General features: G+C 42.1%; 2 protein-coding genes, 1 non-coding gene and 1 pseudogene across 5 annotated transcripts in view; 3 read left to right on the plus strand and 1 right to left on the minus strand.

The window, feature by feature from the left end:
* Window positions 1-6,690: 6,690 nt before the first annotated feature.
* On the minus strand, window positions 6,691-30,595 carry LOC136149638 (phosphatidylcholine transfer protein). Of its 2 annotated transcripts, none has more exons than XM_065910071.1 (6): window positions 30,336-30,595; window positions 15,767-15,881; window positions 12,963-13,042; window positions 9,973-10,144; window positions 9,061-9,128; window positions 6,691-7,957 (listed from the first exon to the last, which is right to left on the minus strand). In XM_065910071.1, exons 1-6 carry the CDS (start codon window positions 30,474-30,476, stop codon window positions 7,895-7,897), a joined length of 639 nt encoding a protein of 212 aa, XP_065766143.1. In that variant the 5' UTR covers window positions 30,477-30,595; the 3' UTR covers window positions 6,691-7,894. The 2 variants fall into 2 exon arrangements, with proteins under 2 accessions (XP_065766143.1, XP_065766142.1); XM_065910070.1 differs by having other exon boundaries at window positions 15,767-15,884.
* Window positions 30,596-46,879: 16,284 nt separating this feature from the next.
* On the plus strand, window positions 46,880-47,445 carry LOC136150202 (NEDD8-conjugating enzyme UBE2F pseudogene; annotated as a pseudogene).
* A 9,769-nt stretch (window positions 47,446-57,214) lies between these two features.
* LOC136150412 (small nucleolar RNA Z195/SNORD33/SNORD32 family) lies at window positions 57,215-57,299 on the plus strand. Its single transcript, XR_010659839.1, has one exon. It is a non-coding gene; the product is annotated as a small nucleolar RNA Z195/SNORD33/SNORD32 family (small nucleolar RNA).
* Window positions 57,300-69,714: 12,415 nt separating this feature from the next.
* The window catches only part of TMEM100 (transmembrane protein 100), a 5,275-nt gene continuing 2,900 nt past the window's right edge, over window positions 69,715-72,089 (plus strand). Inside the window, exon 1 of one of the 2 annotated variants that reach the window (XM_065909183.1) lies at window positions 69,715-69,810. The gene's annotated coding sequence lies outside the window, so the exon portion shown is untranslated. Of the gene's footprint in view, window positions 69,811-71,920 lie in introns of those variants that run through there. The other variant, XM_065909182.1, reaches the window with a different exon arrangement.

Below are 72,089 nucleotides of genomic sequence, written 5' to 3' on the forward strand. Positions count from 1 at the left end.
AGAAAATATCTCAGTTTGACACCAAACATATCTATTAATCATCCTATATACCTTTAGTTTCTTTGTAAAACGAAGTCAATGTTCAGTAATTATTGTTTTAGTATCTTGTTTTATCTGGAATGACCTAACCAATAAACTTTCATCATTTAATTTATCACAACTCTTCAAGTTACCAACATCTAGAGAGACTTTTTAATTTTTTTTCTAACTTAAGTGTAATTGGTTTACATTATTGTGCTAGTTTCAGAGAAAGAGTAAAGTGATTTATTTTCTGGCATTATAGGTTATTAATAGTAATTGAGGATAGCTCTCTCTGCTATACATTAGATCTTTATAGGTTTGAAAGATTATTTTTAAGTAGATACTCCTAATATATAATTATTCCCAAGGAGTTCACCCAAAAGCTCTTATCCCATTTACTTATTAAAATATCATCATACTGTTTAGCTGAAAGTTTAGTTTCAGGCACAAAGGATTTGTTAACAAAAGAAAGCACTCATTTCACACAAACAATTTCAGTATTTAATAGAGGATTGTTTAATTTAATTTCAATATACAATCATTAAAAGAAAAGAGAAAGAGAAAGAATAGAGAAGAGTAATAGCACATATATCACCAAATTGGGCTGACCAACATCTGGACTTAAACAGTATGCTGGGAAGTCCCTCGTTAACAGCAATCTAGAGTCCAGACTGGGAAAAGGTCCTGGGCAGTGTCTCCACTCCACGGGTGAGTCTTCAAATTGTAGTTTCAGGGACTCCCCTTTTTATTCCGGGCCACGAACTGACATTATCATTTTGGGCACAAAAATGCAGCTCTGGGTTTTACTTTAGTCTTTTTACAATGCCATTTGTTTCAGCTTGTGAGTCATAGGATTTTATTAAGCCCTCAGCAGTTGGCCAGACTTCCAGGGCTCAAGAATTCCAAGACCCGCTCCCTCTCTTATCTAAAGTGCTGCCTGATTTGCTTGCTTTCAGGCAGGCATGGAATCCAAGCGGTGCCCAGGCAGGTCAGTAGCAAGGTCAGAGGCCTGCTCTCCTGCTATTGAAGCCTGAACAAGACTTCCTCTATTTAACTTCCCTAACACACACCAAGTTATTTTTCTCAATGAAAAATTTACAACAGATATAATAAAACCTTACTTCACTTCTATCAAACCTAGGTACAATTGCCTGAATTTAGAAAAACATATGGGTTAGTCTATGTTTCTGAGAGTACACTTAATTTGTATAATGCTTGTTCATCTTTAAGCCAAGAAAGTAGAACTTTTAAAAACTAATTTTGGAAATACCATTCAGACACAAAAACATCACTATCTATAGCATCCATATACAGAAATACAAAAGCATACAAACAGAGCTCTTCTAAGCTTAATTTAAAATTTTTGGACATGAAAAAGATATAATATGAAACTCACTAGTCTATTAAAAAAAACAAAAACACAAACAGGTCCAGTGTATTTCTGGAAGATGGAATAAACTAAGTTTACCTGCTCAGATAGTATTTTACTGGTATTTGTAAAGGAGACTTTTAAGATTTTTGATAGTTCTTATTTTTAAAATAACCTTTTCTTTTTTTCTCTCTCCTTCTGATAACAATTCCTTGCTTCCTAGAGAAGACTGTAAATACTTCCATCTCAAAGGCACAAAGAATGGATGTTGTTAAAAAGGCTTGATCTGTAAGACAAGTACTACAAGCTCTGCTGATGCTGCTTAGTCACTTGTTCATATCCGACGCTCTATGACCCCATGGACTATATTCTGCCAGGCTTCCCTGTCCATGGGATCCTCCAGGCAAGAATACTGTAGTGGGTTCAGTTTCTCAAATAGCAATCTGAATGATATGGAGGTCATCTCATCTATCCAACAATGTTATCCTCAATTCCTTTCTTTACATCAGGAGAAGATCTTCAACTAAGCTAAAAATCAAAAGGTTCTAGATTTAGAGCTATGTGTCTGTGAAGTGCATAGGTAAATTCTTCCACAAAGGCTTCAGAATATTTCTTTCCCTCTGGCGACATAGTTTCACTTCAGCTTAGAGGAAAAGGCCTTAAAAAAGTTCCCATAAGGTTCTGAACATCAATTTCCACATTTGGCCAATCTCTAATCAGAGGGCTACTCAAAAAAAAAAAAAAAAAATTCCTTTGAATATCCCATCAGGATTCAACTGGACAAACAGTACATAGTAAGTATTCAACAACTCCATGGGGGCAAGAACTATCCCCACAGAGTGCAAAAGATATTATCCTCCCAAGATCCAGAGCTACTCCCAAAGATAACCAAAAGAAAAGAGAAAGGCTCAGATGATTCCCGGGAAAGCTGACAAGAGGGATAGGACCCTACCACACGTAACAGTGCAACCCACACGTCCTCCCAGCTGAAATGTTTAGGTCTCTGAACTGGCTGTTGCCAAGTCAAGTTCTCAGAACAAGAGAGACAGGAATGCAATCGCTGTGCTTGAGAAACAAAGGATCTGCAGCCACCAGGTATTCAAAAGCAAATCACAATGCAAAGGTCTATTTCTTAAGAATGTTTTCTGCCTGCCAATCCAAATTCATAAAGGAAGGAGAAAGTGAAATTTTACTTTCTCTATTGGCCAGACACCACAGATGGAGATAGCGATGAGAGAACCGACTTTGGTAAGAATTCTTACCTTTGCTGGCTTCTGGCAGTTTTTCCAGGATCCTGTCTGTAAGCTCTGGAGTGAGCAGGGTGATCCAGTAGGTCCCATCTTGATCATCTAAACTTTTAGAGGAGGAAGAATAATGTTCTCTCTATCTTTATGATAAGTTCTTGGCTGAGGTCTCCCTCCTGTTTTTCTAGATCACATCATACTTGATAAGATTATCTAGGTTGCAAGTTTTCCACTGTGGCCACTGTGATTCAAGATTATCTTTGGTAAAGTTAGCCTGCTTGTCCAGCCCTAAAACAAAATTTTATTACCTGAGGCCTCATACTGGATACAATCCAACTTAACAGAGCCAGTCTGACTCTAGATTCAGTCCAGTTTCTAAGCTTGACCCAGTGCAATCTCAGTCCCAATCTAGTTTAAGACAGATCCACTCTGGCCAGTTTCTGGACAGTCAAGAAGAAGATGTGCTCAAATAAAGTCTGAAATCTCTTGGAAAAGCTTCAGAAGTAGAATCTGAGAGGGACTTACTCACCAACTCCAGAGACAGCAAGAAAGCAGAGTTCAAGGGCTCAGCAGGTGTCCAATCTAGTTGCTTTTGCTTCTGGGGGCCTTTGAGGGGGGTGTCCTTCAGTTCCCTCTTCTCATACCAGAAAGGTTAAAAGATCAACTGAGAAATATTAAAATTTTTAGGACCTTGTTTAAGCAAAACTCAGTTCAGTTGGATAGCATCACCCCTAGGAGATAGAAAGGAGCACCAAGTGGAAGTACAAAATATAGACACTTTTGTGGGCAGAAGGAAGCAGAAATAAGGAGGTTATATTAGGAAAACAGCATGCTTGTTATTGCAAGGCTGTTTTCCTTTAGGGGAGGGGTCTATCAGGCAGATTAGCCAGTACTGATCAGGCAATTCCTCGTGGACTGGTTTGAGATTCCACTTCTGGGAGAGCCAAACTGTAATGAAGTCCTGGATTGGGATGCGGGGCTTTGCATAAGGCTCCATTTGAGGCCTGCTGTCTTGTTTTTAAAAGCAATTAGCCACAGAATCCTAGAATATTATATGTTTTCCTTCTGATTGGTGGTGATCACATCCTCTTATTATCATAAACTGTGTGCATATTCCATGTCCTCTGTAGTCTGCCAATTCCCTTTATGAATTATTCCACTGCCTAGCATTGAACCTGGCATACCAGGTAGAGAACTTGCAAACACACTCACATACATGCTGCCTTGTTGCTATTCCATTATAGATCTGATGGAATGGCATAATGATGGCATTATGTGCGTCCAAATAGACACAGAAAAATACATACAAATGGATTAGCAATATAAACAGTTTTTTGAAGTCTTCCCATGTTGTTGGTTCTAAACTCTGAGAACCTAAACAGACAAAGTGTTTCCATATTCTCAAGAAGAAAAAAAAAATTCTTCCTTGTAGCTGGGGAGTTGTATAGATAAGTAAACTTTGGGGAAGGCAGGCCTGCTTGTTTTTTGCATGACTTCCTTTTTTCTCCAGCACTTCTGGCTCCTGCACAATCTGCTCTGATGGCTTGCAGTCACACTGGAAGGCATGTTGACAGCAGCATGGGCCAGGAGTGTCAGGGCAATGGGCATGGATGCTCCCTGCTTCCCTTTTTCTCTGCTTAAACCTCATAGGCTGATGTTCCACCTTAGACACTAGTTTGGGTGCGGGTCCTGAGTGCACTGCTGGGCAGTAAGGAGGCTTCGGGATGGCAAGGCTTCCCGCAGCCTGGAGAGCACCATGGTGGTGCTGGAGGAATGCTGGAGATAGTGGAGACCCGTGGGGGAATGAGCAGCCATTAGGACTGAATATGTCTTATCAGGTCACTGCTGAGCCTAAAATCCTCCAAAGCTTTCTAGTATTCTGGGTAAAAGTAAAAGTCCTTGCCGTATCTCTCAGGATCTCCCGCAGCCTCACTGCCTGCTTCTTCAGCCACACGTCAGATGCCTTCCTCCATTCTCACTGCTCAGACCTACTGGCCTTCGGATGGTCCTGCAACATGACTGCCTCTCCTGCTTGAGGGATTTTATGGAAATGGTTCCTTCCATGTGGAATAGCTTTCTTCACCAACCTCTATCCAGCTAACTCCAACACGTTCTCCCCAACCCCCCAGAATTGGTTAGTGCCCCAGGTTTAGACCCTCGCTCACTTTACCTGCCCTTTCTCACAACCCATCATCCTTCAACAGCATCCCCACTGTGTCTTCCTCACTAGATCATAGCTCCTTGAGGCTGACTCCAAGGGTGTCTCCCTCATCCCATGGTCTACCATGCCTGTCCCCTGGCCAGATGGGTGCCAGACCATTGAGAAATATCTGTGAAGTAAATACAGATCTCAAAGCATCTAAAGGTAATTCTCTGAGCCGACCGGGCAGTGCCACCAGGAACGTGAGAACTGAATGGGCTCTTCTTGCTTTCTCTCTTTCAAACCCTGCTGGGAAGGAGTTTTGACGGGCAGGCATTAGAGGTGGGGATTCTGGGTGAGGAATCTCAGCCAGGGAGCCCGGGCAGGGCCTTCACTGTGATACAGGAACATTTTTAGGAAGTGACCCTCTGCTGGAAATCCTCAGTTCCAAGGTCGTCATTAGCTTTAAACTGTTATGCAGTGTGAATAATTCACCTGTGGAAGAAAATTTAGCACTGATAGTCATGCTACTTTCATCATGAAAATCCTGAAATCCTGACTAATCTCAACTGAACTCAGACTGAGCCATTTCCATAACATTGAAGTATAACCTGTAGCCACGCCAGAAATCCACCTCTTAACATGGGCCTTTCAAGAAAAGACTAAGGAGATCTACGGCACCTAGAACCACTAAAATGATGACTTGGGGAAATAATTCGTCTTGAGTTAAATTATTAAATATTACAGTAGAGTTTAATGTAATCAAATCAAATGTCATTATCTGAATAGATTTTCCCTTCTGGGTGGTGTGTCATTTGGTCAATCTTCTCCAAATCATTAAAGTCACTCACAAGGTACCATTTGAGTGCCTAGGATACACTCCGTTAGGGGTCAGTAATCTAAGTGAAAGAAGGGTTTCTACCTATGAAAACTTATTATCTATTCAGAGAAACAGACATGAGAAAACAAATGAAGCAAACGGTTAGATGAACGACAATACCCTTATAACTTTCAAATTCCAAATGATACACTCAAACCCTGCAGAGTCAGAACCTGAAGAATCCAGTGTGGTCGCTGGCATTTGGGGTTGCTGGCTCAGGGGTCCTCAGTCCCCACACAATCTCAGTTTTCAGCGCTGCTTAGCACTGTCATCTCCAACTTAGCAAGCATGAATGCCAAAGGGCCTTTACTAATTACAGCAAGCTACGTGATTTTTTTAAATCACCTTACCAAGAAATTAAGGATGCTTAGTATTCTCAGTGTTTTTAGCAGATTATTAAACACTATTAAAGATACAGTCTGCATGACACCATTTCATGTGGAGTCTTTGCTCAAAGACTATAATCCTAGTGCTTGTGTTTCAATGACTTTATACATTAAGAAAAAATCACCTTGACCTCTATTACATAAGACATTCAGATTTATTTTACCTAAAATTAAATTCCAGCTACATTACTGGTAGTGATATTTTAATGATACATTTATGAAGCATTCCCTTATGTATATAACTCTATCCCTATGACCAGTGTCTAGGGCAGGGATTGACACATGGTTTAAAGTCAACTGGAACCATCATGGGATGGTTCACAGTCAACTGGAAAGAAATGCTGTCTTTCATTGACTCGGTGTGAACTCAGGAAGATGCGGGTCTTTCACTTTCTGTTCCTGCCACCAAACACGGTCCAACATTAAAGAAACCCTAAAGAAGGACAGAGTTGATTCCTAATGTCAGTTTGAGCATCTGTATCAACCCTTACTTGAGGCCATTCTATACCTGGCCTTGCATATTAGTGAGCCTAAAATCCCTTTTTATGTTCAGGACTATGAGTTATGTTGGATTTCACTTGGAAACCAAAGAGACCTAACAGTCTCATTCTCAGGGAACAAGGCAGAAAGAAGACTGCAGACAGGACAAGTATAAGTAATTCTGTATTTATTTGGTATTCAATGCACCTCCCTTTCCAGAGAGAAAAGACACAGTCTGAGGTATCCCGTATTAATAAATCTCCCACATCCAGCTTTACATCCTGAAATCTTAGGCCCCGTAATTAAGGTCTGTTATCATCATTCAGAAGTGATTAAAAATTTTCCCTGAGATTATAAGGCTGTACCTTTGTCCACAGAATATCTTTCCTTCCAAAATTCAAGAGAAAAGTAGGAAAAGGGAAGTCTTCTGGTTAGTGGGAGAGGCAGATAACTTTAGATAGAATTCCTGAGAAAAAGGTGTAGAGTCAACCACACCACTAATACATTTTCTCTGGCTATGAACTCCTATCCTTTCAATGTCTCCAAACATTTCAGAAGGGAAATTCATTTGTTCCATATAAAGACACTTTAGCTCAATGCTATGTGCAAAGCAGTCTGCCTTCTGTTATCTGCTACAGCTGCCTTGATGCCTCAGTGTCCAGTTAAAAGCAGAGCTAGTGAGGTATGGACAGCCTTCCCCAGGGGCATATGGGAAAAAGAAAAACCCAAACACGGATGATGAGAAAAAATTGTTATCATGCTACACAGTTAGGTCTGCAATGTTTATCAAAATGGTTTGAAATCAGAACAGCCTATGATCCTCCCCAGCTAGGAATGGGGAGGGACTTAGTAGATGATTATCTCAAATTAGGCAATCCAAGTCAGCAAAGCATAAGGCAAAAGGACGTGAGTCTTCCAGTCTTGGAGTCCTGACAGTCAGCTCTGAAGGCAATGAAACTTTAGTAGGAAATCACCCTCCCGGATTGCAACAACTCACAGGTGGGAGGAAGTCAGCTGACTGGGATCAGTCACTCTTAGGCAGCGTTATTAGTCCTCCACCCGCCATCCCCCTAGAATGGCACAATGGAATGACTGTGTTCCCTACTGAGGACTTCACTTTTTAAGAACAAACAAAGGTTTCTATGATCTGACCCGCATTCCACAGTGGAGAAAGGCAGTGGGTCCCGGGGTGGGGAGACTGGGAAAGGAAGCCAGATGTCCGGCAAACACGCTCAAGGACAAAGTGCTAGACAGTGTGCAGGCCTCTGAGCACGGGAAAGGGAAAGGCAGGCTGAGCATCGGTGGCTGTTGCACTTCCAGAGACGTCATTCCATGAACAGCATCCCGCGGGCACGGAGCTCCCACGTTCCTCCCCTAGGTTCTCCTGTAGCTCTGACAGGCTTTCACCATGTCTTTCAAGAAGTTAGGAACTCCATTCTGCAAAGGAAAGGAGACCGTCAAGTCTGTATCCTCACAGCGATGACTCCTGATTCTTCAGGATGTGGCTAAGGTGAAAGAAGATGGCTTTGGGAATATACATATGACAACAGGGGCCCTGAGCAGATTTCCACAGCGTGTTGCCACAGATGATGACAAAAGGGAAGACGCAGGACACGGGTAAGGCAGTGGCCACTGTTGTAAGACCCTGTTACACATTTTGGCTTTTCCTAATAAAAAGCTAAGATACTTAGGAGCTATCATTTTTGGAAATGAAAGATAAAATGGAAGTGGCATTGCAGGGGAAAGAAATGAGAAGAAAGACTTGCTTTATGAAATTAGACAACGGTAAGGACTGAGGGGCAAGAGTGGGTATGCCATCCTTTAGTTAGTGTTGATCACTGTTTAAGAAATTCCCCACACATTGTTCTATTTACTCCTCTATATGGTGGGGCTATCCATTTCCATTTTTAAGGGGGAAGAAATTGATGGTTTCTCTAGATTACACAGTCAGAAGCAGGGCCAAGATTCAAACCATCTTGTGTTTGATTCAAAGCCTTTTCACTCTCCCAGGGAACTGGTGAGCTCTCTCCCCAGTAAGTAGGACCTTACAAAGCGGGCTGAATGGTCAGCATGATTCTAGGTTCTAGGCAGTCTCGAATGACCTGGGTACCACTGGGGTTCCCTCTCCTTACAGAAAAACAAAATAACCATAAAGAACCTGGAGACTTCTCCAGACTTGAATATGGTTGGTTGTCTCCCAAGCTAGGTCAGCCTAACTCCTCCATGAGCAGATACAGGGTCCACAGGCACCCTTGTTCCTACATGGAACAGGCTACCGTTTGGGAGCTTCCAGATAGTGATCCTGAAGGGGTCTTGGTGCAAAGCAGGGTGGGGCTGGCGTTCCTTCTAAAGTTTTGTCTTTTGTCCCAGCCTCTGTCCTAGGTATTGGCCACCCCAGGCCTAACACAGTCCATCAACCAAGGTGTTTCATAAAAGAGCATCATGAGGCCTGAGACAGCACAGCTCTTCAAGCTGACAGCCCCACAGGCTAAGACAACAGCTGTCAAACACACCTCCCCTCCTGCTTCCTGGGGTCTCACCTTAGCAGCCCAGTTAATGACCCAGGACGGAATCTGGCCACCAGGATTATCGAAGTAATACATGAAAACTAGAGAGAGAGAGAGAACAATTCAGGAGGGAACCTGTTAGAAAGATACAGTACAAACCCTGCAAGCCTTCCACTTTCATATCCAGCCCAGAAAGTAAGGAGGCAGGTCACAAGGACTCCAGGAGACTGGCCCCTCTGCCGTGCTTTACAGGAGGCTTACACAGAAACACTGTGAACAACAGCCGAGGCACCTTCTGTGGCTATTTATTAATCACCTGGCAAGCAATACACTTAGACACAGTTTCTCATTTAATTATGGCTCTCATTAATTATAGTAATCCTAAGAAGTTGTTAAGATTAAACCCTCATTTATAAATGATGAAGTGAATATTCAGAAGAGTGTATGACATGCCCCAAGTGGCACATCTTATTAACACACATCACAACTAAGTTTAGATTTCGCCTCAGCCTCAAGTCCACACCCACTCCAGGTCAGCAGGTGGCTGCACGGATCTTCTGCCCCCAGTGTATCTTCTGAGGCTGGAACTCAAGGCAGACCTAGGTTCCGAGTCCCTGGGTGTTTGCTGAGGAGGAGCTGCCTCCCCAGAGGTGGTCCCACCAGCCCTCCTGGCCACCCCTTCCAGCTTGTGCATATACAGGACGTTCCCAAAGTGAGTTTCTAAGCCTTCTGATTCCCTTGGGTGTCCTAATTTCATCTAGACAATGCAAGAGTCAGTAAGGAATGAACTGATCCACGTGCTAGTCCACCCAAGCTCCTGGGGATGAAATGCTTCTCTCTTGCTTCTTGTGGACGGGTGTCCAGCCTCTGACCTCAGGGAATAAGCATCCTGCACACTACGCGCCTGCAGCCCTGACAGGTACCCCAACCCGTGCCCCTTTTTACCTTTGCTCCCCCCCTTGCCATCGCTCTGGATCGCCAGCCTCTGTGAGTACTGCTTCACCCGGATCACACCCGACTTCTCTGGAATCTGTGGCTCAGAGGTGCTCTGGGACACGATCACGTAGACCTTCCGCCCTTCAAAATCCAGCTCCCGCCGCTGCCGCACGTAAACATACTACACCGCTGGTCAAGGCACAACAGCAAGGCCTGCATTGAGATGCTAAGCGGAAGGAAAGCCCGCAGCAGAAACAATGGCACATGATTCCACTCCTCCGCTTTGTGATGGCCCCCTTGCTCTGTTATCTCGGGTCCCACCTGGCCTTGTCATTTGAGAGGGTGCGTTACCCGCTGGAGATTGGTTCCCTGCTGCTTTAGTTAAGCGGGGAACCCAGTCCTCCTTTCTCCAAGAAGGCAATGAGATCTCAGACAATTGGTCACTTACCAGCTGTGTGATCCTGGGTGTGTGCTACTCAACTTTTCTGCTATTGGTTTCCCTCTACAGGAAAAAAAGGTAACACTGCCCTGCAGATAAGCTTGGTGGGAGCATGGGAGAGAGACTGAAGCAGAATCTCACTCACTAGACAATGGGGTCATTGCTCTCTGTCCTCCCCCAAAGGCCCTAATCATTGACCTCTATGCACAGAGGATGGTCAGGCAAGGATGCTTACACCTGGCAATCACAGGAGGACACATGAATAACCAAATAATTAGTAGGCAGATGGCCTCACTGGGTCTGGTTCACCAAGAATCACAAAGCCATTTCATCTCAATAAGCACTCACAGACCAGCCACTATGTCTATGGCACTATTACAGGGAAGATAATTCGATTTTAAAAAACAGCAGGAGTCACCACTTATTGAGTCCTTATCACATTATCATGTGCTTTATATTTAGCATCAGCTTTGAAACTGAGAAAGTCCCGATGAATTCAGTGTAAATATTCCCATCTTATAAATGACGAAACTGAGACACAGAGAAGTAAAGAAAAGTTGCAGAAGATCCCATAGCCCAGCTAATGTGATGGAATCTGTATGTGAACCCAGATCAGACTCAAAACCCTGGTGAGACTTTCATAGCTGTAGAGGGCTCAGCTCTTTAATATGTTCATTGGACTTTCTAATGGTAGAAATGTAGGCTTCATAGTAGAAGGAATTAACGCTTAAAAATAATCCAAAAAGCCAGTAAAAGTATAATACAGCTTCACTTACTGCAGCAGCGAAGGCCACAGCCCCAGGCCAGCTGGGTCTCTGCGGCACCCTCGGTGGTCTGGCCCTCCCCAGGCACGCTGCGGGACGTCTGTCACCCCACATGCTAGCTACTCCCTGACAAGTAAAGCGCTTACATGTTTTCAGGAAGGAATGATGCTGCCTTAGCTCTGGATTTCCTCCCTCCCAAGCCTTTCACTTTTTCCTCAGCAAATACTGTCCCACGGCTTGCTCAGTTCATGTGACGGACGTCCCCGGACTCTCAATGAGGAAACAATCGATAGATTAACTGCGATTTCACAGGGTTCCTTCAGCAGTTGGCAGGTCCCGGGTGGACTGGAGAAGCACCGGTTCACTGAAGCCCAGGGAGGTGAGGGGCCTTTTCCAAGGTCACGTAGCAAACCAGTGAGCACACATGCAGCCTGGGAGCCTTCCCTCCAAAACTACTGCCCTTTTCCTTACACTGTTCTCTGTGCTCAAAACCTGAACAGCCCTGCAGAGACAGAAACTGAGATACTCATCACGGGGTTGAGTGGCATTGGAAAGACAATGCAGCAGAACTGCAAGGAGCCCCAAGTGTCTGCTCCCAAGAACATCCCCCACAGGGTCCTGTGAGGTCAGAGTTTGCTCTGGTCCAGATCACCGTCTCTGGACACAGCTGGACCTGGGTCCACGCCTGCGTCTGCTGCCCGTAACGGTGAGACCTTGCTGAGAAGCTGAGCAGCGATCTGAACGTCCCTCGGCCTCAGTTTTCTACCCTGTCTGAGGGGGACGATGACTCCTACGCGGCACAGTTTTGGCAGGATGAGAGAAAACCATGTAAAATCTAAAAGATTAAATAACCACAATTGGCTGCAATACATACCACCTATATACAAACTGCTTAGCAGTCTGTGGGAACTGTGCCAAGAAATAATCCCTTATGGAGTCTGTAATGTGGCCGAGCCAGGGTGACCAATCACACAGGAACAATACCCACACTCACCCCCACGCCCCCTCTCTCTCTAGAGCACAATTATTCAGGAGTAAACAGGCTTACAGAATGCTACAGCTGGAAAAGATTCCAGCAGTCATCCAGTTCAGTGGTTTCCAAGCATTTTTTTTTCAATCTCCAAGATCCTTTACTTAAAGGATTCTTTATGGAAATTCAATGTGTAAAACAATCAGCTGCTATGATTGAAGAAAAGAGTGAGGTCAAAATCACACCTACCACCACCCAATCTGTTTACCCAGCAAATGTCCATCAAACCTCCTAGCCTGCCCCTAAGGGGCGTCACAGAACCCTGAAGTGTCAGCTAAAACTCCCCACATCTATTCAACTGCTTCATATCATAATCAAGGACACTGAAGCGGAAAAACATAACACACAGTGTCCAGAGCCAATAATCGGGAAGGAGGGGAGGAGGAGAGCTGGAAATGTCGGGACTGAGTTCAGCTCCCAGCTTCTGCCGCCTGACTTCTCTGGGTCCTGGCTTTCTCCTCCACAGACTGAGGGAATGTACTGAATACTCTATGAAAAGTTGTTCTCAGATCCCCAATTCTGTGGCACAAGGGCTTCCCAGAAAAGTTTCAAGAAAGTGTGAGCTGCCTTCCTGTGACCACGGTTATAGGTGCTCCATGTCGTCGGCCCAGAAGCCACACTCTGAGGTCTCTGAAAGCCACACAAGAGGAAGAGCTTTAGCAGACAACGTGGTCCACACCTGCTGGACACGCCACCACTGGGTGATGGTCCCAGGGCACAGACGCACTTCAGAAAGCTGAGTAAGGTGCACCTTTGGAAAGGATACATCTCTGTTAGACATGGGGAAAGGGTACTTCACTTGCCAGTAGACCACTCTTTCTCCATTGCATTCTTTCTCATAGAGTTCTAAGAAAAGAAACAAAACAAAGAAGTTACTGAATCTGGAAGTCTATTTGGTTTCAATTAAGAGAAAGCTTTGATATGCTGCCGACCCTTTAGGGATGATAAAACACTAACTCATAAGACACAGAATTCTAGAAAAAGTCTGATAGATTCATTACCACTGAAAGCTTGTTGCCAAGAGGCAGAGTCTAATAGATATAAAAATGGAGTAAAAATAAGAGAACCCAACAAAAGTTGTTCATCATATAGCACAAACAGTCTCAAAATTCAGTGAAACCAAATTAGGAATTAAAATAAAATTTCAGGTTTAAAAATCTGGGTAACCGCTAGATGCTGAAGCTGAAACTGCAATACTTTGGCCACCTGATATGAAGAACTGACTCATTTGAAAAGACCCTGCTGCTGGGAAAGATTGAAGTCAGGAGGAGAAGAGGACAAGAGAGGATGAGATGGTTGGATGGCATCACTGACTGACGCGATGGACATGAGTTTGAGTAAGCTCCAGGAGCTGGTGATGGACAGGGAGGCCTGGCATGCTGCAGTCCATGGGGTCCCAAAGAATTGGACATGACTGAGCGACTGAACCCAACTGAACCACTAGATGTCACTAGATTACCAACAGTCACACTGCTATGCCCCTACTCCCCTCTTCAGACTTCTTGACTGAGTACAGGTGTCCTGGGACTAAGCCACCCAGTCTGGTGTGTTCAGTTGAGAAATGAAGATTCCAGAGAGTTCAGTGTCCTTCCTAAAAAGCTAGGAAGTGGCCTAACTGTGCTAACTCTAAATTTCTTTCCTATCTCCCATGTTGCTTTCTGTCACAGTTACAGGGACCAATCCACCATGCTATTGCATGCAAATAGCATTAGCAATTGGAAGGAGATAGTAAAAGAATGCTATGAAGCTTCTAAGCTGTGTGGGAAGCTTCTAATTAACCATTTAGAGAATGAGCCAAGCCAAGTCCACTGGAGGAACCAAAAGAGTCCCTTTAGAAGATACTGACTTTGTCAATGTGTTAATTAATTTAGCTTTTGAAATAACAAAATCTATTAGAAGCAGACCATGGGTAAAGAGCTTGCCAGTCCATTGGTTCAAGAGGGTGAAGCTGCCCTTGAAAGGAAGGGAATGAGTGGATATGTATTGCCTTGCCTGCTTGGCTTTGAATCCCCTGTTCCTGTAGCAGGGTCTCATTCTCCTTCAAAGCATCACCTTTCTCTCCATCCCTATGTAGTTTAAGCAGAAGTGACTCAGTGGTAATTACAGGGCTGGGAAATTGAACGAGACATGACGATGGTGATTAGTTTATGGAAGGCGTGTGTGGACAAGACTCAGATTGCCACTCTTGTAAGTTTAGGCCAAAAGTGCTTTCATAAAGGCTGTCAGCTAGCTCACAGAAGATCTAGGAGGACTAGAGTTAGGTTAAGAACCTCAGGACTACTCCAGAGAAGTCAAACTGCTGCTGCCTCTGGACCTTATTCCAGTGGGGACGTCTGATGCCAAGTACCACGTGGCAGACACTGCCAAGGTCCACAGTACATGACTGAACCACGGCTGCCAGGGAAATGGACAGGGAACGCCTGACTTCACCCTTGGCAGGTGGGCATTACAATTCCCCCTTCATAGGAAGCCTATTTGACAACACCAAGTGACCTAAAATCATGATAAATGTCCCTAGTACACAAGCACATGGTCGATGCTGAGACAATTAAAGCCTGTCCTGTGACTCTGAATGCAATGAGTGGAAAACTTCCTATTCCTCTGGGGTGATGAACTTTGTGAGAATGTACGCCTGCATCTTCTTGTGGCATCTTTGTCATGACACAAGAATCTGCCCGATAACATGGTCCACACAGACGGAAACAGAGTCAAGTTGGAGAAGTGAAGTGTCGAATGCAGCTGACCTGGAATGAGACACCCACGCCGTTTTCAATGTAATAAACCAAACCAAAAAAAGCTTCTTCCTTTTCTCACACTGCCATTTGTTAGCTTTTGCTTCTTGCAACCAAGATTCCTGCCGACAGCAAGGCTCTGTCAAGGTTTCTGGCCCCCCGGGCTAGCTGTGTTTATTTCACTGTGACTGACTGGGATGGTAGAAACTACTCCCCGCTCTAAGTGGCAGCAAGATCCTCTATCACTGCTCATAACTCTCCATTACTTCCAGGGAAAAATCGAGGAACCCTAGCCTGGTGGTCAGTTTAGGTCGTTGGGGCTCTGGGCCCACCTTCCAGCCTAGTTCCAGATTCTACTCCCCAACTACTCAATTGCACACAATTTTCTAACATTTTATGTTGCTTCACGCCTTCTCTACTTTACTCATGCCATCCCCTCGGCCTTGAATGCCCTTAAACCTCTCAGCTCCTCACCTCCTCACATGTACAAATATATATAAAATCTGGATGCTTATAAAACATGGATTCAACCTCTAAAGCAAATCTTCAGTACCACCTTTTCCAAGAAGCCTTCCACGATCTCCTAGGTTTGTGGATGACAACACTTAATATTTGAGAGCAAAGCAACCTTCAGAGCGAACTGGAGAGTGACTTTAGTAGTACTCAAGGAACAAACCCTGAGAACAGCAAAGTCACATTTGACTGAGCACTTTAAGATGCGTTTGCTTAAATTTAAAACGAAAAATATGGTAAAGTTATACCTTTTGCTTACTAATGGCTAGAATAAGTAACATGGGATTCTACTTTCTAATTGGTTTTGAAAAACTGTGTCACTCACCTTTAACATATTGGTCCCACTGTTTCCTATAGGCTAAATCCATATAGACATCTGCAAGCAGATCTGGTAAGCAGTCCTCCAGAACACCAAAGACCTTATGCGCATACAATCCAGTCTGCTACAAAAACAGAACAGGCAGAAACAACCTGTTGATTGCCGTGTTAAGACTATACAGCATCTGAAAAACACCTGTTCACGTAACACTGAGCACTTTCCCTTGGTCCTGCTGACACAGTGGTGAAAAAGCAGACGGGAGCCTGTCCCCATCAGTCCTATAAAACCGGCCTTAGGCACTGGTGCTGGTGACAGCTATCTGTTATCCCGGCAATTTAAGCAGGATAAAAGAGCGGCATGTGACAAATGGTGCCTGAGGTGCAGGGGGAGCAGAGTTAGTGGAAACTTCTATCTTATCAGGTGTTCAGGAAATATCTCCATGAGGAATTTATCCAAAGAGTCTGTTCTAAATGCTAGAAGGAGGTCAGCATGGGGAGATGAGGAAACCCCACTCCGGGTTTGGGAGAGGGTCCTTAGGCTGATGGGCTGGCTTACTCAGAGAACAGAGCACTAGGCGGAGGCAGAGCTGGCGCAGCAGAGGCCAGAGGGGCAGCGGGGCTGTGTCCAAAGGGCTTTGCCACTCAGGGTACAGGGGTCAGGATTTTAGTTTAACTGCTCTGGAAAACCAGCTCACGACTTCAAACAGGGAAATGACTTTACATGGGGGTGGGCAGCCTTTAAAGGATGATTCTTGCTGCTTGGTAGAACATAGATCATGAGGGAGCAAGGAGATGGGCCAGAAGACCGGGGCAGCGGTCCAGAAAGAGAATGATGGTGACTGGACAGGGAGGTCACAATAGCGATGGGGAGAGGTCAGACATTTAGTGACATGTTTTGGAAGCAGTTATCAGTAGAACTGCCGGCAGATGGGCTGTGGGGACAGAGAGAGCGAAGAATTGAGGATAACTCTTGGGGCCTTCCTTGAGCAACCAGGTAGATGGGAGAGGAGGGTCTCTGTGGGCTGTGGGGTAACCAAGATCTCTTCCTTGGGCAGGTGGAGTTTGAAATGCTTATTAAACACCCACGTGGGTGTATCATATAGGCAGTTAGCAACCAGGATTCAGACTACTATATCGAATAACCACAGGCATAATGAAAGCCAACACATTGCTTTAACAATTCCAAGACAGGATTTTTCACTAACTGCTCCCTTTTTCCTATAAATGACTTATGTATAAAAGAAATGAATAGGGAGAGAAACATTAGCTTTAAATGCTTTAAATCATACTAGTCCTTTTTATTCAGAAAAAGGTCATTTCTATATTCTTAATTACAAGAGATTTCTCTTCATATTAAGCTGTATCCTCTTCTGTGAGGGTTCTGGGCTGGAGTTGGTGACACTATATATTTCACTCTGTCCAATGGCAGCTCACAATTCCTGACTCCCACCTTGTCAAAAGGATCTATTATTAAGATAAAATCAATGGCTCAGATTAATTTTGGTGCAAAAGCAAACAAACAAAAATGAAACTTTAAGACATACTCATACTTTCCAGTGTGAAAGCAATCCTATTGACTAAACAAACATGAATGAACTTATCTTTTTAAACACTGTTCCAGAGAATTATGTGACGTCAAGGTATAAACATGGAGAATCTTTCTAAAAGATCCTGAGGCTTCAAGGGTCTCCTGACTCAGGTGGGATAAGTACAGCCCAGTTTGGGATCTCAGATGTACATGAAAGTACCTGGCAGGTAATTGACGGCAACATTGAAACTTGATTCATAAGGTTTCAGCTTTAAAAGTACGTGGCTTTATACCAAGGGTTTCCAACCAGCAAATGATAAACTGGCATGCCTCACTCTGCCACATGCCGTGCCGTGGATGTCCCAGAGGAAGGGCAGGACTAGGGAGACATAGCTTCTCCTGCCCTCTCCCCTCAAACTCACACATGGGAAGATAGCGAGGGGCTATACACAACACACATCTACACCCACACGCTTAAGTCAGCACCAACAGAGACAAAGACAATGCACTTCTGTTCAGGAATATTGGGTCCCCATTTTCTTGATATGGGCTTCCCTTGTTGCTCAGCTGGTAAAGAATCCGCCTGCCATGTGGGAGACCTAGGTTGGGAAGATCCCCTGGAGAACGGAAAGGCTACCCACTCCAGTATTCTGGCCTGGAGAATTCCATGGACTGTATAGCCCAGGGGGTTGAAGACTCGGACATGACTGAGTGACTTTCACGTTCACATTTTCTTTATATAGAGAAATATCAATAACCTCAGATATGCAGATGACACCACCCTTATGGCAGAAAGCAAATAGGACCTGAATAGCCTCTTGATGAAAGTGAAGGATGGTTTAAAACTCAACATTCAAAAAACTAAGATCATGGCACCTGGTCCCATCACTTCATGGCAAATAGATGGGGAAACAGTGGACGCAGTGACAGACTTTCTTTTCTTGGGCTCCAAAATCACTGAAGATGGTGACTGCAGCCATGCAATTAAAAGACACTTGCTCCTTGGAAGAAAAGCTATAACAAACCTAGACAGTGTATTAAAAAGCAGAGACATTACTTTGCCAACAAAGGTCCATCTGGTCAATACTATGGTTTTTCCAGTGGTCATGTATGAATATGAGAGTTGGGCCATAATGAAGGCTGAGCGCTGAAGAATTGATGCTTTTGAACTGTGGTGTTGGAGAAGATTCTTGAGTCCCTTGGACTGCAAGGAGATCCAACCAGTCCATCCTAAAGGAGATCAGTCCTGGGTGTTCATTGTAGGGACTGATGCTGAAGCTCCAACACTTTGGCCACCTGATGCAAAGAACTGATTCCTTAGAAAAGACCCTGATGCTGGGAAAGACTGAAGGCAGGAGGAGAAGGGGACGACGGAGGATGAGATGGTTGGGTGGCATCATTGACTTGATGGACATGAGTTTGAGCAAGCTCCAGGAGTTCACAATGGACAAAAAGCCTGACATGCTGCAGTCCATGGGGTCACAAAGAGTCACACATGACTGAGTGACTGAACTGAACTGATTTTCTATACAGTGAGCAAAAGGGATAATTATGTATAGAAAAAAATGATCTCCTCAGCTTCACATGAATTAGCTTTGGTTATCTGGATGAATTAAGACAAAGTATTTCCTGGAATTAGTCCCCTTCCCTTCTGAATGTAGTTTCTGCTCTTAGTGACTTCACTCCAGTAATATCACAGAAAAGAAAACAGAAAGTCCTCTAGGAAGAGAAAAATAGAGTGATGCGACTTACATGAATACCCAAGAATGAACTACTATGACAACTTCCTTTAAACATTCCCTTCATGGCAGGACTGAGAAATGCCAGAACACCAGAGAAGCAAAATGCTTGGTGACACCTTTCCTAGGCCATCAATAAAATGTTCTTTTCAAGCACCGAGTAGCCCCACTCAAATTCTGGGTCAAAGCAATTTTTTACCCCTCATTTCTTTCAAAAGAAGGGGATTGTTTCAAAAGAAACAAATTCACATTTTTGTTATGTCTCTTAATAATGAAATTTTCATAATTATAAAAGTAAGTCATATTCATTGAGAAAAATTAAAAGATGCCAAAAATAATAAAGAAAATTAAAACATGTAACTTCATAATCCTCAAATACCAACTAATAATATTTTGCATATTTTTTGAGTAAATAAATATTTCTATGTGTTATAAAATGGGAGTAAGATAGTATAAACAGACTGTATTCCTATTTTTAACTACATCATTTTGAAACTGAGTGATCACAGCTAATTTTATTATTCTGTAAATTATTTTTGTTTCCATATATTTTCACAATTATGAACACTGCTGGAAAAATTATTCCAAATGGACAAACCTGGTTCATAATTCTAACTTCTTCATTAGGAAAGCAAAATGTTTCTTCAGAGATAAATTTTAGGGTAAATGACATTAACATTTTAATGCTCCTTATACTTTTTATAAACCTTAAAAAAGAATTTTACCTATTTATACTCTCACCAGTAGCAAAGAAGCATCTCACCAGAACTAGGTACCACTGTTTGTACAAATAATTTAGCAGGAGGAAGCATAAACCTTAGTTTTATTTCGGCAATGTACTGATGTGTAATTCTCTTTCAAATTAGAGATATAATTCTGGTGCAACATTTTTTGCAGATACATTTTGAAATGTTCTAACATTTCAATAAATGACTCTAAACAAGTTTACTCAAGAGGTACTTGGATTTTCCTGAAGGTCCTCCAGAAAAATACTTCTAAGGATGGCTCAATCTCTTTATCTAAAGTAAAATGCAATGCATGCTTTTCTTTTTTAAATTACTTTTAATTGCAGTGTAGATGGTTTACACTGTTGGGCGAGGTTCTGCTGTATAGCAAAGTGAACTAGTTATACATATACCCACTGTTTTTTAAGACTCTGATGTTGGGAAGATTGAGGGCAGGAGAAGGGGGAGACAGAGGATGAGATGGCTGGATGGCATCATCGACTCAATGGACATGAGTTTGAGCAAACTCTGGAAGACAGGGAAGGACAGGAAAGCCTGGCGTGCTGCAGTCCATGGGGTCACAAAGAGTTGGACACGACTGAACAACTGAAAAACAACAGACTTTTCTAATGATCCACTGATTACAGGATACTGTAATTTCCTACATTACAGGTGGTAAAAGAATTATTCAGGGGTAGAGAGTCAGTTAATACCATGTGCAGAATATAATTCCCAGAAGAAACAGGAGATTCGTTATAGCACACACGCTCTTTCTTACTAAGAGAATCCCTATAGCCACTTGCACAGCTAATAACCTTCCTGATCTCTTCTACAGGTAGAGGCAACCATAAGACAATTCCTTCTTCTTTTGAATATGGGTATGCTGTCTAGAGCTGCAGCAGCTATTTTGTGATTAGGAGATAACAAAAATGAGAAAGCAGAGTGAAAATATTCAGAGTTTTACTGACATTGTTGATCAACTGATCCAAAGCCAGCAACTGCTGACCTCTGGACTGCTTGCTAGGTGAGAAATATAAACCTCTCTTTGGGGACTTCCCTGGTGATCCAGCTGGTAAAGAATCCCCCTGCAATGCGGGAGACCTGGGTTCGATCCCTGGATTGGGAAGATCCCCTGGAGAAGGGAACGGCTACTCACTCCAGTATTCTGGCCTGGAGAATTCCATGGACTGTATAGGCCAGGGGGGTCCAAAGAGTCAGACCGGACTGAGTGACTTTCACTTTTCACTTGTTTAAGACTTTGCTAATCCAGTTGTCTGTTACTTGCAGCTAAAAGCAATCCTACTTATTACAAGTAGTACAATCCTACTTATTACAAGGTTCTTATTGAGAATTCTATTTGAGTTCTGTGACCCTGAAAAATAGAGATTAAGAAACTCTCACATGCTTTGTGTTTCAAAAAACAGATTATCACAAAAGAATCACCTTTATACACACACACACACACACACACACACACACACACCTTTGTTTACCTATCACAAGGCCAGACACAACACCTCTAAATTCCCTTTGATGGTCCCATAAATGATCAGCTAAGCTGCTTATTCCAAGGATCAACAGACACAAAATGTTTGTTAACCAAACTAGTTAAGCATCCCCTTCCTCCAGACACTAAATTTTGGCCCAGCCTCAGTCTAAGCAGCGTCCAGCCCTGCTGAGAATAAACTGGCCTCAGGGTAAGATATTCTGTTCTATTCTCCAGCAGACCACTTTCACCTCACTTCCCCACACGCGGTTTCAGTCTTACTGACTCCTCTCTCTCTGTAAAAAAAAAAAAAAAAAAAAAAAAAAGAAGACTTTTCTGTCTCACTCCTGAGAAACTCATGGATCTCATGGTCTAAGTATTCTTCCCAATACAATAACCTCCAACTCTAAGTCCAGGTTTGTTTTTTACTTGACATTAAAGTAGACTGACAAAATAGTACTGATCAGACTTCTGAACATTTCCAAGCAAATATGACTATGTAAATTCATTAAAATGGTACAAAAATGCATAAGCGTTACTAAAATGAATAGTTAAGGAAGAGAAGTAAGAGATAATGGACACAATTAATGGACATTAACCTGAAGCATATTTAATTTTGCATAGAAATCTGAAACGTCACACACTCTGTTACAGAAAGTTCCACCTCCTTCTACTATGTACCATGGAAAAAAAAAAAAAAAAACACTACCATGGGCCCACTCTATCCTTGGGTCTGAGAAAACAGTCAGGCATGGTTTACACTTGGCTTTTCAGCGTGGAATGGACTTGCCTTGGTGATCTGTCAGCGTCAATACAACTGCCATGCATTCTGCACCGGAAGCTGTCCAGTCATTCTGACCTGCTATAAACTCTTTCAATAATGCTAACATTTATTTCTCTAAACACAGTGCGGTTTCCAGTTTTATGTTCACTATCTTGTGTGATCTCACAGAGCCCTGTGGTATCAATAGGGACACTGGTGTCACGTCCTATGACACGAAGCTCAGAGAGGTGACATCTTGCTCGAGTTCTACAGTTGGCTCTTGGGACAGCCAGAGAGAGGAGGACGCTGTGCCCTCTTCTCCCCACGACGGCTCCTAATATGGCTCTAGTTTCTGCACACTTGCTCCAAGCCACTGCTCCAAATGACAAGCTGACAATTTCAGTAAAGACGGCACAGGCTCTAGAGCTGAAAGGAGCCTAGATCCTTATGTAAAAAATGAGAGCGATGCATCAAAAGTCAGCTGATGACTCCTGCTGCCAAAACCTGGACGGGAAACTTTCCTTCCAGTCCCTAACCCAGTGTTCCTGCCCCAGACGACCCAGAAAAATGCAAATCTGCAGAGACAGCAAGTAGCTTGGTGGTTGTGTAAGACTGGGAACAGGAACAGGAGATGACTGCAAATGGGGAACAGGTTTCTTTGGGGATAACACAAACACTTGAAAATTAGACTCAGGGAAGGATGCATGACTCCATAAACTTACTAAAAATTAGTGAAACCATACACTTAAAATGAGTAAATTCTGAGGTACTTAAATGATACCTCAATAAATACAGCTGTTAACACTAGAAGATTATGAAACTCACCCAAGGTCACACAACTAACAAGATTGACCTGAAGTTCATTAGTTGCAAAAGAACCTGGACTTGAAGCCAGCGATGTGACAGCAGAGTTCACAGCCTACGATTCCGCCTCAAAGTGCCACTGACCTCTCCCAACACAGTATTAGAGGAATCACAAGCCGTAGAGTATACACAGCTATGGTCAAGGCGACCGTGTAATTGACCATTCTAGCAGACGGTTCTGAGTGAAAGAGCTTTGTAATATGTCTTACCAGGACAAGCAGGTCTTGATGGGTAGAGTAGAACATAGATCACCCTACTCAGCAAACACCATTTAATTTACTAGAGGCTTCAAAATGTGTCCTCTCATTGGATCCCTGCACAAATCTGGCAGAAAAGGAATTATCTCCAGCTTATGGATGAGGAAGCTGAGACTCAGCTAGAGTTATAGGTTCATAAATCCCAAAACCTCAGAGCAATTAACCACCAAAACTGTATTTTAGACCAGGAGTTACTGAATCTGTCATGCTGGGTATTTTTCACAGTCCACAAGCTAACAATAGTTTTTAGATTTCTAAGTGGTTACTTAAGTCAATATATAGCCTCTTAGTCTATAAAGCCTAAAATATTTTCTATTTGGCTCTTTACGGAAAAAAAATTCGCAATCTCTGCTTTAGACCATTGCCACCACCACTTCTAAAAACATACAGTTCAGAAAAGCTCTGGATTACTAGAGTTGTACTGCAATTCCACATGCAAGAGAGGAATCTTTGTATTATAAACCCCAAATACATTATACTTTATTTTGAATCACATGTGGGTTTACCATTTAAGCTCAGACCACTCTTCAAAGTAAATCTGCTGATCTTGAGCACACCATACAAGATAAACATAACAATCTTAAATAAAACTTATTCAAATTCAGAAAACCAAAGAGAAAAAGAAAATCTTAAAAGAAGCTGGCAGGAAGGAATGGGTGATCACTTGACTTATAGAGGAATACAGATGATAATTATAGTAGACATCTCATCAGAAACCACTCTGCAAAAAAACAGGGGGTAGGGTGAAATATATACTATTTTGAATAAAATAAATCACTGACCTAGAATTCTATATCCAATGAAACTGTCCTTCAAAAGTGAAGAAATAAAAACTTTTTCAGACAAACAAAAACAGGGAATTTATCAGAAGCAGACTTGGCTCTGGAAAAAATGTTAAAAGAAGTTTTTCAGGGAGAAAAAAAATATGGTACAGGTCAGGAACTCAGATGTACACTGCATAAAAAGTGCCTGTTTTATTGTCTTAAAGCTTCTGGAAGGTATGAAGTTTTTGTCTTATTCATCAGGTATCACCAAAATGCAGGCACGCAATAAGTTCTGAAAAAGTGCTTGAATGGGTCATGAAGCAGTATTTGGAGGTTTTTTCTTACTAGGGTATATTCAAACAGCCCAAAACCTGCTGTGGAATACAAAGTCTGACTTACATCCACAGACAGGCATGGGGGATCCTACTCACCCCTCCCCACTAAGGCATGCCTTCAAATCTTGGACCAGCACCTTGCGATCGGTCAGCATCTTCATACTGCCTCACACCACAAGCTCATCCTGAGAGAAGTGACAACTGAGGCTCCAACATTATCTGTCCAGTTACACTGGGGGTGATGGAGCAGGAGAGAGACAGAGACAGAGACAGAGTTGACCTCCACCGGTGGCAGAAAGTAGAAGGAGGCTACATATGTTGCTCAGCTTTAAGCCATGCTGGGCCTACCCACTAGTAAATAACGGCTCTGTAAGTGTCTCGAATGCATCAACTGCTCCATCAATCATGTTGGTACCTAGAAAGATGGGAAAAGGGAGAACAGTCCTGTCATCCAGAAGTGAAGAGGCCCATGATGCCAGTCGGATTATGATCCCATCTGGGAAACCAGAGTGGGAGCTTCTCACCCACTGAGGTATATTTGTTTCCATGGCAATTTAATCTCTGTTTCCTTCCAAAAGGCCACGGTATCTCTCAACGCAGCATGGCTGGACCTAGTTTTTCCAGTCACGCCAGGCTCTCAGTAGTTCAGTAGGCCAACAGCACAGGGAAGAACAGTCCCTGGGAAACCACTGTCTGCTCTTCACCAGACTCATTGATGAGAAGAGCTTTGGAAGGACAAAGGCGGCCACTTCTCGCAGGGCCAGACACTTGGTTTCAAATCGTAAGAAGTCAAGCCCTCAGTCAGATCTTTCCAGACCAATATTTTCTTGGTCTAAATCAATGACATGAGCCTCTGCGTGCCAGTTTCACACCATCTACTGGCAGATCACAGTGTCTACTGGCATAGGATTCAGCCTAAAGCTCCAGGGACACCTGACTGCAGATCTCTGGGCAAGCTTTTGCAAGTGACCATGACCCTTCTCTCCAGGGGACCACATCCACTCCCAAGTGGCCACCAATTTAAAAACCAGAAAGAGTTAGTCTTAAAGTGGACATTACTACTTTTGATGTAAGATAGTCTTCCTTTTCACTCTTCCCTCTCCTGCCCCTCAGTGTCACCACATGGGATGGTGCACCTTGAGCACCACGTGAGAAGCTCCCCAAACACCAATGGTTCTCAGAGTATAATCCATGGAGCATCCATATCGCCTGGCCATTTGTTAAAAATAAAACTTTAAAATGAATGAGAAGGAGAAGTAAAGAAATGTAAAGCCAACTCTCAAGTCCCACCCAGATGCACTGAATCTGAAATGGACTAAGATATTAACTGTGAATTTTAACTGGCTTTGCAGATGAGCCTAGTATGTGCCCAAGGTCAAGAATCATTCCTCCATGTATCATTTCATTCAATGTTTGTAAGAAGCCAATGATCCTAAAAAGCAAGAATTATACTTGCTTTGCAAATGAGGAAGCTGAGATTTTAAAATGAAATAGCAGCCAGCCAACATCCCCCACGTAGTGAGTGGGGCCTGACTCCTGGCCGCCCTCCAACACCAGGTTCACTGTGGTCCTGCGTCCTTCTGGCTCTTCTGGCTCTTCCTGGAAAACGAGGGAAGGTCAGCCTGGCTCTGGAACTTAGTACTCAGTGTTCCCTCTACTGCAATGGTTTATAACACAGCACGCTCATTAAAATCTCTTGGGAAGCTTTCACATTAAAAAACAAAAAGAAGCAACAAAAACATATTTTATTTTGAAACATTTCAAACACCCCAAAGTAGACAGGACAGAATAATCAGCCTCTATGTGAAACGGGAACTTTTCAAAAGGACCATCCAAATTCCACTCCAACTCCATTCAATATGGGGCTCTAGTAGGGCTGAGAGATGTCCTTAGAGCTCCCCCGGCAATTCTAATGTGCTTGAGCTTTGAGGAATACTCTCTGGTCCATTTTTCCTCTGATAATTGCAGGACGCAATCTCTTATTTCATTTATATCTCCACTCAATTGTTACCTCTGGAAGAGGGTTCTTCCAGATTCCTTATATCTAAAGTAAGTACATCACATCACCCCTGGATATCCCCACCTCCCCATAACATCTCTGTATCCCTTCATCACACTTTACTTTCTTTGTAGCATTTTTCAGCTGCCATTGCATTATGTACTATGTTTATTATCATCAGGGAATACTGTTTATTGTTCAAGAAGTTCATTCACTGAACCAGCAGCTCCAACTTCCTGCTCCCTGCTTCTGCCCAGGGTCTGTCAAGGCAGGACCACGTGGGAGGCATGCACTGAATATCTGCCGAATAAATGAAGGATAGTGGAACAGAGCAGAGATTGTAACCCAAGACTCTCTGCCTCCAAAATCCACGCTCTTTCCCACAGTACCACACAGAATAGCATTGCACATAGCAGTGTTGCACGAGCTTTGCTTTCAGGTCAGTTCAGTCGCTCAGCCGAGTCCTACTTTCTGTGACCCCATGGACTGCAGCACACCAGGCCTCCCTGTCCATCACCACTCCCCGAGCTTACCCAAACTCATGTCCATCGACTCGGTGATGCCATCCAACCATCTCATTCTCTGTCTTCCCCTTCTCCTCCTGCCTTCAATCTTTCCCAGCACCAGGGTCTTTTCTAAGGAGTCAGTTCTTCGCACCAGGTGGCCCAAGTATTGAAATTTCAGTGTCAGCATCAGTCCTTCCAAAGAATATTCAGGACTGATTTCCTTCAGGATTGACTGGTTTAGCTTTGCTTAGCTTGCAGAAAAAGAATGTAGTTCTGAATTGAAGCAAGCTATATATTTGGTACTGAGTTTATCAAATGAACATGAACATGCCCTGGTTCATGTCTAGTCACTAGCTATGAGGTCTTGTGTGGCTCGCTCTGGGTCTTACTGTCATCCATAAAATAGGAAAATAAACCTGTCTCTACCTATCTTCTATATTTGTTGACAGGGATAAATGAAAACTTATGTGTAATAGCATTTTGTATATTAAGGGGCCACATAAAGATAAGTTAGCACTACAACTTTGGGAAAGAAAAAGAAAGTGAGAACAAGAAACAGAGCAGGAAAAGAAAGCAGGAAAAAAGAAAAAAGAAAGGGTGATGGTAATTGGACAGAGTGGTTTCAAAGAGACTTTCTAAGTCTAAAATTCTGTGATTTAATAGGAAAAGAGAAAATGGAAAAGTATCAAAAGGTGTATATCAAAAGTAGCCATTTGTTCAAGAACAAGATTCAGAATTATTTGTGTCTACGAAAAGGAAGCCACATATCTTTTTCATTTTAAAATACAATTGATCTGTTACACTGCAAACTCTTTCAAGTACCTCTATGCTATGTCAGTCTTTTCAAATTATGTGATAGTAACTTTGTTACAGCATCATTTTTAGATCATGATCACACCTCCCTGATTCAGACTCACAGCAGGTTATTCCCTGTGGAACAGTCAGCCTGGTTCAACTGGATAAAAGTCACTGAAAAGTCTGAGAAGGAGGTCTGTCTGACTCTTCTTATTCCATAAATTCCAAATGGTACATTCCTGATGAAACAGCTAATATGATTTGTATGCAAGCCATGGTGGACTGCCTTTATCATAATAAGGACATTCATCCATTGAACATGTCCCTTACTCAACAAAGATTTAGCAAGAATTTTGATGAAAAGGGTTATTTTTGTATGGGTACCAACTGTAACCTTACTGCAACAGAATCAAGCATTTCAAGAAGCCTTACCGGATTACCTGTCTCAGCTTCTGCTTATGGGTTTCACATTAACAAGAAACAGGGAGAGACAGGCAGATCAAGAGACTCATTCCAGCAGGGTGGAAATCTGTAGATGGTTATTAAGAAATAAGATGAATAATGTGTCTATTGATGGGACTGAAGTAAAGGTTTTAATGCAACACCATCAAAAGTCAGGTGGGTCAATAAGACCCCCTGCTAGTCCCCTAATATTAACGGGCCCCAAACAAGTCCACTCGGAGGAATTTAAAAAGCCAGATGATAACAATTGCAAAGAAAACCCTGAACTGCAATGGCCTGGGCAATAGTCTGAATAGTCAGGGTCTCTAGACACTGAATGCACATGCAGATCAAGGAGGCCATGGGCAGTGGCCCCCAGCCTAGCTGCTGAGGCTCAAGAGCACACCTATTGGAACTGTATGGCCTCCAACTTAAGGGAGTTCTCTGGAAAGACTTGTAACTTATATCAATGTACTATGACTGCCCTCAGACCCAGAACAGGGGGAAATAAGACTTATATTATGGTTCATAGGGATAGGAACAGTTCTGAATACCCATCCTCCCCCAGGAGGGAGGGGGGCCCTGCTCCATATCAATATACAATGGAACGATACAAAGCCAGACACTCTGTCTCAGCTCAGGCAGCGGCTGTTGTGGGATAAAAGGCACAGCACAAGCCCCTCAAGGGACATGAGGGGCATGATCAGGACTGACGGGAGGACTGGTGTGGAGGAGTCACGGGCCCTGGACCAGCCTAGTCCCCCGAGCACAGCCCACCTGGCATACTTGCCCTCTCTGAGAGTCAGTGGAGGAGTGTATCATAGCACAGGTCTGGAGCTCAAGCTGAGTTTCAACCCCAGTGTGAGTCTTGAGCCATCAACTTAACCTTTCCTTATATCCATTTCCAAACTGGTAATAAGGTGATAGTCTATATAGTGCCTGACAATATTGCACCGATGTTAGGACTAGGTCCGTGCTTGCAGAGCACTTAACCGTGTCTGGAGCATAAGACAGCATGCAATGAGCTAGCTATTACTGTAGGTATTATTTTTTACACAATCAACAGGGGCGGAAGGGGAACGATGAGATCACAGTCTCTTTCAGGTGCTTGATTTCAGGTGTGCAGGATGGAAGGGAAAGGGTGGAAGGCCAAGAAGCAAGTCAGAAGATCACTGCAATTCCAGGTAAGAGGTGGCACTCAGGGTGACAAAGGCCAAGGAAAAAAAGGCATGGGGAAGGGGTCGGACATATACATATGAGCAGTGAACTGCCAGCATCTGGCAAATGCCTGGATGAGGCCGGTGCGGAAAATGAAACGATTTCATCCAAAAGATAAAAGGATTTTTTCAGAAAGCATGTCCATTTTTGCAGCAAGGCAAATGCTTAAGTGACGCTCAGAAATTAACTCTGCCTGCCCTACACGGAGCTTCCTGCTCATCCTGTTGTACCCAGTGACCCTGGGCACACAGACATTCAGAGGGCCTCCCTTCTCCAACAGTTTAATGCTCTGGTCTCTGCCAGGAAACCTGCACTTCACTTACCTTGCCTAAAGGTGACTTTTAACCATGCAGCAGCTCGCATACAGAGCAACCAATGACCGGCCATCATTCCACCCGGCCGGTTACCTGGCTCCCAAGGCCTTTGGGCACATCCGCAGCTCCATTCCTCCTACCCTTTAACTTCTCCCCAGACTTTTTAAAAACTTTTTCTTCAGGCTAAAGTTATTCCGTGCAGTTTGCAAGCAATGGGGCAGCACTCAAAAGGAGCAAGTTAGTGAAATGACTAGAGACGACGGTAGGTCCCTTTTCAGCCACACTCCTCACGCCACACATACCACCCTGGACATCCACTCTCTGAAGATCCCAGTCGCTTTCCTACCTAGACTCAATCTTAATATACTCCCCGCCACACAGATACCTCTGGCACCCACCCGGGAGCGAGGCTCAGGTCCCTTGCAGGCAAGTGCATGGAGCTAAGAACCCGCAGACCCTCGTTTTCACTCTGTTATTAACTTGTAACAATCCACTGGCCCTGTCCGGTCTCAGACCTGGGACTAAATTCTGAAAACGTGCCCACTCCCCACGACCCGCAGAGGTCAAAGTCAGCTGGTGGCACCCCCAGCCCAGAGCCAGCCCTCTGAGCTCCAGAAGACCCGCAGGTTCCGGACTTCCGGTTGCAGCCCCCCGCCCCCCACCCCCATCCCCCGGCATCACCCTCCACCTCCACCCCCACTCCCCCACCTCCAACCCCCTGGGAGCACCCCACACCGCCGCCCCCCAGGGGCACCTCCCACTCCCACCCCCCACCCCCCGGAGCAGCCCCATCCCACCCCCGCAGACGGCCGCCCGGCGGTCCTCCAGGGGCAGACAGCTACCTGGTCCAGCAGCCGGTAGACGCTGATGCCCTGGGTCTCCACCAGCAGCTCCCAGGCGGCCCCGGAGAGTGCGGGCCGCTGGAGCTCGGCGCAGGCCTCCCGGAACTGTTCCTCGGAGAAGGCGCCGGCCCCAGCCTCCATCCTTCCGCAGCGGCGGCCCCGGGGCCCGGAGGGGAGCGGGGACAGGCAGGGCTCTTGTTCGGAGGCGGGGAAGAGAGAGTGGCCCAGCTCGATTGGCAGGGACCGGGGAAGGACCAGGACGCGGCTGGGGGCGGGGCCTCGAAGGGCGGGACCGTGAGGAGCTCGGGGTGGGGCCTCGAGGGGCGGGGCCTTGAGGGGCCGGCCTGGAGGTAGGGGCTGACCGAGTGCTGCGGAGAAAGGTAAGGAAATAGAACTAGAGAAAGGTTGGACTTGATCTGCGGAAACGTGGAGGGCTTAGGAAATGGGGATTCAACAGGAAGAGAAAAAGAAGACACTGCTGCCATCTCAGAAACATACTTTCCAAACCTGCTTGCATGTCTCTACTTTCTCTGAAGAAGATTAGGGAAGGTCTCATAGCAGTTTAGTAGAAGTGGGAGGTGAGATGGACAGAGTGGAAATGCTTGAACATCTCAGGGGTCAGATGCTGGAGCAATGTTCCGTTTGCTCTGTTATGCACTTTAAAACATTGTTCTGCGAAGAGGTCCATGGGATTCCCCAGAAGGCTAAATTAGGGGTCCATGGTACAAAAAAAGATAAAGAAACCTAATCCATAATAGTATGGTGCCACCACCGGGAGGGTGAAAGATGATCTAAAAAGGTATCATGTTGTCCATCCAAGATTTCTGCTGCTTGTATAATTTAGATCTTTTATAACTCAAAGACGTTTTTGTTCCCTGAAGTCCCTTTGTTTTACTATATTTCTTACCGCCACATTGTACTTTGATTTGGATAAAGTGGACAGTTTAAACGTCAAATCAGATAACACCGCATGGCTGCCAGTAAACTCGCAACCCTTTCCTAATCTGTAAAATGGGGTAAAATTGTGCCACCAGTTAGAATTCAGGAGGTGACCACATAAGATAAACATAGAACATGTTTGTACAGTGCCTATCAAGGTAAATTTATAAAAATTTCCACTTGCCTTACATTACTAGATTGAAATGTTTCTCTCTCTATACTTGAAAGGAAGACTTGAAGTTGATGGCAAACTACATTTATGCCCATTTCCAAGAAGAGAAATAAAATGAGATTTGGCAGCATAAATGAATTATGCCTTTATTCAGTTCAATGCTGGTTCTGTTCTGTTTCATGAGGATGGAAAGAGGGATGTGATAGTTTCTGACACAAAATACATGAAAGATCAGAGACTACTGTTTCTATAATGCCTTTTTTTTTTTCAATTTTATTTTATTTTTTTTATTTTTTAATTTTTCAGTGGGTTTTGTCATACATTGATATGAATCAGCCATAGAGTTACACGTATTCAAATTTAGTCATTTTATTAAAAACCATATTTAGACTAAATTTCAATTGTTTGAAAAAGGAATTTCTTCAAAAACCATTGACTATGAAGTATTTTCATATGTTGTCAAGGAATTCTATTTTTAAGGTGGATGTTGATGAGGCTCCTTTATATTTTATACCAGTTGATTAATGAAGACAACCATGAGGGTATAAATAATATTATGAAAGATATAAGGTAGGAAGTTTAAATTGTATTTATTACATGTGTTTAAAAGTGTACTTATCTACTAAATTCAGAAGGTGAATGTATATATATTCGAGTATATTGAGATTTACAACAATGTTTATTTTATTACAGATAATGAAGGAAAGAATCATATTAGAAAATAATTTCTATTTTGTGGCAAAAGTCTGAAAAAGACTTGGAAGGGGTTCCAGAAAGACCTGTTTTTCTACAGGACTTGTCTGTTGTAATAGGCCAGCCTGTTTCCTTTGTGAAAAACACTTTCTAGAGGAATTTCCAACAGCAAGGCAAGTGAAGAATAATATATTTGGGGCTGCCGCATGGCTCAGATGGTAAAGAATCTGCCTCAATACAGGAGACCCAGATTCAATCCCTGGGATGGGGAGATCCCCTGGAGAAGGCCATGGCAACCCACTCTAGTATTCTTGCCTGGGAAATCCCATGGACAGAGGAGTTTGGCAGGCTACAGTCCCTGGGGTTGCAAAGAGTCAGACACAACTGAGGGACTAACATTTTCACGTTTCAGAATCCAAAAGGACAAAGGCTGGAGTTAGGGTTCTAATCCTCTCACTGTGGCCTAAAGATGTAGTGCTGGGCCATAGCTGGTGGACATCTGGATCAGGGACTCCTTCACAAAGCCTGGTCCTCTAAGATCTGCCACTTCCGTTCTATTAAACCAGAAAATTCCCTGCCTGTAGACCATGCAGTCTTCAAGGAAACTCACGCTTTCCTCAAAACCCAAGGTAGAAAGAAACAAATAGGCAACTGGGAGAAATAACACCCCAAGCCTATGCTAGAGATGAAATTTAAATTTACATTACCAGCAACTGCATGGGAGTCACAGGAGACAAATTAATACAAAGGACCTTTGAAACCCTGGGATTCTGCCAGAATCAAAGCCAGTGACACTTTCACAACTAGGACACATGAAATTACCCAAGAGGAGAAAACATATATAGATAACACACAAAAGATACATAGACACATGGAAACAAAGTGAAACTAAAACCCACAGAAGATGCATGTACAAAAAGTGAGTTACAAAGAACTGAGAAAACAACTCTCCATGTCAGAGAGTTAAAAGATGATCAGCCAACTGAACTGTGAGAACCAAAGAACCATGATAACAGACCAATATGAGAGTAATTGTTGAATATGTATTCATAATATATGTAAATTCATTTAGAGGTAAAAGAAGGTCTAGAAATAGAACACTAATGGAAAGATAAATGAATTTGAAAAAGAAACAAACTATTTTTTACAAATGAAACTTCCACAGTTAGAAGTGTGAAAGAGGAAGTAACATAATTGTCCTGCCACAGTTCAAGAGGGACATAAGAAGGTAACTATATGAGAAAATTCCCCAGAAAGCAACACAGAGATACAACACAGAGATATAAAGAAATGGAAAACATGAAAGATTAATTAAGAGACATGAAGCACACACTGAATAGGTAAAACATTTCTGACTGGAGTTTCACAAGAAGAGAATGGAGATGTTAGGATGGATGGGTGGGGAGATAGATAAATAGACACATGGAAACAAAGTGAAACTAAAATTCCAAACAGCAAAAAAACAGAAATAAAGTGGGCAGCGGCGTGGGGGGTGGGGGGTGAGGGGTGGGGCGTGGTGCAAAGTCAGGGTTTTGTTTAGAAGTGGATAAGAGATATTAACTAATTGAGTCTCTTGTGAAAGTTAAATTTAGTAAAATAAATTCTTGAAATGCATTAATTAAACAAGGAGCCAGTAAAAATGGGCAAAAGATTTAAACAAACTTTTCACCAAAGAATGTATACTGATGGCAAATGAGAACATGAAAAGATACTCAACATCATTCATTATCAGGAGAATATAAATTAAAATCACATATGAAATATGAATATGCACCTTTTAGATAGCTAAAATTAAAAAGATTGACCAAAGTAAGTGCTGGCAAGGATGTGGAAGAAATATAATTCTGCAGAATTGCTGGTGGGAATGGAAATGGAAAAAGCACTGTGGAAAACTGTTTGATAATTTCTTTAAAAGTTAAGGCAGCCCTCAGAATGGGAGAAAATAGTAGCAAACAAAGCGACTGACAAATAATCTCAAAAATATACAAGCAGTTCATGCAACTCAATACCAGAAAAATAAACGACTCAATCAAGAAATGGACCAAAGAACTAAACAGACATTTCTCCAAAGAAGACATACAGATGGCTAACAGACACATGAAAAGATGCTCAACATCACTCATTAGTGTGTGTGTGTATGTGTGTGTGTGTGTGTGTGTGTGTGTGTGTGTGTTAGTTGCTCAGTCGTGTCCAAATCTTTGCAACCCCATAGACTGTAGCCCACCAGGCCCCTATGTCCATGGGATTTTCCAGGCAAGAACACTGGATTGGATTGCCATTTTCTTCTCCATCAGTCATTATTAGAGAAATGCAAATCAAAATCACAATGAGGTACCATCTCACACCGGTCAGAATGGCTACTATCAACATGTCTACAAACAGTAAACGCTGGAAAGGGTGCAGAAAAAAGGGAACCTTCTTACACTGTTGGTGGGAATGCAAACTAGTACAGCCACTATGGAGAACAGTGTGGAGATTCATCTAAAAGCTGGAAATAGAACTGCCATACGACCCAGCAATCCCACTGCTGGGCATACACATTGAGGAAACCAGAATTGAAAGAGACACATGTTCCCCAATGTTCTTTGCAGCACTGTTTACAATAGCTAGGACATAGAAGCAACCTAGATGTCCACTGGCAGACAAATTGATAAGAAAGCTGTGGTACATATACACAATGGAATATTACTCAGCTATTAAAAAGAATACATTTGAATCAGCTCTAATGAGGTGGATGAAACTGGAGACTACTATACCGAGTGAAGTAACTCAGAAAGAAAAACACCAGTACCGTATATTAACACATACATATGGAATTTAGAAAGATGGTAATGATGACCTTATATGTGAGACAGCAAAAGAGACACAGACATAAAGAACAGTCTTTTGGACTCTGTGGGAGAAGGCAAGGGTGGGATGATTTGAGAGAATAGCATTGAAACAGGTATATTATCAAGTGTGAAGCAGATCGCCAGTCCAGGTTTGATGCATGAGACAGAGTGCTCAGGGCTGGTGCACTGGGATGACTACCATTGTTCGTATTGACATAAATGTTCATAGCATCTTAAGTTGTAATAGCCAAAAACTGGAAGCAATTACAATGTCTTTCAACGGGTGAATTGATAAAAACAAATTGTGATATATCCACCAATGAATCACTACTCAGCAGTACACTTTTCTTAGTTTATTAATTAATTTTAATTGGAGGCTAATTACTTTACAATTTTTTAGTGATTTTTGCCATATATTGACATGAATCAGCCATGGGTATATATGCAATACACTTTTAAATGATTAATATGTATGTATGAGTTCATTACAATCCCTAAAAAAGACAATGCCAAAGAATGCTCAAACTGCACAACTGCACTCATCTCACACGCTAGCAAAGTAATGCTCAAAATTCTCCAAGCCAGGCTTCAACAATACGTGAACTGTGAACTTCCACATGTTCAAGCTGGTTTTAGAAAAGGCAGAGGAACCAGAGATCAAATTGCCAACATCCACTGGATCACCGAAAAAGCAAGGGAGTTGCAGAAAAGGAGTTCTGCTTCTGTTTATTGACTATGCCAAAACCTTTGATTGTGTGGATCACAAGAAACTGTGGAAAATTCTGAAAGAGATGGGAATACCAGAACATCTGACCTGCCTCTTGAGAAATCTGTATGCAGGTCAGGAAGCAACAGTTAGAACTGGACATGAAACAACAGACTGTTTCCAAATTGGGAAAGGAGTACGTCAAGGCTGTATATTGTCACCCTGCTTATTTTACTTATATGCAGAGTACATCATGAGAAACGCTGGGCTGGAGGAAGCACAAACTGGAATCAAGATTGCTGGGAGAAATATCAATAACCTCAGATATGCAGATGACACCACCCTTATGGCTGAAAGTGAGGAAGAACTAAAGAGCCTCTTGATGAAAGTGAAAGAGGAGAGTGAAAAAGTTGGCTTAAAGCTTAGCATTCAGAAAGCAAAGATAATAGCATCCAGTCCCATCACTTCATGGCAAATAGACGGGGAAACAGTAGAAACAGTGGCAGACTTTATTTTGGGGGGGCTCTAAAATCACTGCAGATGGCGACTGCAGCCATGAAATTAAAAGATGCTTGCTCCTTGGAAGATAAGTTATGACCAACTTAGACAGCATATTAAAAAGCAGAGACATTGCTTTGCTGATGACGGTCCATCAGTCAAGGCTATGGTTTTTCCAGTAGTCATTTATGGATGTGAGAGTTGGACTATAAAGAATGCTGAGTGCGGAAGAATTGATGCTTTTGAACTGTGGTGTTGGAGAAGACTCTTGAGAGTCCCTTGGACTGCAAGGAGATCCAACCAGTTCATCCTAAAGGAAATCAGTCCTGGGTGTTCACTGGAAGGACTGATGTTGAAGCTGAAACTCCAATACTTTGGCCACCTGATCGGAAGAACTGACTCATTTGAAAAGACACTGATGCTGGGAAAGATTGAAGGCGAGAGGAGAAGGGCACGACAGAGGATAAGATGGTTGGATGGCATCACTGACTCAATGGACATGAGTTTGAGTAAACAGTTGGTGATGAACAGGGAAGCCTGGCGTGCTGCAGTCCATGGGGTCGCAAAGAGTCAGAAACAACTGAGCAACTGAACTGAACTACAGTGATGAGTTCGTGTGCAGATGTATGTGTAATATATATATTATATTATAAATATAATGCAATATGTGGCATATTGTATAAATCATTCAATTCAGAGTAAAGTAGCATATAATTGCAACTTTTGTTAAAATTGTGTAACCTATAAATAAAATGTAAAGGTGATAAAAACAACTGATAAATTTAGGTAAAGGTAGTGATATTTCTTATTCTATTCCTTCAAATATTTTATATACATGAAATTATTCAAAATACAAATTTTGAGAAAACTCAGCTGTATGTGTTTATGTGAGATATAACTAAAATAAATTACACAGAAGATGTAGAGGTAATGTTATGAAAGAAATACATGTTAGCCTCAAACTAAAGAAAACTGATGTGGCTATAAAAATATCAAACAAAAAAGGCTTTAAGGCAAAAAAAAGAAGTTCATGAGTTAAAAGTTAAAGGACAGAACTTTTCAGAAGTTCTGAATGCCTAAATTTATATTCATTTCACAGTATAATCTCAAATACATAAGGGGAAAATGTCACCAGTACAGTCTTCCCTCAGTATCTGGGGGATTGATTCTAGGACCCTTGAAGATACCAAAACCCGCAGATACCCACATCCCTTACATGAAATGGTATACTATTTGCATATAACCTATGCACATCCACACATATACCTTAAGTTATCTTTAGTTTACTTGTAATGCCTAATACGATGTAAATGCTTAAAGAGCTGCCTGTGTTTAGCATTTTCAATTTTTTCTTTTTGATACTTTCTGGAATTTTTTTATGTTTTCAATGTGAGGTTGATTGAAATCAAGGAAACTCATAGATATGAAGGGCTCACTGTACGAGGAGAAATCGGCAACCTCACAATCACAGTGGGACATTCTAAAGGCTCTTTTCTAGGAAACAGACTGATCAAATAGACAAAAAATTTGTAAAGATATGAAAGGCTTGAGCATACAGTTTATATACTTGATATAAAGGGTATTTATAGAACCTCATAGCCAATAAACAGAACACACATTACTTACAAACTCTCATAAAATATTCATTAAAGTTGATGATTCCCTAAGTCACAAAGGATATTTTCAACCAAATGGAAACACTCTATATCATTCTCTGGTGACAATGTAAAAGACAAAAGAAGGGAAGAAAAAGGAAACAAAAGTAGCCCATCTCTCCCCCCACCCCCATATATTTGAAAACAAAACAAAACAAACACACACTTATTCTAGGGACTTAACCAGCAGTTAATCCCCTGCATCGAATTCCTTCGTGCTTAAAATAAATAGAACCTTCTTCTTTCCTGCACTTACTCTTGACTGACTATTGTTTACATTAAAACACAGGAACTCCTGTTCAGTTGTATACTATACATAAATCAAAACCCAACTATAAATTGGTAGAAGACATTTGTTACTCACAAAGCCAACCAACGATCAATGTTGATAATATATGCAGAACTAGGAATCAGTGAAAAAAACCTAAATAACAAAATTGGAAATGTGAACAGGGAGAAAACCCACACAGCATAAGGACACATTAAAAGCAGCTAAGTTTCCATAGAGAAATGAAAAATAAAGTACATCATTAATAGTTTATATTAAATTGTCAAAAACTAAAAAATTAGGTGTTGGTGAATATAGAGGAAAGCGATAGCTCTGACAAAGTGTTCTGGTTAAAATGTAACTGATAGCATGAAACACAAATAGAAAAGGTCAATTAAATGTGAGGATTACACATACTGCATGTCCAGCAGTTGCATTCCTATTAGTATACTTGCTGCTGCTGCTGCTAAGTCACTTCAGTCGTGTCCAACTCTGTGCGACCCCACAGACGGCAGCCCACCAGGCTCCCCCGTCCCTGGGATTCTCCAGGCAGGAACACTGGAGTGGGTTGCCATTTCCTTCTCCAGTGCGTGAAAGTGAAGTTGATCAGTCGTGTCCAACCTTCAGCAACCCCATGGACCGCAGCCTTCCAGGCTCCTCCGTCTATGGGATTTTCCAGGCAAGAGTACTGGAGTGGTAGTATACTTGAGAGAACTGTTAATATGGCATAAAAAATTCACATTGTTTTAATGGCAAAAAGAAAAAAAAAATGTTGATAAAACATAATGACAATCTACCAACCAGAAAATCAATAAGTAAATTGTGGTTTACTCATTATATATCTTTTAAAATTAAAGAAAAAAATCTGTAAATCATGGACAAATCATGAAAATACTGATGAACAAATAACAAGTTATAGAGGGATGTAAACAGTAAGATGCTTAATAGTGTTTACAGACCATAAATTTGCCCTGAAAACTGTGAATGTAAATGAGGATACTGTTAACTTCAACAATAACTGTAACATTTTATTTCTTTAAAAAATTATGAGGCAAAAAAGGAACAATATTAATGTATATGCTGGATGGTGGGTTTAAGAATGTTATCCTCTACACTTAACAGTAATGCTCAAAATTCTCTAAGCTAGGTGCATGAATTGAGAACTTCACGTACGTGAAGAATCAACAATACATGAATTGAGAACTTCCAAATGTTCAAGCATGATTTAGAAAAGGCAAAGGAACCAGAGATCGAATTGCCAACATCTATTGGATCATAGAAAAAGCAAGAGAGTTCCAGAAAAATATCAACTTCTGCTTTATTGACTACGCTAAAGCCTTTGACTGTGTGGATCATAACAAATTGTGGAAAATTCTGAAAGGGAAGGGAATACCAGACCACCTTACCTGCCTCCTGAGAAATCTGTATGCAGGTCAGGAAGCAACAGTTAGAACCAAACATGAAACAACAGACTGGTTCCAAATTGGGAAAGCAATACTTCAAGACTTTATATTGCCATCCTGATTACTTAATTTATATGCAGAATACATCTTGTGAAATGCTGGGATGAATGAAGCACAAACTGGAATCAAGACTGCCTGCTGAAATATCAATAAGCTCAGATATCAGATGATACCACCCTTGTGGCAGAAAGTGAAGAGGAACTGAACAGCCTCTTGATAAAAGTAAAAGAGAAGAGTGGAAAAGTTGGCTTAAAACTCAACATTCAAAAAATGAAGATCATGACATCCGGTCCCATCACTTCATGGCAAATAGATGGGGAAACAATGGGAACAGTGACAGATTTTCTTTTCTTGGGCTCCAAAATCACTGCAGATGATGACTGTAGCCACAAAATTAAAAGACACTTGCTCCTTGGAAAAAAGCTATGACAAACCTAGACAGCATATTAAAAGCAGAGACATTACTTTGCCAGCAAATGTCCATCTGGTCAAAGCTATGGTTTTTCCATTATTGGTTTTACCAGTAATCATGCATGAATGTGAGAGTTGGACCATAAAGAAAGCTGATGAAGACCATATGAAGACAATAATGAAAGGAGAAGAATTGATGATTTTGCAAACTGTGGTGTTGGAGAACTTGAGATTCCCTTGGACTGCAAGGAGATCAAACCAGTAAATCTTAAAGGAACTCAGTCCTGAAAAATCATTGGAAGGACTGATGCTGAGGCTGAAGCTCCAATACATTGGTCACCTGATGCAAAAAGCTGACTCCTTAGAAAAGACCCTGATGCTGGGAAAGATTGAAGGCAGGAGGACAAGGGGATAACAGAGGATGAGATGGTTGGATGCCATCACTGACTCGATAGACATGAGTTTGAGCAAGCTCCAGGAGTTGGTGATGGACAGGGAAGCCTGGTGTGCTGCAGTCCATGCAGTTTCAAAGAGTTGGACATGACTGAGCAACTGAATTGAACTGAACACTTCTGTATATTTGAAATTTGTGCAATTTAAACAAATAAAAGAAATAATTCCAATAAAGTTATGATACTATAACTGTCATTAATAAGAGCAGAAGAAAAAGAAAAACACCATTCTGAGATGCTATGGAAAATGAATGAATAATGAATGTTCACCAATGCCTAACTATGCACAGGGAACAAAGTTAGCCTTTACCTATTGTGACTGATCAGTGTTTTTGGTTTTATTTTTAGGTGGGGGACTAAAGTAATATGTGTCCTTATTCACTAATAAAAGGTATTAGGCACCAAGCAACTGAAAAGTAAATGAAATGTATTATATCATAGACAAAAACATCTGATCAGAACTACTTTCCTTGGGACATTTTTCACAATACTAATTTGGTTTGTGGATTTTCAAGACAGAGTCATGGTCATGAAAACTAGCTTTGCAATTAAAAAATTTGGATTCTAGTCTTTAAGAATCAGGCAAGTCACTTCAATTTTTTAAACTTGATTACATAACAGTAATATAAATATAATAATACAAATGAAAGCATTCTGTAAATTGAAAGTAAACACTTATGAAGCGTGTTACCTCAGATTGTGTTCAGTCACCAAGTCATGTCCAACTCTTTGCAACCCTATGGACTGTGGCAAGCCAGGCCTCCCGGTCCCTCACCATCTCCCAGAGTTTGACCAAGGTCACGCCCATTGAATCAATGATGCCATCCAACCAGCTCGTCCTATATTGCCCTCTTCTCCTTCTTCTTTCAATCTTTCCCAGCATCAGGGTCTCTTCCAGTGAGTCAGCTGGTTGCATCAGATGGCCAAAGTATTGGAACTTCAGCTTCAGCATCACTCCTTCCAATGAGTAGTCAAGGCTGATTTCCTTTAGGATTGACTGGTTTGATTTCCTTGCTGTCCAAGGGACTCTCAAGGTTCTTCTCAAGTGCCAGAGTTCAAAAGCACCAATTCTTTTGAATTCCTTTGAAGGCACTCTGCCTTCTTTATGGTCCAACTCACATCCGTATGTGACTACTGGAAAAATCATAGCCTTGACTATATGGACCTTTATCGGCAAAGTGATGTCTTTGCTTTTTAATACACTGTCTAGGTTTTTCATAGTTTTCCTGCCAAGAAGCAATGGGCTTCTAATTTCATGGCTGCAGTCAGCATCTGCAGTGATTTTAGAGCCCAAGAAGAGGAAATCTGTCACTTCTTCCACTTTTTCCCCTTCTATCTGCCATGAAGTAAGGGGATCTGATGCCAAGATCTTATTTTTTTTAATACTGAGTTTTAAGCTGGATTTTTCACTCTCCCCTTTCACCCTCATCAAGAGGCTCTTTAGTTCTTCTCTTTCTGCCATTACAGTGGTATCATCTGCATATCTGAGGCTGCTGATATTTCTCTAGCGATCTTGATTCCAGCTTGTAACTCATCCAGTCTGGCGTTTCACAAAATGTGCTCTGCATATAAGTTAAATAAACAGGGTGACAATGAACAGGCTTGTCATACTCCTTTCACAATTTTTAACCAGTCAGTTGTTTCATATAGGGTTCTTACTGTTGCTTCTTGACCTGCATACAGGTTTCTCAGTAGTTAATTCTAACTTCTATAGCTGAGCTGATGTTAATCTGTTTCAAAGCCCATCTAAATCAAATTTGTTTTATTCTATTCAACTTGTAATGTTGAATGTCTGCTCCTACTAAAATACTCAAGAGTTTTATCTTGCTAAGGCAAAGAAGTAGCCAAGTAGAGTGATAAGCCTGTTGTCAGGATCCAGAGCTCCTAACGTAGTAATCTATTCATTGGTTAAGAGTAGATTAAGTCTGCTGAATACCTGTTGTAACAGAAACTGTGTTGAGGGTTTTTGTTTTAATCTTTACAATACCAGTTTTAAAATCAGTTCTATTACACTCTCCAGATTTTACATGAAGAAACTGAAGTTTAGAAAAGTAAAGAAACTTGTCCAAGTTCACATGAGTAGGTCAGAGGCAGAGCTGAGGTTTGGAGCCAGTTCTGTTCAATTCTAGAACTTATTTCTCATCTCTAGGTCACTCATTACTGATATGGGATCTATAGATGTGAAGCAGAGAACATAATTTCTAGTCCAATTAGATCTGTAAGCATTTTTATGCCTAAAAGACTATAATGAATCATAGCTGTAAAACTATAAAATTTAATACTGAAGAAGAATTTAGATATCACCCTTAGTTTATTCTTTTACTTATTTGCATACTCATTTTTATAGATGTTTATTGATCAATATTTATCAAAGTGGCTACATTAAAAGATAAAAGAATACAATTCAATAATAAATAAATAAGAATTCTCCTTAAGTACTGATCCCCTGGAGGGAATGGCTACCCACTCCAGTATTCTTGCCTGGAGAATCCCATGGACAGAGGAGGCTAGTGGGCTACAGTCCATGGGGTTGCAAAGGGTCAGACATAACTGAGTAACTAAACAAGAACAGCAACATGAGATTTTATGCTTTAATGGCTATAACAGCTATTATAGGGTACAAAGATGCATGAGATGCAAATTCTTATCTTTAGCTTGCTGTTCACAAGAACACAACTTATTACAGAAAGTAGTTTGTGTATGTTACATATTATCTAGTCCACCACTGCTATAGATGAGAAAATTGAAGTATAAAGAGGTAATACCTTGAATAACAACTCGATTATCCAGTTAGTCAAATCACGTTGTCACCAACCCAATGAAGACCAAAGGTCCCTAGTGTATTCCACCTGCTAATATAAATATAATGCACACAAATCAGCTGCTAGGAAAGGGAGTTTATAGTTTTGCTTGTTAAAATAAATACCTTATGTGAACTTTATTAAATGTAAGTGATAGTTCAAAAAACTAGATCTGTTTGAAAGGGATCAGAGAATAAAGTTATGTGCCATCTTCCTTCCAGTAAGGGAATTCAGAAACTAGCTGGAAGTATTGTATTACAAAGTCCCTTCCGTTGGCCTGACTAATCATCACAGGGGATGTTTCAGGCCAAGTCTAGGGTTTCACTTCAGTTGTGATCCCCACACTGAAAAGTCGCACTCTCATATTAATCGGCATAAAAACTGGTGCCTTGAATCGTCCCTCAGAGTAGAGCGTTCAAGTTTGGAATCTAAAGCCTGACTGGAATTGTAGACCATGTTCTTCATAACTTCTACCAACTTAATTTAGACCATTTCCACCTGGAAAAGGTCTTATTCAGGTCCTCTCTGCTCACTGTCTCAGTAGGAGAGGGTAGATCAGATTTCTTTGAAGTTAAGAAACCTTACAATGATACTAATCTCTTTCCTTCAAAACCAAAGTATGATTTTTCAAGTTTTTGCCATTTGTACTTCCCACATGTGAGCTGGGATCTTCCCACTTCTTGCTATCTGCACTTTTCACCTCGCCAAAGCCACACGACTCCTCCTGATGTCCTCGTGACCTGCTGATGGTCTCCCTGCCGGAGTCCACTCCTGACACAGAGGCACAGAGAACTATATTAAAATGCCCAGTCATCCTGTGATCCCACCCGACCCCCTGGCCTCCTGGTAACCATTCCTCGGCTTCAGGGTGCAATAAATACCATTGACATTTCTTCCCCTGGCCTGTAGAGTCCTCTGCCATCTGATTGGCCCTTCCTGCGTCTCCATCCCCATCTTCTTCACCCTCCCTTAAGTCACTAAGCCACAGCCTGCTGTTCTTTAGTTTCTGGTTATACCAATTGTCTCCTCACCTCAGAAATGTGGCCCTCACTCTTTTCTCTGCCTCAGCTGCTCTCCCGACACTCTTCACTCATTCCTATCTTTTGGGTTTCAGCCTAAATCTTCCTTCTAGAGACTCCTCCTCTGCCTCTCTTATTTGTTATCTCAGCCATTTACCTTTTTTCCTATACAAAATTTACTCCCTCAGTGAGGAAAGTAGAAAAGCAATGAAAAGTAAACAAATAAGTGCTATTCGCTCTCCAATAATGATATCGACCTGTAGTTAGTTGAACACATGCCTTCTCCATCAGAGCATAAGCCCAACAGCAGAGACCTGTCCATCCTTTTCACCACTGCATCCCCAGTTAAAAGCACATACCTGCACATAAATCGGGCTTCCCTGGTGGCTCAGCTGGTAAGGAATCCGCCTGCAATGTGGAGACCTGAGTTCAATCCCTGGGTTGGCAAGTTCCCCTGAAGAAGGGAATAGCCACCCACTCCAGTATTCTGGCCTGGAGAATTCCATGGACTGTGTAGTCCATGGGGTCACAAAGAGTCCAATGCAACTGAGCAACTCTCACTTTCACACATATCTGCTGAGCGAATTAATATAAGAAATCTTTGGATCCTCCTATATATTCACATGTATATATATATATATGAATATGAATTGTATAATACATTGTTTTGTCAGTTTCATTAGTTTTTAAATTGTTCTCAGTTTTCTACATAGACAATCGTATTGTCAGGGGTGGGGAAGATAAATGCTTCATAGCTTATCCAATAACTATACCAATTATTTTCCTTTCCCATGTTATCATATAGACTGAAACATCTGAGGAGATGCCTCCAGCTCCATCATGGGAAATAGAATAAACCAGTAGGGAGAGCTCCAGACCCCCAATCTTGCCTCAAAAATAAGAACTAAGCTTTTTTTTTTGGTTTTCTAATTGCTTTGAAAAAGAGTTATGTGGGGAAAAGGGTTCCACTCTCAAAACTAAACTTGAAAATCACCGGGCTAGAACTTCTGGAACAATATAAACAGTGGTATCCCAGTCATCCTTGTTTTTTTAGAAATGATCATTTATTGACTAGTTAATATGAGTCAGGTACAAACTCTACGCATTGTATATCAATATTTCTCTTTAACAAATAGTTTTTAAAAGACTAAGTGAAATGTCCATAGATGCAGAGAAAGTAAGTACTACAGTGAGGATTCAAATTCAAATCTTTCTAATTCTAGCCATTTCTCATAACTACAAAGTTAAATAAGGCCTTATATAGGGAGATTTTGAAATACTTTCTCCCCTTTAGTAATTCAAGAAATTTTCTAAAAAACGGCCACGACAATATCTCTCATCCCACATAGGCTCCTATGACGTGACTGTGACAGCACACCGGGAGGTAGTGCCTACGTCCCCTCATCGTCAGCCAGGGCGCCCTCTGCCCACGCCCGGAAGTGATGCTCTGTAACTCCCAGGACCAGGTCATAGAGAGAATACTGCTTCCGGTTCCGCTGGAGGCTTGCCTCAGTTTCTAGACACCATGACGTGAGGAAGCCCAGGAAGCCTTGGCGGGGATCCAAAGGCCCTAGCCCACAGCCCGGGCTGAATTCCTGGCTGGCAGGCAGGTGGAACTAGCTTGCCAGTCATGCAAGTGCATCATCTTGAAAGTAGATCCTCTAACCCACCCTTCCCATACTCCGTTGAGTTGCCCCAGCAAACACTGCATGGAGCAGAGGTGAGCTGGTTTCACTGAGTCCTGCCTAAGTTGCAGATACACAAGCAAAACAAATACTGGCTGTTGCTTCAAGTCACTAAGCTTTGGGGTGCTTTGTTAAGCAGCAAAGGATAACTAAAACAGAAGACATACATTCTATACACCAGAAAAGGTGAAAAAATTCTGCTAACGCTCAGGTTTTTGAATATACAGATTATGCATATTAGTATCAAGAACAAATAAACATTGACAAAGCAAAAAGACAACCTACTGAATGGGAGAAAATATTTGCGAATGGTATGACTGATAAGGGGTTAATATCCAGCATATATAAACAGCTTGTATAACTCAACATTTAAAAAAAAAAAACTCAGTTGAAAAATGAGCAGTAGAACTGAATAGACGTTTTCCAAAGAGGAAATACAGGTGGCTAAGAGGCACATGAAAAGATGCTCACCTTCAGTAATCACCTAGGAAATGCAAAATCAAAACCTCAACGAGATATCACCTCACACCTGTCAGAACGGCTATCATCCAAAAGAACAGAAATAGCAAATGTTGGCAAGGACATGGGAAAAAGGGAACCTGGTTACACTATTGGCAGGAATGTACTTTGGTGCAGCCACTGTGGAAAACAGAAAGGAGATTACTAAAAAAATAAAAATAGAATTACCGTATGATCCAGCAATTCCACTCCTGGGTGTATATCAAAAAAATAAACAAACCATTAGTTCAAAAAGACAAATGCACTCCAATGTTCACAGTGGCATTATTTATAGCTGCCAAGATATGAAAACAACCTAAGTCTGTCAACAGATGAAAGGATCAAGAAGATGTAGTACAGGTGAGGGCCTGACCCTCAACGTCACCTGCCCACCATGGGGCTGGTCCTGGCCTGCCTTGCCTGTCTCAGAGGGCCAGGATAAACACAGCAGTGATGCTGACGATGGCAAGCAACCTGAAGCGCAAGGACAGTCTCTAAGGTCCTAGGAGTCAGCCACAGCCTCTGACTCCACTCGGGGGTTTCTGTGACAGACAGGCTGTGTGTTAAAGAGGCTGCAGAACTTGAAGCTAGTTTACCTTATATGTGTAAAGTGCATTTTTCTGACCCAAGCAAGCTGCATTGTTTACAGCTCTCACCCAAGATAAGGGTTACTAACAGGTTGGAAAATTTCAGTTTGAAGCTGAGGTTTTCGATGCATACAACACAGTGCCTCCCAGAGTGAACTGCTTGACCCAGCTCTGGCACCCCAACTCCACTGAGAAAGGTGAGATACGTCTCAGGGCACTGACTGGGCCCCCAGAAGGACGCTGAAGGATGTTGTTTGGGGACTAAACTCTTTGTTTACTGATGCTTTGAATTTTGGTGATCCACTGGATATAGAGGCTGCAGTACATCCTCTGGGGGACAAGGAGGTCTTCCGGAATAAAGGGGAAGTCTACACGAAGCGCTACACTGGAGGATACGGGGAGAGGACTGCAGGGCCCTGGAATGTGCCTTAGAAGTTGGTCTCCAACCAGAAGGGAGCCTCCTCCCGAGTCCTCAGCTCCCCTCAGTCCGGCTGGGCCATCGGAGTTCTGTGACCATGTTGTCCTGACGAAGAGCCTCTTCCAGACCACCCATTGCAGACAGAGAGCTGCACATAAGTATAGCCACAAAATATATTTGGGGTTCTAAAGAGTTATCGGTTTACCTTAACGTGATTATTTTTTGAAACTATACTGCATGGGCTGTTGATGAGATTCTCGAGAAGTTGTAATGAACTCAGCATTGAGGCTTGAGCTTGCTTTTCCCCCTCTCAGAGTTAGTCCTTGCAGGGGTGCTGCTAAGGATGTGCTCAGCCGCAGTTCACAGATTGGCACTCAGAACCCCGCTACAGACTGATTGGAGGCGAATTCTAGTAGCTGTTCCCATGAATGTCGTCCCTACTTAGATGCTGTGAAGCTTCCCAGGGTACAGAGCCATTCACTGTAGAGCTCTTACTGCAATGTGTATTCTACTGAATTTGGAAGAAATAACCCATGTCCCAGGGCTTCTCTGGTGGCTCCGAGGGTGAAGAGTCTGCCTGCAATGCAGGAGACCTGGGTTCGATCCTTGGGTTGAGAAGATCCCCTGGAGGAGGGCATGGTGACCCCCTCCAGTATTCTTGCCTGGAGAATCCCCATGGACAGAGGAGCCTGGCAGGCTACAGTCCATGGGGTATCAAAGAATCAGACATGACTGAGCGGCTGACCACAGCACGGCAATCCATGTCCCAAGAGCTCTCAGTGCTGGAGAAGAGACTGCGAATTGACCCGGGCACCGCCCGTGGGGACCCACGGTGATCGGAGGCCAGGAACCAGCAGAGAGGTCTGGCAGTGGCTGTGGTGGCCTTGTGGTCTCCCCAAAGTTCACATCAGGGGATGCGCTACCCTCCACTGATAGCCTGTGAGTCCCAGAGATCTCCTCTCCACCTGGCAGGACTCACCTGTCTGATGTATTTTTGGGTGCTGGATTCTCATCCTCTGAACCTCAGCCTCACCCTCCTCACAATGCGTGGCTTCCAGGTGATGCATGCTGCTCAACAGGAACAGATTTTGTCTCTTAAAAAAGGAAGAAGAAGAAGCGGTTTATATATACAATGAAATGTTACTTGGTCATAAGAGAGAATGAAATTTTGCCATTTGCAGCAATATGGATGGACTTGGAGGGCATTATGCTAAATGAAATAAGTCAGAGAGAGACTGAATGCTATCACTTATATGTGGGATCTAAAGTAGAACAGGCTAATGACTATAATGAGAAAGAAGCGGACTTACAGATACAAAGAACAAACTAGTGGTTACCAGTTTAGGGAGAAAAGTGGCGAGGGGGATGAAGAGGTACAAACTATTAGGTATAAAATAAACTACAAGGATGTGTTGGACAACGTGTGGAACACAGGCAATATTTTATAACTAAAGATGGAGTATAAGCTTTAAGATTGTGAGTCAGTGTAGTGTATACCTGTATACGTGTTGCTTACATACCTGTAACTTACATACTATCGTGCATCAACTATATTGCAATATAAAATATTAATCTCATCCCCGAAAAGAAAAAAACATAGTGATTTTATGCTATTTTTCATTAACCTATTACTGTTGTGGCTTACAACATCAATCCTCTCCTTAAAGAATTATATTTTTTACATTTGCAGAATGCTTCAAAACCATGCTTTTATTGTTCAGTTTTAGCTCTTTTAAGCTATGTCTTTACTATTCTTGAGTTCTTAATTTTGACCCATCCTCAAAGTTCTGTAAACAATGATGACTGGCATTTAGTTTTAGGGAGAACAGCTTGATTTGTGTTCTTCTCTAGAATGCATGATTTTCTGTGTTTTAAAAGCTTCAATTCAAAAAAATAAAAAATAGGACTCTGTGGGAGAAGGTGAGGGTGGGATGTTTCGAGAGATCAGCATCGAAACATGTATATTATCAAACAGATCGCCAGCCCAGGTTGGATGAATGAGACAAGTGCTCGGGCCTGGTGCACTGGGAAAACCCAGAAGGATCGGGTAGAGAGGAAGGTGTGTGTGTGTGGGGGGGGGGGGGGGGATCGGGATGGGGAATACATGTAAATCCATGGCTGATCCATGTCAATGTATGACAAAAACCACTACAATATTGTAAAGTAATTAGCCTCCAACTAATAAAAAATAAATAAATAAATAAAAGCTTCAATTCATGCAAAAAGCTTGTTTTGTCTTTTATATTCAAGAATTTTGCCTGAGTATACCTAGGCATGTGTTTCATTTGTTTTTAGTGAGCCTTTTTAAAAGATTATTTATTATTTTGGTTGTCCTGGGTCTTCGTTGCTGCATGCGGGCTTTCTCTAGCTGTGGTGAGTGGGGGCTGCTCTTTGTTGGGGTGAGCGGGCTTTTCATGCAGTGGCTTCTCTTGTTGCAGAGCACAGGCTCTAGGCATGCAGGTTTCAGTAGGCACACCACAGAGGCTACAGTAGCTGTGGATCCTGGGCTCCAGAAAGTGGCCTCAGAAGTTGGGGCACGTGGGCTTAGTTATTTCCCAGCATGGGGACTCTTCCTGGAGCAGAGGTGGAACCTGTGTCCCCTGCACTGGCAGATGAATTCTTATCCACTGGGCCACCAAGGAAGTCTTAGTAAACCTTTTTAAAGCCTCAAACAAATATTTCTTTAGCTCAGAAATTTCTGTCATTTAATTTTTAATTGCATTCTTCTGGTTTCATTTCCTGCTCTGGAATTCCTATTTTGCATAGTTACATCTGTTGGACTCCTTATTTCTTATCTTTTCTCTCATTATTTTCAAATATTTGTTGTTTTCCCATGAGTCTTGAGAGAACTCTCAAGGTTTTCTTTCCCAGCTTCATTAATTGATTTTTTTTTTTCAGTATAATTTAGGGCAGTCATTCCTTCAGCCGGGGGTGAACATGCCAAAGACATTTCTAATTTTCACTCAGTCTTTCCAGACCTCAAATTTTTCCTTATTCATGGTAATCAGTCCTCATTTTGGAGATGAACTATCTTCTTGTGCCCTATTGCAAACAAGGTTTCAAATCTTTTAAAATGTTTGCTCTTTGCTTGTGATATGCTTTGGTGCAATTTAGTAAGAAAGGCAAGGTTTTAAATCTTTTAAAATGTTTGCTCTTTGCTTGTGATATACTTTGGTGCAATTTAGTAGGAAAAGGTAAGCAATGCCGGGAATGGAAACTGACAGGAGAAATACTTGGCAGTACCGTGTATTGTGATTCTGAGTACTGACGTATCTGTTTTAGATTCCAGGGTTAATTATGGAGTGTTATCAATCGTGGCTCTAGTTTCTAACATATCTCATGGAGAATATGAGGCATAAAAGGAAACTTTAAAAAATTAGCAATGAGAAGAGCTGAGGCAGACTCAATGTGCTCTCATAAGGATGGGACATCCTTGCAATGCAACACCATGTAGCCATTATGATGATACATTTATTGACATGGAAAAATGTTTGCAGTACACAGTTAGTGCTAAAAGCAAATTTTTAAAAACATATGCAGCCTGATCTTATTTTTTGTGAGCAAAGTAGCATACATATTAGTCATAGTCACAGACTGGAGAATTGTAATCTTTTTGTTCAAAATGGGGCTTCCCTGATAACTCAATTAGTAAAGAATCTGTATGCAATACAGGAGACCCCAGTTCAGTTCCTGATTTGGGCAGATCCCCTGGAGAAGGGATTCTTGGGCTTCCCTTGTGGTTCAACTGGTAAAGAATCCGCCTGCAATGCAGGCGACCTGGGTTCTATCCCTGGGTTGGGAAGATCCCCTGGAGAAGGGAACAGCTACTCACTCCAGTATTCTGGCCTGGAGAATTCCATGGACTGTATAGTCTATGGGGTCACAAAGAGTTGGACAGGACTGAGCAACTGTCACTTTCACTTTGTTCAAATCAGTTCAATTTGCTAAATCAATACAAACTTGCAGTCAGTAGAGGGCGCAAAGAGAGAGAGAAAGAAGTGAGGTGAAAAAGCTGATATATGAGTAGGATGAAAATTTTCATAACATAAAGATTATTTTTATTTTCTCCCCATTTGTTTATCAAAGAAAATTTCAAAAAGATCATAGAAGCATAATTGCAGGTTGATTATCACTTCTTCTGCAGAATGCTTGGTGTTAGCTAGAGAGTCAAAGCATGTACTTTCAGTGGGTAAAGGGAACAGAAAGTGATAGAGTGCCTATTTTGTTCCAGGCACTAATGTGTACATAGTACACTGTAGAATGCTACATAGAACATATTTTGATATTGCATCAGACATTGCAAACAGATTAACACAGTCTTGATGGGGTTTTGATTAAACTACATATCTTGGAGATACTGACTAAATCTCACAGCTACAGATCACTTTATAGCTATTAAATGCTTTCAGACTTACTATTTATTTTCATACAACATTCTGCAGAACAGACTCTTCTTTTAAAGATGAAAGTGGCATGGTTTATGGAGGTGTGGCAGGATTAGAGATTCTCTCAGCAAGGTTTTTATGTCTGGGTATGCTGATTTCCACATGCTGTCTCTCAAATAACCAAGAAATCTTAAGACATGAACAACACCTTGACCCCATGAAAGAGCCTCATGATATTAGCAATAATTAATACCATATATGTCAAAGAATTTGTGTTCTCCACTATTTTTTAAATAGAATTTGACATTATAACTCACAGCTCTGACTCCTGGATTAATTAATCTAGATATGGTGGTTTCCAAAAGCCAATGTTATGAGAAGGCTCAAGAGAGGACCCCTGTGAACACCAGAAGAAAGAGGGGCCCTCAGCGCTACAGCTACAAGGAGCTGAATTCTGCCCACAGCCCCAGGAGCTGGGAAGAGGGTCCCGAGATCCAGAGAGCAGTACACCCCACAGATAACCCGATGCAGCCTTGTGAGAGCCGGAGCAGGAAACGCAGGATGGTCTACAATAAATAACCAAACTGATCACATGGACCACAGCCTTGTCCAACTCAGTGAAACTATGTGCCATGCCATGTAGGGCCACCCAAGACAGAAGGAGCATGGTGGAGAGTTCTGGTGAAATATGGAGAAGGGAATAATAAACCACTTCATTCTTCCTGCCTTGAGAACCCCATGAAAAGGCAAAAAGATAGGACACTGAAAGATGGACTCCCCAGGATGGTAGGTGCCCAATGTGCTACTGGAGAAGAGTGGAGAAATAGCTCCAGAAAGAATGAAGAGGCTGAGCCAGAGTGAAAACAACATGCAGTTGTGGATGTGACTGGTGATGGAAATAAATTCTGATGCTGTAAAGAAGAATATTGTGTAGGAACCTGGAATGTTAGGTCCATGAATCAAGGTAAATTGGAAGTGGTCAAACAGGAGATGGCAAGAGTGAACATTGACATTTTAGGAATCAGCGAACTCAAATGGACTTGAATGGGTGGATTTAATTCAGATGACCATTTGCTTACTACTATGGGCAAGAATCCCGTAAAAGAAATGGAGTAGCCCTCATAGTCAACAAAGAGTCTGAAATGCGGTACTTGGATTCAATCTCAAAAACAACAGAATTATCTATGTTCATTTTCTGGCAAACTATTCAATATCACAGCAATCCAAGTCTATGCCCCAGCCACTAATGCTGAAGAAACTGAATTTGAATGATTCTATGAAGACCTACAAGACTTTATAAAACTAACACCAAAAAAAAAAAAAAAAAAAAAAATGTCCTTTTCATCATAGGGGACTGGAAAGCAAAAGTAGGAAGTTAAGAGATTCTTAGAGTAACAGGCAAGTTTGTCCTTGGAGTACAAAATGAAGCAGGGCAAAGGCCAACAGAGTTTTGCCAAGAGAACACACTGGTTATAGCAAACACCCTCCTCCAACAGCACAAGAGATGACTCTAAACATGGACATCACCAGCTCATCAATATTGAAATCAGATTGATTGTAGTCTTTGCAGCCAAAGATTGAGAAGTTCTATACAGACAGCTAAAACAAGACTGAGAGCTGACTGTGGCTCAGATCATGAACTCCTTATTCCCTCCTTATATTGAGGAAAGTAGAGAAAACCACTAGACCATTCAGGGATGACCTAAATCAAATCTCATGATTATACATTGGAAGTGACAAACAGATTGAAGGGATTAGATCTGATAGACAGAGTACCTGAAGAACTATGGATGGAGGTTTGTGACATTGTACAGGATGCTGTGATCAAGACTATCCCCAAGAAAAGGAAATTCAAAAGGAAAAAATGATTGTCTGAGGAGGCCTTACAAATAGCTAAGAAAAGAAGAGAAGTGAAAGGCAAAGAAGAAAAAGAAAGATATATCCATCTGAATGCAGAGTCCCAAAGAATAGCAAGGAGCAATAAGAAAGACTTCCTCAGTGATCAATGCAAAGAAATAGAGGAAACAATAGAATGGGAAAGACTAGAGATCTCTTGAAGAAAATCAGAGATACCAAAGGAATATTTCATGCAAAGATTAACAAAATAAAGGACAGAAATAGTATGGACCTAACAGAAGCAGAAGATATTAAGAAAGGTGGCAAGAATACACAAAACTATACAAAAGAGATCTTAATGACCCAAATAATCACGACGGTGTGATCACTCACCAAGAACCAGATATCCTGGATTGTGAAGTTGAGTGGGCCTTAGGTAGCATCACTATGAACAAAGCTAGTGGAGGTGATAGAACTCCAGCTGAGGTATTTCAAATCCTACAAGATGATGCTCTTAATGTGCTGCACTCAATATGCCAACAAATTTGGAAAACTCAGCAGTGGCCACAGGACTGGAAAAAGTTAGTTTTCATTCCAATGCCAAAGACAGGCAATGCCAAAGAATGTTCAAACTACTGCAGAGTTGCACTTATTTCACATGCTAGCAAGGTCATGATCAAAATTCTCCAACTAAGCTTCAACAGTACATGAATTGAGAACTTCCAGATGTTCAGGCAGGATTTAGAAAAGGCAGAGAAACCAGAGATCAAATTGCCAACATCTCTTGAATCATAGAAAAATTAAAAGAATTCCAGAAAAACACCTACTTCTGCTTCATTGATTAAGCCTTTGACTGGGTAGATCACAACAAATTGTGGAAAATTCTTAAAGAGATGGGAATACCAGACCACCTTACCTGCCTCTGAGAAATCTGTATACAGGTAAAAAAAACAACAGAACTGGACATGGAGCAACAGACTGGTTCCAAATTGGGAAAGGAGTACATCAAGGCTGTTTATTGTCACTTTGCTTATTTAACTTAAATGCAGAGTACATCATGCAAAATGCAAGGCTGGATGAAGCAAAAGCTGGAATCAAGATTGCCAGCTGAAATATCAATAACCTTAGATATGCAGTTGACACCACCCTTGTGGCAGAAAGTGAAGAGGAAATAAATAGTCTCTTGATAAAAATATAAGAGGAAAGTGAACAAGTTGACTTAAAACTCAACATTCAAGAAACGAAGATCATGGCATCCAGTCCCATCACTTCATGGCAAATAGATGGGGAAACAGTGGAAACAGTGACAGACTTTATTTTCTTGGGTTACAAAATCACTGCAGATGCTGACTGCAGTTGTGAAATTAAAAGACACATGCTCCTTGGAAGAAAAGCTATGACAAACCTAGAGAGCATATTAGAAAGCAGAGATATTACTTTGCTGACAAATGTCAGTCTAGTCAAAGCTATTGTTTTTCCAGTAATCATGTATGGATGAGAGAGTTGGACCATAAAGAAAGCTGAGTGGTGTGAAATTGATGCTTTTGAACTATGGTATTGGAGAAGACTCTTGAGAGTCCCTTGGACTGCAAGGGGATCAAACCAGTCAATCTTAAAGGAACTCAGTCCTGGATATTCATTGGAAAGAGTGATGCTGAAGCTGAAACTCCAATACTTTGACCACCTGATGCAAAGGACTGACTTATTGGAAAAGACCCTGATTCTGGGCAAGGTTGAAGGCAAGAGGAGAAGGGGTTGACAGAGGATGAGATGGTTGGAAGGCATCAGCGACTTGATGGACATGAGTTTGAGCAAGCTCCAGGACCTGGTGATAAACCGAGAAGTCTGGCATGCTGCAGTCCACGGGGTTGCAAAGAGTAGGACACGACTGAGTGACTGAACTGAACTGAACTGATTTGGAGACATGCATTGAAAAAATATGAAAAATAAAAGTAGTGTGGAGAGGGTGTATCCTATTTCTTGTTTTTGCTCTAAAGTGCTCTCTCTTTTAAAAAATAATCATGATTGTGGAGTGTGGTACTCTTGTTCTTTTAAGTACTTATTTAGCAAAAGAAAAAAAGCTCATAGATACAGAGAACAGATTTGTGTTTGAATTGGGCGTCATAGGTGAATAGGAGTTTTTTTGTTCATTTTGATTTAAATAAGTCACATTGTTCTTTGGGGGGAAAAAAAACATCATTTAAACAAAATCTGAGGAATTCCCATCAGTGTTAACTCTATCCCAGGGATGCCAGCTGAGACTCATATGGGACCTTTGTCAATGTCTGCCCTGACATGACATTTACTGCTTGCCAACTCTTGGCCCGATCCAATTCCCAATCATCATTTTTCTGAGATAATTTTCCCGGAGCGTGGGATGGAAAAGGGAGAAGAAACGCATTCAGGAGGAATCATTCCTAAGGCATCTAGATACAGATGAAATCTCCTCCTATGTGCATGCTATGCAGACTCCATTTAGATACAAAGGGATGGGATTGGGTTCCTAGTGAGAAATTAAGTCTCTTCACTTCTGCTTGGTCTGTATGGAGCAGTTCCCTGGTTACTTCCCCCGGATTTGTGACTGGTTGACTGTGGAAGGGAGGGAGGAGGGCAGTCAGCTGAAGGGGCAGCAGCATCCCTCTATCAAAGGCCTTGGGAGGGGAGGGTAAAGGGGGCTGAGCAGCACAGGGGAGAAGAAGTCATTTCTTTCCACTGGCTGCAAACTCCACACTCACAGCTCACGTCTCTCAGGAATCCAGAGCCCTCTTTGGTCAAGGACACCACAGCGGTGGATATTTTCTTCCTGATGCTCTTTGCCATCATGAAGTGAAGTGAAGTGAAATTCACTCAGTCGTGTCTGACTCTTTGTGACCCCATGGACTGTAGCCCGCCAGGCTCCTCTGTCCATGGAATTCTCCAGAAAAGAATACTGGAGTGCGTAGCCATTCCCTTCTTTAGAAGATCTTCCCAACCCCGGGATAAAACTCAGGTCTCAGGCATTGCAGGCAGATTCTTTACCATCTGAGCCACCAGTGAAGCCCATCATAAGTCTGCTCGTTTTGTCCTACATTATTTATCTGTTGGGGGAAGATGAATCTGACTGGCCCAGAATCCTGCTTGGGGATGCATCAGTGAATTTTTGCTTCTGGTCACTATTTAAGGTATTGATTGAAAAACAAAACTCTAAAAGATCTTGATTTTTTTCCCTCAGATGCATTGATGTAGCATTTCCCAGATCACTCTGAAAAGCATAAGAAGCCCCAACTTCTTTCTTAGACACCTAATTTAAAGTATAATTAGAAAAATGAAAAGTAAAACCTTAAATGTGAAAAAATTTTTTAGGTAGAATGAGTTTGTAAAAGTGTATAGGTCAGGAGGGACTGTTAACTCTCAGTTTTTCCTTCAAATTGGGTGCTCAAAAAGAGTTTGAAATCCTATACCAGCCTCTCCCTCCTCATTTTAACTTTTACTGGTCTGAGATTCCCAAAGACACACTATTCTTGATCAGCAATGAATAACACTGGGTTCTTAGGCTGCAAAGCTTCTCAATAAAGCTGTCCAGGAGGCTGGTGATGAGGACGTTTCCCACTCATGTTCGAATTTCCCACTCATGAGAAGAGCCCAGAGTCACTACCATCTGTGGCCGCCACCCTGCCTGCTTGGCTGGGGCAGCAATGTCTTCGCATACCCCACTGAGCAAGCCCGCTGTCCTCTGCCCACAGGCATGCCGCCCCCAGGACCTCACAAGGCCAGGCTGCTTTGGACTGCCTCGGGGATGTGAGGGACCCCAGTACTCAATGACAAAAAAAGTGGTTGGTGTTCCTGCTGCTCTCCGAGTTGTGTGTCTGAACCCTATGCAGAAGTTTCCCTACCTAGGGCACCTGGCTCACCACCCTGGAGGGGAAGAGGAAGAAGAAGGTAAAGATCCATTTCCACAAGAAGAAGCAGCCCATGAAGCTATGGAAGCAGGACAAAAAGAACAGAAAAGGAAATTGACAAGTTCCCAGAAATCTTCAATACCCATGGATTCCTACTCTGAGCAGTCAATAAAATAGACTGCTTATTCTTTTCTAAAAAAAAAACAAAAACAAAAAACTGTCCATGAGCTCTTCAGATAACCTAGTAACAGATTCATCCAATTGACAAGTTCTCCAAAATCTCATAATAGAAAAAAAATTTGTGGCTAATAAGCAAGCAAATTTCCTCCACAGTTGTCTTTTTACAAACAAATTCCAGTAATCTACCTAAGATGTTTCAAAAGGAAAGTTAGAAAAATATTTGAGCAGAATAATTTTCAGTTTAGATCATGTCATCCAGTCTCATTACTTCATGGCAAATAGAGGGGAATGATCATGATGGTATGATCACCCACCTAGGCCCAGACATCCTGGAATGTGAAGTCAAGTGGTCCTTAGGAACCACCATTGTGAACAAAGCTAGTGGAGGTGGTGCAATTCCAGTTGAGCTATTACAAATCCTAAAAGATGATGCTGTGAAAGTGCTGCATTCAATATGCCAGTAAATTTGGAAAACTCAGCAGTGGCCACAGGACTGGAAAAGGTCAGTTTTCATTCCAACCCCAAAGAAAAGTAATGACAAAGAACATTCAAACTATTGCATATTTGCAAAGTAATGCTCAAAATTCTCCAAGTCAGGCTTCAAAAGTATGTGAACTGTGAACTTCCAGATGCTCAAGCTGGATTTAGAAAAGGCAGAGGAATGAGAGATGAAATTGCCAACATCCATTGGATCATCAAAAAAGCAAGAGAATTCCAGAAAAAAAATCTGCTTCTGCTTTATTGACTACGCCAAAGACTTTGACTGTGTGGATCACAACAAACTGTAGAAAATTCTTAAAGGGATGGGAGTACTAGAATACCTTACCTGCCTCTTGAGAAATGTACATGCAAGTCAAGAGCAACAGTTAGAACTGGACATGGAACAACAGACTGGTTCCAAATTGGGAAAGGAGTACGTCAAGGCTGTATATTGTCACCCTGCTTATTTAACTTATTTGCAGAGTACATCATGAGAAATGCTGGGCTGGATGAAGCACAAACTGGAATCAAGATTTCCAGGAGAAATATCAGTAACCTCGGATATGCAGATGACACCCCACCCCCTTATAGTAGAAAGCAAAGAAGAACTAAAGAGCCTCTTGATGAAAGTGAAAGAGGAGAGTGAAAAAGCTGGCTTAAAACTCAACATTCAGAAAACTAAGGTCACGGTATCCCATCCCATTACTTCATGGCAAGTAGATGGGGAAACAATAGAAACAATAACAGACTTAATTTTTTTGGGCTCCAAAATCACTGTAGATGGTGACTGCAGCCATGAAATTAAAAGATATTTGCTCCTTGGAAGAAATGCTATGACAAAACTAGACAGCATATTAAAAAGCAGAGACATTATTTTGCCAACAAAGGTCTGTCTAGTAAAGGTTATGGTTTTTCCAGTAGTCATGTATGAATGTGAGAGTTGGACTCTAAAGAAAGCTAAGTGCTGAAGAATTGATGCTTTTGAACTGTGGTGTTGGAGATGACTCTTGAGAGTCCCTTGGACTGCAAGGATAAAACCAGTCAATCCAAAAGGAAATCAACACTGAATATTTATTGGAAGTAACTGATGCTATAGCTGAAGCTCCAATACTTTGGCCACCTGATACAAAGAGCTGTCTCACTGGAAAAGACACTGATGCTGGGAAAGATTGAGGGCAGGAGGAGGAAGGGATGACAGAGGATGAGATGGTTGGATGGCATCACTGACTCAATGACTTTGATCTAACTCCAGGAGATGGTGAAGGACAGGGAAACCTGGCATCCTTATAGTTTATGGGGTCACAAAGAGTCTCCTTAGGGACTGAAAAATGACAACAATGGGGAAAACATCCTGATAATTGCTCTAAACTATGTGTTACTGTAAAAATACACAGATCTCACCATTTTGGAAACACCTACAACTTCTTTCAGATGAGATATCTTCAAGCCCTATATTGAGAGGAAATTATTATTATTTTAAGCTTAGAGAAAGGATCATGAAGTACAGAAAACATTGGACTGTAGAGATTATCTAAGATGCATTTAAGGAGGAACAGAATGATTCAGGGTGGTTTTCTGAGACGGTCAAACTGCAAAGAAAATACTCTGAGGAAGTCAGGTTTCAAGAGTCACAGACTTCAAATGGAAGAGCTAGATTAAATGGTTATCAAGTTCTTTTGTAGCCCTAACAGTATATGCATTCAGGACTTTTTGACATGTCTGTGTAGTTTCACAATTTGTAAGTGTTTTTGTAACCTTCATATTTGGCATGTGAAATAATTAATGGGGAAGTCCTGGCCAACTGCAGCTGGAGGGGAGTTGATGGTGGTGCACACACACACACACACACACACACACACACACACACACGCAAGTATCAGAGCCTACGTTTCCATGCAGCAGAGGTTTTTCTCAGCTGAACTCAACATGGAAACTAATTCATTCTGTTAAAAGAAGGGAAGGAGGTATACAAACCAGCCTGCCACAGTGCTGGGAGAACAGAGGCCACAGCGATGGAATGCCCAGGGTGTAAAAGGAAGTCATAAAGTAGGTACACAAAGAGAGAGACAGAGAGACGGGGAGACCCTTCCTGAAGATAATAAATGACTGGAGAGGCATTCCATAGGCTGTACTAGGGGGGAAAAATCTTTACAAAGAGTGATGAGGCTCCCTCAATAATGCTGCATATTCTGTGCAGTTACAGATGTAAAACCTGGTAACTTCCTGCCACTGACATTCAAGGCCAGGAAACAAGGAAGCCCCAGCCCCAGCACAGAACAGAACAGAATGGGGCTAAAGAAAGGGTTTGAGAGCCCCTGGAGGCCACAGAACACTGGGCAGGACTAGGGCAGAGAGGGCCCCCTCAGGCCCGGCTGGGTCCTTATTAGACCCACACAGGCGCATCTGGGGCAGGGAGTTGAGCCTTTAAGGTTTCCATAGTCTGTTCATTTTCACAAAGTCCCTTGCATTTATAAGGTTTCAGATTAAAGAAATCGTCCAGATGTTGGTACAGAGCACTGTACTATCTGCATCACCTGAATTTTCAGTACTCTCCAAGCTCTGTGCCTGGAAGGTGAGAACACAGCAGCACCCTGTCTTCCTCACGTTGCCTTCAGCAGGCTTCTTTCTCCACTTCACACTTTTACAGACCGGTTCTCGTTCCATCCACAGACAACCCAAAGGTACAGGACTGAGGGTTACAAGTGAGGGAAACTGGGGCACAGAGAGGCTAACTGGTTTGTCCAGAGTCGCCACTTTGGAAACCTAGAGCCAACCAAGATGAGCTAAAATACAGCTCTTCTGACACCTAGTACATCAGTCAAGTTTTGCTAAAAGGGACTTCCCTGGCGGTCCAGTGGTTAAGAACCCACGGTACAATGCAGGGGACGGAGGTGATATCCCTGGTTGGGGATCCTTCGAAGCAGCCAAGCCTGTGAGCAGCAGCTACTGAAGTCCTCAGGTTCCGGAGTCCACGCGCCACACCCAGAGAGTCCAGGCACCACAGTCCCTCAGGACACAACAGGAATCAACAGTGGAGGTTGACGCAGCCAAATAAATAGACGTATCTTTCTAAGGTTTTAAGGTTTTAAGGTGCTATGTGTTGGCACAGGGGACACAAGGACACAAAACCCCTACTCTGGAACTCTCGGGATCTCAGAGAAGATAAACGAGCAGCAGCTTTCATCATGACTTGGCTCGGGCTATGATGTTCGTAAGCGTACGGCCGTGCCCTCAACCAGGTACAGTTTTGCCCCCCAAGAGACATCTGGTGGTGCCTGAAGACATTTCCGGTTCTCACAACTCGGGAGCTGCTACTGGCATCTCGTGGGTAGAGCCAAGAATGCTGCTAACATTCATCAATAAAGAAGACAGCCCCCCACAGCAAAGAGCTATCCAGCTCCAAATGTCAAAAGAGCCTAGGTTGAGAAACCCTAGCATAGAGCAGTATAGGGATACAGTGTAAGGAAACTCAACTCTGCCTGGCCCTACATGATGGAGGACTTGTTGGGGAAGTAGGTGATGCCTGAAGTAGCAGGAAAAATGAGTAAATAGCATCCCAAGTATCCAAAAGAACCAACAGGCAAGAGGAACGTGAAATAGTGTATTATACTGATACCTGTAATTTGATCTAAGCTGAAGGTGTCTCTTCAATGAAGGGGAGCTATTGATGGTATTAACCAGAGATGTGTAGGCTCATGCACTCAATCGTTTGTTATATTAGTGTTGAGCAGAGGATCTCTAATTTCATTTGGAATATGAATTAAAATACAGATTCCAGATCTACCAACATACACACACATGCACACATATCCTGATGCAGTGACAGAGTAGGTCTAGGGTAGAGCCTGAGACCAGTATTTTTTGTAAGTACTCTGTGCAATTCTAATGCAGGTAATCCAACTCCTCACTGGTATACAGAATATACTTGACAGTGGTAAAATTGTAAACTCAAAGAAAATAAAAAGGAATTTCAGAAAGAGACTAAATAAATAGACTAATTATTTTCTCTGTTCTAATTTATGATGCAAGACTCTGAACTGGGTGCTTATATAGGAATCTACTGCTTTAGTACAAGTCACACAGTGGGAGAGCTACTCTTCCTGGATTCCTGGGATGGGAGAAGCACTGAAGAAGTGCATGCTCCATGTGACACTTTCTGGGCAGTTCTTGGGGATCCCAATTGCTTCTCCAACTTGAAAAATTCTGTGTCCCCAAACCTCGCTGATACAGCAGTACTTGCTTCCTATCCCCAAAGGGACTCATCCTTGGGCTTCTCCATCAGTCATACCATGAGAGCTTGGGTAGTTTTGTTAGCTCTTTTCCTTAGATGTCTCATCTGTGTTCTCTAATTATACTGGAAATTATAGAAACCCAAATAGGATTTTTAAAATAGAAAGAAAGGAATAGTAAAGAATCTATAAGACAGGACCCTGAGATCTGACAGATGGGACTCCGAGAGGTTGGATGTCTTGCCCAAGGACACAAGGAGGAAAAAGGCTTCAAACTCAGATTCCCTCACTTTCAGTTTATGGTTGCTTTCATTGCACAAGAATGAAGAGTCAGAAATGTTGATTTTGTTGTGGAAGCGATCTAAAACCTTACCCTGTAACCCTAGAAAGAAAGAATGAGTCAGATCAGAATTGTAAAGAAAATTTTCCAAACTAAGTTCACCTTAGCAGATAAATAGAAATAAATCAGGGGAGAGAGGCCCTGCTGAGACCACGAAGCCCCTCAAATTAAAAGTCATCCAGAGACACCAGTGGCAGACTTTCTGACCAGACTCTGTGGTCCGCTGGAGTGCAAAGTGGGCTAGGAGCCCTCAGTGAGGACGAAGGAAGAAACACTGTGTTCTCATTCTTGCGCCATGTGCTGTCTTAGGGTCATTAGTTTTACCAAGTTTTACAATTGCTTTTACAAAGACAATAATGCCTGTTTCCTGTATAGTTTATTTAAGTAAACAAGGAGACAGAAAGGTACCTTTGTGAAACAAGACTTTAAAATTTTTATCTAAAGAAAGAAAGCCAGAGATCTGTTCTCTGTTCCATAAGATAAGTTCATAAGTTAAACAGTTCTAGTTTGACCTCAGTTCTGCTTGGCAAATGGCTCCCTTTCCCACCACCCACCCACGTCGAGAACATCAAAGATTTTTAAAAGGATAAAAACGTTTCCAAATGGTTTCTTGAGCTGATCCTATTCTCATCAATGGGTCACGACAGAGGTTCTGTGGGAAGGTGATTATATGTTTTTTCTGGCAAAACAAGTTTGTCCAAACCCAGAGTTTATTCTATTGTGACTGTAAATTCCTATGAGCAACAGAAAGAGTGCATTTCATCTGAACACAGAAACGATAATGCACAGGAATTAGGAGGTAAACTTTAAACAGGCTTTACAGCATACTAACACATATATATATGGAATTTAGAAAGATGGTAATGATAACCCTATATGCAAAACAGAAAGAGACACAGATGTACAGAATAGACTTTTGGACTCTGTGGGAGAAGGCGAGGGTGGGATGTTTCGAAAGAACAGCATCAAAACAAGTGTATTATCTATAGTGAAACAGATCACCAGCCCAGGTGGGATGCATGAGACAAGTGCTCGGGCCTGGTGCACTGGGAAGACCCAGAGGGATCGGGTACAGAGGGAGGTGGGAGGGGGGATCGGGATGGGGAATACATGTAACTCCATGGCTGACTCATGTCAATGTATGACAAAACCCACTGCAATGTTGTGAAGTAATTAGCCTCCAACTAATAAAAATAAATGAAAAAAATAAAATAAAATAAACAGGCTTTGGTTCTAGTTTCACCACTTTCAAATGGTGACTTCCCAAAACAAGTCACTTAATCTCTGCATTTGTATATCAACACTGTCTGATACCTACCTGTTGGATTACTTATGAGTATTAAATAAAAAATAAATCTACAAAAAGTATATAACAACATAATACAAAGTAAATGTTCAATAAATATGTGTTTCTTATTAGGTAAAGCCTGTTGCAGGGTCTACAAGATGACCACCACCCAAAGAATCCTGGAAAAATGCAAATAATAACTGAGTAATTATTTAGTTATAACTCAATAACTAATGTACTTAGCACTAAATATCTGGACACTTTGAAATAATCCATTTGAATAATATCTCAGTTTTCATGTTTATATCTGATTTCAGTGTAGGGTCATACTTTTACTTGTTTACTTATTTGGCAAAAATTTTCCTTCCTCATTCACACAATTACTGATACTATCCTTTAGAAACTTATGACAGATTTTCTAGTTAACCTGATCCTCGTAAATCCCAATGTGAAAGCTTGCTTACACTGAGTGAGGCCCAAAATAGGACATTTCTAAAGAAATCCAGAGTGGACTGGGACTGCCTTTATACTTAAACTTTAACTCATGGGGCAACATAAAATTAGCTCTTCGCTTGCTCTTTGGAAGAAAAGCTATGACCAACCTAGACAGCATATTAAGAAGCAGAGTCATTACTTTGCCAGCAAAGGTCCTTCTAGTCAAAGCTATGGTTTTTCCAGTAGTCATGTATGGATGCGAATGTTGAGCTATAAAGAAAGCTGAGCACTGAAGAATTGATGCTTTTGAACTGTGGTGTTGGAGAAGACTCTTGAGAGTCCCTTGGACTGCAGGGAGATCAAAGCAGTCAATCCTCAAGGAAATCAGTCCTGAATATTCATTGGAAGGACTGATGCTGAAGCTGGAGCCCCAATACTTTGCCCACCTGATACAAAGAACTGACTCATGGGAAAAGACCATGATGCTGGGGAAGACTGAAGGTGGGAGGAGAAGGGGATGACAGAGGATGAGGTTGAATGGCATCACCAACTTGATGGACATGAGTTTGAGTAAGCTCTGGGAGTTGGTGATGGACAGGGTGGCCTGGCGCGCTGCAGTCCATGGGGGTCACAAAGAGTTGGACATGACTGAGTGACTGAACTGAACTGAATTTTAATAACAAAGGCTTTTTCTCTGATTGTAAGGTGATATGAACATTCTATACTTACTCTTGTGTGTGAGTAGTACTTTGGAGAGTGACTATTGGGAGAAGAAATCATTTTCATTCCCAGAAAACATCTATGAGGTGCTTGTTTCATGCCAGGCATTGTATGAAAAGAACTGCACAGCTATGTTCTTGTTTTTCAGTAGTTTAACACTGAATCAATATATTATTAAAATTGAATCAATATATTATTTGCTTATAGTCAGTCCATTCAAAGTCTTGAGTGAGAATTCTTAAATATTTATTTCTTGTTCCAGGCAGAAAGCTAGCAATCTCTAATCATATATGTGTATTGCATAATGTCTGCAGTTCTGTGAGTTTTCAGAAAATGAAGTGAATTATAAATTCGATTTTGCTTTTAATGGAAAACTCATCTGTGAGACTATGAAAGCATCATTTGGCAACTCAGACCATGTGTCACAAATCACTAGTCAGAGAGGAAGGCCACTTCCTCCGGCATTTGCCTCTCTGTTGGAGAAATGGATCACTGTGCCAAACAAGCTAAGTGTATACCCTCCAAGCGCTGCCCTCTATTTCTGCTGACAATATCACCAAGCCATTAATTACTTAGACTTAAAAACCTTACCAACCCCCTCTCTTGATTGTCAAGTTTTACTGATTCCACCATTGTAGTGATGTCCCTCCTGTATGAATTTCTGCATGGTCAGAGGAGCCTGGTAGGCTACAGTCCATAGGGTTGCAAAGAGTTGGACATGACTGAAGTGACTTAGCACCCACACGCGAGCTACATTTATGTATAGGCTGTTCCTTCCACAGCATATCTTCCAGAGGCTTCTCATAGCAGTTTGGTATTCCTTCTTTGAAGGAAAATTCCCTGTGGCTTTCCTGTTCTGGGCTATAAGCTCCCTGAGAGCAGAGATCTTGCTTTGCTTACTGGTTTCTATCTGCTCAGCTAGAACATCCAACAAGCCCCTGGCACCCAAAAGGGATGCAGTAAATATCAGTGGGTCCCAGAAAAGTACTTCACCCAGCTCAGTTTTAGCTTCCTCATCAGCAAAATAAAAATACAAGTACCTGAGACAGGGTCTGTATGTCTGGTGCATATTAGATGCTTGATAAGCGTTTTTGTGCTCTCTCCTCACCAGACTGGACATATTGTATAGGTCAATGCAGAATGAAGCAGCCTGGAGTTAGATCTGGGGACAGTGACATCCCTTGCACTCCCATTTCTTTCTCCAAAACCAAGACATAACAATCTACCTGTGAAAATAAACTCAGTGCACATTCCTCTTACTGAGGCACAGAGCTTAAAATCTATGATTTCATTGTTTGGGAGTGGGGGACCAAACTGGCATGCCCATCCCTTACCAATCACTTTAAGACCAGAGCTACACAACTGGGATCTGGAGAATCAGGTGAGAAGGCAAGTTCTGCCCTATGGATGTGGAACAAGAGAAACCAGCTCACCCTTACGGAACATCATAGATGAGCAGCTTTTAGAAAACTTTATACATTGCATGGTGGTTTCCAATCCCTGGGACCAGACTGATGTTGAAACCTGGAGATCTGGGGCTGATTAGGAGTGGATTGGGCTCACAATGCCTGTGCACATCATTTTATGGACAAATGACACTCATCACCCAAGGCTGGGGGGAGACTGCTTCTGTCCAAAGGCATAGAAGGGCCCTATATTATCAGGGATCAACAAGAATGGCCAGGAGTGGAGGGCATTGTGGTCCCTTCCCTTTCCTTCACTGGAGAAGGCAAAACTGGTGGGCTACACTAGCCCCTGATTACATGACCCATATCCCAATAAGAGAGACTGACCCAAGGGTGGAGCACCTCTCTTCGGAAAGCATCAGCCCAATTCACTATGACTCTTTACCTCCAAGCTTCCTCATCTTAGGCCTCTGAAGAAATGGTATACAAATATAGAGGACTGTACAAGGTACCTGGGGATGTATCAGGATCATAGCTCTTTCAGTATATATTCACATTGTCAAACAAGAAAATCAGTTCTTCTCCCTTGGGACCAGAAAGGTGATGAGTTACAATGAGAGAGAATGTATCCATCCTTCCTTCATCTCCCAAAGTGTTACTTGATTTCAGCAACTCCGGATTTTTATGCTTATGTAATCTTTCATAACTCAGAACGAGAATGGTGACGGTGGTGTGTATCTAAAACATGTATGTTCCTTTCTGTATCTGTATGGATTTTCTGAGTTTTGGGTACCTTACAATTGATCAGCAAAGAGTAAAACATATACCTATATCTAAGGAGATCCAACCAGTCCATCCGAAAGGAGATCAGTTCTGGGTGTTCACCGGAAGGACTGATGTTGAAGCTGAAACTCCAATATTTTCCCACCTGATGCAATGAACTGACTCATTTGAAAAGACCCTGATGCTGGGAAAGAATGAAGGTGGGAGGAGAAGGGGACAACAGAGGATGAGATGGCTGGATGGCATCACCAACTGAATGGACATGAGTCTGAGTAAACTTCGGGAGTTGGTGATGGACAGGGAGGCCTGGTGTGCTGTGATTCATGGGGTCACAAAGAGTGGGGCACAACTGAGTGACTGAACTGAACTGAACTGAAGACATACCCATCATTTCACTTGTTACTATCAGATCTCTCTATTTGATTGTCTAGTCCTCAAAGAGAAGTCCCTTGGGGAGGGGGTGGGGTAGCACTAATAATATGACCTGTTATCCAAAATGAACACACAAGCACAGATCACTTTCCAAAACGTCCATGATTTCAGAGCATAAATGCAGACACACCCTTAAAAGAAGCATTAGAAAGGAGAAACTCTGGCCGGCTTCCCAAACCTCACTGGATCCATTTGGACTGGGTGATGACAGAGATCAAAGGATGTGGTGACTGGACAGAGGGCCTGGAAGAACTGGCATCTTCAGGGCTGCTGAAGAAAAGCCAACTCAGCCACACCAAGCAAAGCAAACTGAAAGTAAATATGAGTGAGTAATCGAATGCACATGGGGATGCGCCTCACAAAATGAAGTCTGTGCTTTCCCAAAGGAGGAATTTCCAGGTCTTCAACAGCATCTACCCAATGGCAAAATCAACATGTTACCCTTTCCAATCAAGAAACTGACCCTTTGGCTTCTACTAAAGGTAAACAAGCAAAATCTCCTCTTGGTCATGGTACGCTCCATCTTCCTCTTCCACTTCTATATCCCCCTTACCTAAATAACTTTGTTTCTGGCTTATTTCTAAGAAAAATGAGATTTTTGCCCCTAATTTGGGGAAATTTTCTCCAAAATAGCAGTGTTCCTTAGTTCTGCTTTTTATGATGTCTTTGGCTGAATGTTGGCTCAGTTGCTTAGAGATGTGATTTTCCTGTGCACCTCCATTTCCACGGAGCCTTGCCACCCTCTCAATGAACAGCATGCAAGACCTCTCTCCTCTGGCTTTAGGGATACAGTCCACACAAGGTACCAATGACCATTTCACCATCAGCTGATCTCTTCTTCCTTTACTTCCCTTATCACTTGCTTGTTATGGTGAGAAAAAAAAATTAGTTTACCTTCTTACTGGCCACCTTACATACTTCCCAAACCCCAGACCCTTCTAGAAGGGTAGGACAAGAATTGCAAAATTCTTTTCTGCAGGTTCACAGTCCTACAGAAGAATAGTCTCAGAATGGGGACTTTGGATAAGGAAAATCTTGAAAATGAAAGCCTGAATGAGGACACAAAGAAAGAAAAACAAAGGAGGACACCCTGTCCAAACTTGGATCCCTTTTTTAAAAAAAATTATATGGATTCCATTTTCATAGAGGGAAACAGAGAAGAAAATACCGCAGCACTTAAGGAATTTCCTCTCATCAGTTTTCCTCCGATCCCTTGATTGTGTTTCAGCCTCGCTGAGTACTTTGCCCACGGTCCCTGGTGTAGTGATTTGCATCCCCGTCTCTGGGTGGCTGTAGGCCAGAGCTGGCAGCTGTCTCAGTCCAATTCTGGCTAGGAAAGGTAAGGATCTCTGGTTTTTGAAAGATCTGGAAGAGAAATGTGGAAATCTTTGAAGGGGTGAGGTGGGGTAGGAGGATGTAGATTTAATTCATGAATTGGAAGCTTTCTGAAAAGCTCTCAAAGCTTAAAGAAATCTCCTGGAGCCTTGCATTTAAAAAGAACCAGAAAGATTTCCTCTCCCTTCCGAGGAAAGGCTTGCAGAAAAAAGGCTAGTTGCTTTATAGATGAGACTTTGCATCGGGGACAGGTGTTTCTTAAGGCACTCTCAGAAGGGTTTAATTTCTAATAGGCACAGAGAGGAGGGAGGAAAAAGTCATTCAAAGGCTTTTGATCACTAGGAATTCTCTTTGAATTTTGATTTGAAGAGGTAAAAGTCATTTAAAACTGCAGGTGTACTTGGGTGTAATGATAGGTATCTATTCTTCATTTTTTAAAAACCATTTCATCTTTTTTTCTAGATTGTTTTTTATATGGGTCATTTTAAAGTCTTTGTTGAATTTCTTAAAATATTGCTTTTATTTTATGTGTTTTTTGTGGTTTTTTGGCCTCCAGACATGTAGGATCTTGGCTCCCCAGTGAGGGATGGAACCTCTACCCACTGCATTGGAAGAGGAAGTCTTAACCATTGGACATCCAGGGAAACCCCAGGTATCTGTTCTTGAAATACAATTTCTGCTTTATCTCAAAGCTTTCTACTTTCTACTTTCTCTGTATCAATCAGTGCCAGTCATCAGCTGTTAGAATCTGAAGATGTGCACCTGTGTGTGCAGGCAGATGCAGTTCTGTGAATAAGAGTTAGAATTCTGAAGCCTGAAAAGGCTGAAGAGAGCTTGGGTGTTAGGAGCAACACAGACCGACCCTGCTCCCAGCACACAGATACACACTCTGCCCCTCATTATAAATTCAGCCAAGAGCTTACCAGGTGCCTCTGGCTTCTTTCCGGGAGAAGTTCAAATCCTGTATCTTTGACTTTGACAATGGGGAAGCATGATCTTCAACAGGATAGGGTGATATCCCGAGCTTCAGTGGGGTCATTGGATTATGTTGTGGGGAGGGGGAAGAGGTCCCTGCTAGAAAGTAAAGAGGAATTGTCCTCAAAGGTCACAGTTTGCAGTGGAAAGACAGCTGCTTGCATACAGAGCTCCTCAAGAATCCCCAGTATCCCCATCCTCCCAGGGCATTGCTGGCCAGTGCTTAAATGCTCTGGTTCTAAGTACCCCTGGTCTCCAATCCCAAGGGACAGCACTCCTCCTGGAGGATGGCTGTGCCCCTTTACAACTCACATCTTTAAAGTCTGAGGATGGTGGTGGCTGAGGCCCAACAGTCATTCTCATCCTCAACAGGCTGGGCTCCCTGACTCAGCAAAGCTTCCAGAACTTTCCAGCTTTATTTCTTTTCAATGAAGAAGCACTTCCAACCCCTTTCCCTTTATGACAAAATCACCAGGGTCTTATTTCTAGACTACGCCGGAAACAGTGAGCTCTGATACAACAGAGGTGAGGTGCCTGAGAGCATCCATGCTCTCCACCAGCAACTGGAGAAATGTAACTCAAGAGAAAGAAGGAAAACAAATCTCCTTCAAGATTTAACTTATATTTTAGTGTTACCTGTATCAGTTGAAAGTAAGGTATTAAAAGTTGCATAGACTAAAAATAGAAGATGGCTAACTTTTAGCTACAGAAGTATAGGGATGAGCTTATAAGACTCACCCAGTATGATCTCATTTTTCACTCCAAAAGACATATAATCTCATTTTTCACTCCAAAAAAAAAGCTCATTTTTCACTCCAAAAGACAATCTGTGGGCTTTCAAATTTTAAATAGTTCATGTGTAACTTAAAGACCATTTGGCAACAGGGGGTGGGGAATAGACCTTTACCTTTATTGTTTGAAAGTATGATATATCTAGTCATATGTATTTGAATATTGAAAATATCTTCTTCCTTAAAGTGGATCAAGGAGCAGCAGATTAGCATCAGCCAAGATCTAGCTACCGACCTACTAAATTAGAATCTGCATTTAACAAGCCCCTTACATGATTAGTGTGCCTGTTAAAGACTAGAGTTAAACCAAGAGTTTTTCTCTCTCTCTATGACATTTGTCAGATTGCTTAACATTTCTGAGCCTCATTATAAACTGTTTATAAACTCCTTTGTAAAGTTGTGAGCATTAGTGTTAATGCATGCACCTTGCATGTGCCCTGCCCATGGGAGGAGCTCTATAAATGAGAGATGGTCACGATGACGATTTCAGTATTGCCAAAGCTATTAATTACGTCCTAGTAATCATGTTTAAATCAGAATGACTGGTTTTCACCCTTAACCACAAACATTTTTATCTTCCACCCTCATTCCTAAATGAATTATCATCCAATGAGGCGAGCGGGGGAGGGAGGTATTAAGCCTCAGATGGCCAGCCCACACATACATGAAGAAAGAATACTCGGGAAACCTAGGAACATAGATTTTTGTTGGCTTAGAGGCTGGATTCAGCTGCCCGATGACTTCACAGCTGTTCCTGCAGCCCTAAAAGTGTCTGTCCCTTCGGCCCCGTCCCCTCAGCTGGGTCTGCAACGCTGACTCGGGGATTTTCTTGTGAAAATGCCTGCTGGGTGGGGGAAGATTAGGAGTCTGGCTGGGGAAAAAATGAGTAATGCAAAGCAGTGTGCTCAGTAAAGGCTGCAAGAGAAATAAAAGTAAAAGCTGCCTCCTGTCTGTGGGGACTCTAAAATGATTCTGACTTATCATGTCACTGAGCAGAGCTGGGGGAAGCCAAAACTCAGAGTCTGCTGGCAAGGAAAAGAAAGAAGAAAAAAAAAAAAAAAAAAAAGGCAGGGAGGAGCAAACCAGCGGGGGAGGAAATAAAAAGAGAGAGGGAAAGACAAGCGTCATTTAGGAAGGGGTAGAGTGAAAGAAAGCGCTCAGGATC

This window comes from Muntiacus reevesi, chromosome 18 (genome assembly GCF_963930625.1).
Source record: "Muntiacus reevesi chromosome 18, mMunRee1.1, whole genome shotgun sequence".
In the NCBI taxonomy this organism is placed as follows: domain Eukaryota; kingdom Metazoa; phylum Chordata; class Mammalia; order Artiodactyla; family Cervidae; genus Muntiacus; species Muntiacus reevesi.

Bases quoted from the DNA above. Each gene is read 5' to 3' on its own strand.
- LOC136149638 (XM_065910070.1), bottom strand. From the start codon at position 30,476: ATGGAGGCTGGGGCCGGCGCCTTCTCCGAGGAACAGTTCCGGGAGGCC. The intron at 10,145-12,962 runs GTATCCTTTCCA...CCAGCGGTGTAG, and splicing joins TCCCCATGTCTAACAGAGAT to TATGTTTACGTGCGGCAGCG. The intron at 7,958-9,060 runs GTGAGACCCCAG...TTTCCTTTGCAG, and splicing joins TCATTAACTGGGCTGCTAAG to AATGGAGTTCCTAACTTCTT.